The sequence below is a fragment of the Oreochromis aureus genome, linkage group 2 (genome assembly GCF_013358895.1).
Source record: "Oreochromis aureus strain Israel breed Guangdong linkage group 2, ZZ_aureus, whole genome shotgun sequence".
NCBI classification, from domain to species: Eukaryota; Metazoa; Chordata; class Actinopteri; order Cichliformes; family Cichlidae; genus Oreochromis; species Oreochromis aureus.
Genome location: NC_052943.1, coordinates 11,141,320 through 11,212,529, shown reverse-complemented (window position 1 = coordinate 11,212,529; position 71,210 = coordinate 11,141,320). Strand labels below are relative to the sequence as shown.

Here is a 71,210-nt window from a genome sequence, read left to right as displayed (position 1 = left end):
AGAAGGTGGCCACCATTCTTTTCAAATTATTAATTTTTTATTGAGGAAAAGAAAGCTACCCAAACTTACCCACCCCTATCTGAAAAAGTAATTACTTCATAACTCTAACAAGTGGTTGTGTGACCCTTAGCAGCAAGAACTGAGAAGCGAGCATCTTAATTGGATTTAAGTGTGAACTTTGACTAAGGTCACTTCAAAGCCTTAATTTAAAAATATATATATATATTTAAAAAATATTTATTTATTGAGCCATTCAGAGGTGGACCTGTCGTATTTCTGAGCATGTCCTGAAATTCTTCTTCATGATTTTCTGGTAGAGCTCCTCAGAAATACCTAGATACCAATTGTTAAAGAATTCATTAAATATACTGGATGTGAGAGAGAAAGGGGTATTTCTAACCCCACATCACATAGATGTCTCCTTTCTCCCTGCAATGGAAGATTTAAGATCAAGAAACTGAACAGGAATGACAGCGGTAATCATAGCCTTTAAACTTTTGATTCAAGTGGAACATCATCAAGTAAATGGAATTGACAGTTGTTAATTCAAACAACTTTTATGGATTGGATTAAAATTTGTTAATCCAAATTTGGAAATCAGCCATAAATAGATTAAAAAAAAAACATTATTTTGTAAAACTATATAATATGTGTCAGAAAATGTTAGATGTTTGTATTTTCTGTTTTCCCTATTCTTCATTAGAAGAATAGATCTATTAACACATAGTGAGTGAGATAGGTGACTGAAGAAATACTCAATGCATCATGGGAATCCCCCAGCAGCCTACACCCATGGCAGGATAACTTCATAACAAATTCAGGGTCACCTGGTCCAGCCCTAACTATATGCTTAAGCAAAAAGGAAGGTTTGAAGCCTAATCTTAAAAGTAGAGATAGTGTCTGTCTCCCAAATCCAAACTGGAAGCTGGTTCCACAGAAGAGGGGCCTGAAAACTGAAGGCTCTGCCTCCCATTCTACTTTTAAATACTCTAGGAACAACAAGTAGGCCTGCAGTGCGAGAGCAAAGTGCTCTAATGGGTGATATGGTACTTAAAGGTCATTAAGATAAGATGGGGCCTGATTATTTAAGACCTTGTATCTGAGGAGCAGGATTTTGAATTCAATTCTGGATTTAACAGGAAGCCAATGAAGGGAAGCCAAAACAGGAGAAATCTGCTCTCTCTTTCTAGTCCCTGTCAGTACTCTTGCTGCAGCATTTTGGATCAGCTGAAGGCTTTTCAGCGAGTTTTTAGGACATCCTGATAATAATGAATTACAGTAGTCCAGCCTGGAAGTAATAAATGCATGAACTAGTTTTTCAGCTTCACTCTGGGACAGGATGTTTTTAATTTTAGAGATGTTGCGCAAATGGAAGAAAGCAGTCCTACATATTTGTTTAATATGTGCGTTGAAGGACATGTCCTGGTCAAAAATGACTCCAAGGTTCCTCACGGTGTTACTGGAGGCCAAGGTAATGCCATCCAAAGAAAGAGTCTGGCTGTTATGTATGAATTACATGTCCATGAATTACATGCTTACAGTCCTCCTGATCACTGTGTGACACCTAGTGCCATCTTTGAATAAGGTTATGGTACAGTAACAAAGAACATAGAAATTATTACTAAATCTACACTGATAAAAACGGAAAAAGTGACCAGGGTGTTGACTTTTTTACCGTATTTGCTATATGAACTACTGCAGCTCCTGTGATTTATAAAATGTCTTTTCAATCCATACTTATGACTTGTATAAACATTTTCAACCCTTTTCAATTCTTAACACCAGCCTTCCTAATCAGTTTATTCAGTCTATTGGTGTGAACAGCTCTGATGTTGCTCCCATAGTAGACTAAAGCAAAGTACACTGAGATCACGACAACTGAGTGAAAGAAAATCTACCACATTTTGCTGCATACACTGAAGAATCCTACCTTTCTTACACAATAGAGCCTGCTCCTTCTCTTCTTTTATACAGCCTCTGTGTCAGCGCAGGACCTGTACTCCACTTTGGAGCCTAATTGTATCTGCAGTTTTCAGAGAGAAGTTGTCTAACTTTGACAACAACAAATAGAAAACAATCACATTATTTTATTTTATTTTTTCTTTCCCATCACCTATTTAAGTATTGTAAGCATTATTTTTATGTCCAGGAACACACGGACACTTAGTTCTGTTATGGAGGATAACAGAACTAAGGTACATGTGACAAAAACACTGGTGTCTGCTCTGGACTCACAACCAATGAATGAGAAAATAAAGAAGCACAAGCACATGTCCACTACCCCGCTGTTTGCTTATGTGGGTGAATAAAGTGGCTATTAATACAACTCTGACAGAGTGCTGTTGCAGTGTGTTTCTGTGGTAGTTACTTTAAGGAAAAAAACTGATTAAAAATTGAAGGCAAGGTAATTTACTATTATGAATGAGTTCAAGAACTTGATAGAAATTTAACATGGTTTTGAAAATCTATATGATTTAACTCATAAATATTTTTTACATAAATACAAATTTTTACATACATGTATTTTATTCTTTATACTTATTCTTCATTAGAGACTATAAAGAATGACAGAGATTCTGATTTAAAATCTAAGCTCATCTGTGTGTGTTTCTCTCAGCTCCTGTGTCCTCTGTCCTGCTGCTCTCTGAGTGTCTGTCCCAGGGAGAGAGGAGGGTGTCCTGCTCCTCTGAGGGAGGGGACAGTCCTCAGTACAGCTGGACTCTGGATGGACGCACACTGACAGATGCTGAGCTCCTTTCTGGAAATAATGAGAGTAACATCATCACTCTGAAACAGCACGTCTCAGGACGTCTGGTCTGCTCAGTCAGGAACAACGTCAGTAATGTCTTCAAAGAGGAGAGGATATCTACCTGTGGTGAGTAAGAACATTAGACATATAAGCTGATAATCAAAACTTTAATTTAATTTTAATTTATTTTTTTCAATTTTCATTTTCTGTTCCCCAATAGGCTTCATTTTCATTAACTGCACTTTAATTAATGGGGCACAGAAATCGCTGTGGGTGTATGAAGCCAACAACACTCTGTGTATTAAACCAACAATCACAACTAGAGGGAGTACTAGAGACTGAAGAAGTGTCAGTTAAAAACAGCATAACACCCTTTAATCAAACTGCCTGCAGTGATGGCACATGGCACAATAGTAAGTGAAAACTTACTAACTTAGTAACTTAGTAACTCCAGTAAATTGGATTCATTTACTTCACTTTCTTCTTTCTTACCATGAGAAGTAAGTGAAAACTCGCAGCTCTGCCTAACATGTGATTTTTGTGTCTCTGAACAGATAAGTCCTTGCTTATGTGTGGTTTGAGAGGAGTTGTGGTCATTCTCTTGTTAATTGGGATTTACATCTACTTTGCTTGGAAGAAAAAGAAACATGAAAAAGCTGAAGTATCTGCTGTCCCACAAACAAGAGGAGATCCAGAGGGCTCTGTTCTGATGGTTGAAATGAGTTCTGCAACTTATGCCAACACCTAGTGTCACCTTTAAACTACTGAAATCTGACAAAACAACACATTTTTTGTTTATATACTTGGCAAATTATGTTCCTCACTTAAGCAGCTCATGCTGAATTGAGCTCTGAGGGTTTTCCGCATTTTTATTTGTGGAAGCTTTGATTACAAAGGTTGTGAATGTAATCTGAACTTAACTTCTTTTCTTACTTGGTAAAGGTGGAATCAGTCAAGTCATTTTTTAAATTCAAACATCTGAAATATTTAGTTTCACTAAGCTTTAAACAAGGATTTTTGTCTTAGAAGATTCGGGCGATTTGGGGGGTTTTTTTAAAGAGGAGGAGAAGGATGGCCTGAGACATTTTAGTGAACTTCAGATCAGGAACATTAATGTGAAAATCTATGAAGTTCAGACACATGTGAATCAACAGCATAGTGTGAATGTATTTTATCACCATGTGTAGTGTTGCCATGAAGCAACATTAAAACCATAAACTTCAAAAATGAAAAATTACAAAACCCTTTTTAAATTGATGATGTATTTTCTTTGTCCCTTTTCTGTTTTTCTGATTTCGGTTTTGATGCATGTGGTCTCTCAAGTTTGCTTTTCTTTATTTCAGAAATTTTGTAAAGTTTCAAATAAATCCTTCACATTTAATTTTTGTGTCCTTTAAAATGCTGTATGGTATAAGGGTTTAGACCAAAATGACTCCAGACACAACTGATGAACTTAAAAAACAGCTTTATTGCTGGAACTCAAGGAACAAAAACAGAATGAAAATTAGGCTGGAACTGATGACTTACTGAGAACTGTGGAAACAATACAGGACACACAGAGCACACGACATGGGGCAGGACACAACAGAGAACTGTGCAAAAAGTGAGGTAATCAGTGAGATGGAATACACCAGGAAACACAGCTCAACCAAATCATGGAAAACAAGACAGAGGGAAGCAAAATTAAACACAAAGAACACAAGATGAGGGAGCGGCAAAATAAGATGGGTAGAGAACACAGAGACAAAAGACTTGACACACAGAAAGAAAGGGAAACAAAAAGAGAGACAAGAGTAGAGTAAAATCACATAATGAACACAGAAGTTAACTTTTGAACTCTTAATAATCTCATTATTACAAAATTTATCTTTTCTGGTAAAACATTAAATATTAGGTAAAATTATGTTTGATCAATTTACAGAAATCCAAAAGAAGTGATAAAAGATGAGAAGCATCTTTACTGAATTCTCTTGTTTCTTCAGGTGAATTTTTAAAGTGGACCATCTGAAAAATGTAGCGTCACCAAGCTGATTGAATGGACAGTACACAAGAGAGGTGAAGCAGAGAGTGCAGGTAAGGTGGAGTGGGTGGAGACAAGTGTCAAGGAAGATTTGTGACACAAGAATACAAGATACCGCCGGTTTACAAGATGCGAGTGAGGTCTGCTTTGATTTATAGTTTGGAGATGGAGACAAGAGGCAGAGCTTAAGGTAGCAAAGTTGAAGATGTTAGGATTTTCATTGGAGTGACCTGGATGGACATAATCAGAAATGAGTATGTGGCAGCAACAAGGAGGAGGAAACTGAAAAGGCAACGTGACTTGGGGGTGGAGTTACACGCCAGGAAATTCCACCAGGCACTCAGGCTCCTTACTGATGAGGCAGAGGCGTGACCAATCAATTTCAATAAGTTTATTAAACAAAATAACTGAAAATAATATGGAGCTGCACCAAAGAAAACAGAAAATTAGGTGACAGGACTTAGAAAACCACAAGGCATTTAATTAAAACACTTTATTACCAGGCATTGCTTAAAGACAACAAGGTTCACTGTCACTGTGTTGCTCTAGTTAAAATAGCAGCTCAACAAGATAACTAATCAGTAGGGTTAAAGGCAGGCCACTTAGAGAAACAACCTTCAGAGGGGAGTTCTACCAGTTACTCACTCGTGATGTCACACTGCAGCTTCAATGGTGCTTTTTACTCATATCCTGATGTTTACACTGACATGCATAAGAGAGAACTTCACCAAACATGCCTAGGCTGCCAAACAAGCAGCTGTCTCTCTACTAAAACAAAAGAAATTAAAAATAACCTAAAAAACAAGTTCTAAAGAAACGAGGAACAACTCAGTGAACAATATGAAAGCAGAAGTTTCTCTCTCTCTCTTGCTCTCTATCACATTTTACAAGCTGCTGTTATTAATAAAAACAATAATAAGAACGAAACCTCTGCTGTGCCCTGTGTTCATAGTCTACACTTAAATATAGAGAAGCAGAATATAACAAGAAGAATAATGGACTGGCTGTTCTTGGTAAAAGATGCATGTGTACCTTTGGTTTTGTATGGTGACCGTTTCTCTTGTTTCACTTCCTTCTACATACAATGACAATCTGTTCTTTTATGGTGAAACCCAACACTTAACCTCTATTTATGACAACATTTTGAGTTTGTTACTCAATGTTTGTAAATGTGTTTCAAGGTTTGATGGAATCTGTTATTAAGATGTATTAAATTAAACATGTCTGGCTTTATTATACACTTTGTTTTTTGTCATCCCCATTAAATTTGCTTCAGAGTGCAAATAAACAAATTTTAGTTGTCAGTGTAATTTAGCTGTAAATATTACAACTGTCAATGAAACGGCATTATTAGTTGGACAATAAAATTACATGATTAGTTTGGGGCTGTTGAATTCAATTTAAATTAAACTTTTCTCTTTTTTTTTCTCTGCAGTTAAATTCTAGTCACATCCTGTCTGGTCTGAGTTCATACATACTTATCTGAAGCTGATCAGTATTGACAAGCAATGCTGGCAACTGCTTTTAGTAGTTAACACAAAAATATTCTGAAGTAGCCACATCCTGCTTGGTCTAAATTTATATGTTCTGATCTGAAGGTTTCTCACCAACAGGAAACATGGTCAGTGTAGGTTGGGTCTGTTTGCATCGCAGTAAAGCAGAAGAGCTGCCTGCGGAGTCAACAGATGCTGAATAGAGAATCAAACATGCAAGCTCTGTTTGTACTGTTCGTGATGCTATTAGGAGTCTCTCATGGTGAGCTGTGTTTACTTATTCAAAGCATGCAGCTGCTGTGGTATTAAGTACAGCCACTGAAAGATTTTGATGTCGTCTTTAGTGTTGCAGTAAGTTCTGCAGCTTACAGGTTGGTGGCATTGTGTTGATGCCACTGGGAGTATCTGATGATGAGCTGTTCTGCTTTTTCATTTCATGCGGCACTTTATTGATACATACTTATCCCCAGACCTGGTGTCACTCGACCTTTGTTCATGGGTCTAAAAATTATATTTACAGTCAAATTATCTTGTTTTTATTCCAAACAAATGCTTAATATTTTAGATTACACATTTTTATATTTCAAAGGTTATGACTGTAATTTTAACTCATCTATCTTTTAGCGAAAGTGGAATCAGATCATCGCTTCAAATAAAGTCATCTGACCAGTGGCACCTGTTTGTACGAAATTGTATTTGAGCACTGTTTTTTTAATAATACAGTAGTTTTTAAAATAACAACTAACAATATGAATAAAATGTAAAACAAACAATACTGATCATTTCAATTGGTAAAATTATCTCAAACTTTAAAGTATAAAAAGGGATCAGATACACATTTTGTCACAGCCCGAATAATTTAATGTTATTCGACAGTTAAGAGAGGGGGAAATAATTATTTTTATGTTAATAAATGTCAAATATTAGCTACAATACTTTTTTGCTAATGATTATTTACCACTAGAGTGCATATTTATGAAAAAAGAAATACTGTAATTTAAATCCTTCAGCAGTAGTTTTGAGTCTTGATTAGTGTTTATAAGCATTTATTGCAAAAGCAATCAGAGATTTTGAAGTTTTGTTCAATTAAACTTTAAATGATATGAATGTTAAATGACCCCATGGCACCATTTAAGATTCAACTAAAGCAATATTTAATTCCAACAGTACATTCTGTAGTTTGCATAAATTCTTCTGTGATCAGCATTTTTAAATATAAAATTAACCAGTGCAGTGCAAAGAATGTTCAAACCACTGTTGCTCAACATGCTGACCTATCTGTTTGACAGAGATTGAAAGCGTCTTTCATTTTGTACTCTTTTTAGAGATGAAACATGTGCTATCATTAATTTTGTGTCTATTTTTTCATCTAAACATATTTCTGAAATGTATTATTTCATTTTCAGTCTGGAACTTTTATTTCTTAGGAATTCAAATTGTTAGTCTCATATCTGAAATCTCTTTTTCATGAAGGCTAAAGGAGGAAGAAAAACTAATGTCAATTCATTTTCCTACTCTCAGCGTGTGAGAAGTTATCTACCACTTCACTAAAACCTAAAGCCAACGTTTTCATAATTTCTCCTTTCAGGCTGAGCACTAACAGTCTGTTAACTGCAGTCTGTTAACATCAATACCACAGATTTGCTTATTTGAGAGAAAAGATTTGAAAGCTGCTGATTGAGTCAACACAGACTGAACAGCTGACATGGAAGCTGCAGTTGGACTGTTGCTGATGTTCGGAGTATCTCATGGTGAGCAACCAATTTTTTTTTTCATGCGAGGTTTCAAAAATACTTATTTCATACTTAATTTCAGTGCAATCAGAATTAGGTCTGAAAAAAAGTTACTTCTTAGTTTTGTCATGCTCCTTCATTCTGATGTTGCTGTCTCCTATCTGGATTTTAGGATTGCTTCATGTATCACAGCTGCTGGTCGGTGGTTATATCTGAGTGGTTAATGGTTGGCTGTCTGTCTGTCTGGAACTCAAAGTTCCACATGACCTTAGTTAGCACTGTTGTTCTCAACCACCTTCAGTGGGGTCTCCTATCGGGATTTGGGGATCATATGCAGCACAAATGTTCCTGTACTTGCTTGTGCAAGTCAGTGTATGCCGTCCCAGCCCTGTTACTGTATGCTGCTCTGTCTCTGAGCCCTGTTAGCTGTGACTTCTTCCTCTAAAATCTAGTGCTTAGGCCCTGTTCTTTTCCTTCCCTCTATCTGTCGATGATATATCTGCAGGGGGTCAGTCATACATGATGGTCCCACTTCCTGTTCCTTATCACTGTCTGTCTTCAGTTGTTTTGGAGCAGCTCACCTCAGGGAGCCATTTTTATTTCAACAGCAGCTTCCATATCTGTTCACAGAGCCTCAGACCTTTGAGTGGAAACCTCCATGCATTGTGAGGAGTTTTCATGTCTCCTCTTGTGGCCAGTTTGTTATTCCAGCTTGGTATCTGATGACGAGAAGACATATATATTGATGGCTCACATTTTTTTCAGCGCCTCTTATACTTGGGGTGACCGTGGCTCAGGGGATTGGGAAGCTCAACTGTAACCGGAAGGTTGCCAGTTCGATCCCTCTACTCTCTCTGTCCTGGTCGTTGTGTCCTTGGGCAAGACACTTTACCCTACCGCTTACTGATGTTGGCCAGAGGGGCCGATGGCGCGATATGGCAGCCTCGCTTCTGTCAGTCTGCCCCAGGGCAGCTGTGGCTACAACTGTAGCTTGCCTCCATCAGTGTGTGAATGAATAGTGGGATTGTAAAGCGCTTTGGGTGCCTAGAAAAACGCTATATAAATGCAATCCATTATTATTATTTCTGGAGGTATTTGACTGTGTCTAACTTTAGTGTGTCTTTATCATGTAGCTCCCGTTAGCCTGTTGGATACCCAAGCACTTCTTCTGTGTGTCCTGTATGTCCACTATCATGCCTTGGGGCAACTCCACCCCATCAGTCTCTCTTTACAACCTTTTTGCCACATTTATAAAGAATGACATCCTAGTGTCCTCACTGTAGATCCTGGTGAGGTGGATCAGTGAGTCAATGTTTCAGTCACTCCTGGCATACAGCATAATGTCATCGATGGACAGGAAGTGGCTGATGGTCACTCCACTCTGATCTTTGTGATGTGGACAGTGCATCAAGTGTGGGATATTCCACATCTGATGGTGACTTTTGTGACTGCCTTCGAGTTGGCCTACAATATTGTCCCTCCTGAGTTTTTGTAAATGTCATTAGTGCAATATTAGCCTTGTATAAAGCCAAGCACACATAAATCCAGAAGCATTGAGTTATAAGCATCCTCAGGTTGGTCTGCCTGGTCCTTATAGTTCTGGTGTACAGGTCTATTAACCATTACTTTGTGCTTTGATCTCCTTTTGTTACCACTTCTGATATCCTCTCTGAAACATTGTTTACATTTGTTAAATAGTGTTCAGTAAAGAGGAGACAAGAAAGCAGGGCACACAGCAAAAGCCCTCTGGCTAGAACTCAGGCCACTATGTCAGGCATGTGGACATCTGCTCATCTACTGAGCAAAACTAACAACTATGACAACTTTATTTTTGTTTTGCAGGTGTGGAAACTCACTGTGATGGCAGACAGAATGGAACTCAGTGTTATGGAGCTTTGGGAGGAAGTGTGGACATCCAGCTGATGGACAACACTTCAGAAATAAATAGATACCAATTGTTAAAGAGTTCATTAAAAATATTAGATGTTAGAAATAATACGGTTATTTCTAATACCATAAGAGAGAGAGCTCATTTTCCCAGTAATGGAACGTTTAGGATCAATAAACTGAACAGGACAGACGGTGGTAATTATACCCTTCAAACCTTTGATTCAGATGGAAAATCATCAGGCGAGCAGATTTTACAGTTGTTTATTGAAGGTAAATGTTGGGAAATTAAGCCATTAATAGATGTAAATAAAATATTGTTGTGGTAATCTATACAATAATCTATACAATATATCTCACACATTTCCCTGTATTCTATGCTTTCCCTATTCTTTATTAGAGACTCTAAAGAATTAGGGAGATTCTGATTTAAAATCTAAACTCATCTGTGTGTGTTTCTCTCAGCTCCTGTGTCCTCTGTCCTGCTGGTCCCTGAGTGTCTGTCCCAGGGAGAGATGAGGGTGTCCTGCTCCTCTGAGGGAGGGGACAGTCCTCAGTACAGCTGGACTCTGGATGGACGCACACTGACAGATGCTGAGCTCCTTTCTGGAAATAATAAGACTAACATCATCACTCTGAAACAGAACGTCTCAGGACGTCTGGTCTGCTCAGTCAGGAACAACATCAGTAATGTCTCCAAAGAGGAGAGAATATATACCTGTGGTGAGTGAGAACACTGAGTGACCAAAATGATCATATTTGTGATTATCACAGTCTTTCATTAATTATACGTTTTTGCTCTCAGGCTTCATTTTCATTAACTGCACTTCAGTCAATGGAACACAGCTATCAGGGTGGGTGTATGAAGCTAATAACACCCTGTGTATTAAACCAACAACAGTCCCCAAACAAACTGCTACCGCCATAGTGTCAAATAAAAACCCCACTAAGATTAAACCCTTCAATCAAACTGTCAGCAGTGATAACCCATGGTACATTAGTAAGTGAAAATGACTTTGCTACAGTAGACTGACTCTTGCCAGTTTCTCAATATTTCTTTGTTTGTCTTCATAAAAATTAAGACTTGCTGACTTGTTTTTGTCTTATTCTGTCCTTTTTTCAAACAGCCTATTTACCACTGATCGGTGGTGTTCTCTCAGCACTGCTCATTTTGTTAGTTGTGGGTGTAGCAGGTGCCTGTGAACACATCATAAAGCAAAAAACCAAACCTACAGAACAAAGAGGTACAAAACTTTCCATTTCTACACTCCACTTTCTCAGATTAATTAAACATATATAATTATTTAACATTTTTTTAATAAACCTTTTTGCTGTCTTGCCAAGAGTTTAATCATACTTCTGTCATATGTCAGTTAAATTTGTTGGTGTGGCTAATCAGCTAGTTTTAACACAACAACTAAAAACATGGGGAAACAGCTCAAAAAACGGCAGCCCGAAAGTTCACCAATGAAACATTTTGAATTAGTTTTAATGTGCACCAGTTAATCACACACACTGCCTTCAATCTTTGTGGTAAAACTAATCAACTGTTCCAGCAGCAGACATGAGAGTGAAAGTTCTTGTTTAAGTCAAACCATTCCTGTACTAATACACTGACTGTTCGTGCCACCTCTTCCTACTAATTTGCAGCTGAAGAAGATGACCAGGAAGTAACCTATGCTGATGTCATTATCACGAAATGTCAGAGGAAGGATGCTGAGCAAAGAGCAGAGGCGGAGGTGGAGTATGGCCAAATCAAGTTTTCAAGCAACAGGAGATGATTTAAGTGGTTGGAGCTTTTACACCGACTGCACCACTGAGGGCAGTCCGAAGGAGGAGGTGACATCAAGATGCCAAAAGGTTGTTGCTTCATGTAAGTCTGTGGCTGAAACACAGTTAATCTTTCAGCTAACAGCACATAAAGAACAAAACAAATATGAATAAAATGAATGATGACTGAATTTTATTCAGACACTTTAGCTTCCTGTGACACCTTCATGGGCTACTTTGTCCCTACTCTAATAATAACAACAACAACAACAATAATAATAATAATAATAATAATAATAATAATAATAATAATAATAATAATAATAATAATAATGTTCATCTTTGGCCTGTCTTTAGATTTATATCTGGGGATCAGCCCCCTCTTCTGTAAGAAATGCATGTGTCTTAATAAATCTGGATAAATGTGAAGCAAGCATTGTATATAATAACATTGGAAGAGAAGAGAGAAACAAAATCCTATTGACATTGTTCTGGTGGACTAATGTGGAAAGCCTTCATTTGTTTTTCCTCTTCTGTTCTCACCCACTCTTGGAGATCACTGTAGATATGTGTACTTGTTTAGTTTTAAAATGTTTCCGTTTTTAATGTGCTGAAAAAATACAGTTTAAACAAAAACACATTTTTTGCAATGATGTGGAAAAAAGTATTTGGTAACATTTAATAATGTGATAATAATAATGTACTGTTTGATGTCCTGATAACCTAATTAATAACATATTTATTTCATTAGTAAAATTATATATTTGCTAAATTATGTTTTTTTTAATATAATCTTTTTATACAAACCTGTATAATCTGATCTTTCTCCTCTTCTACCTGATAACCAATATTTGATAACCTCCCTGCCGCCAGTTTACCGCCAAGAAAGAAGTGGTTGCATATTCTATCTAACCTTACCACTGTACTCCACACTTGTGTCCAGGTGTCCCTGTTGCTTGACTGGCAGGTTTTTAAATGGTCATATTTGACTTTAATGTTTAAATCCAGATTTTAAACATCTTATCATTTGCATAGGAACATGGCTATTTCTATAGGTGACTGACTTCTCTCTGTATGTTGTTCTCTCATTATTACGACTGAAACAGTTTCTGAATGTGTGGTGTCAGCTGTTTTATAAAAGAAGATGAGATATAAAATACACATTTTACATTTTGATATACACTTGTATTACTATACTTTGAACTGTGTTTTTGCCTTAATGTTTTTTTCTTATGTGTATTGTATATATGTGGCTTTGAATGGAACCTGTTTTGGGCAAGACTTCTGAAGCTTTTGAGTAACACAAGTAGCACTTATTTGTACCTTTTGTTATGGCAATCAGTGTGCATGTTTTTTTAGTAGCTCCTGTTTAAGTATGTACAACAAAGAAATCATATGTTGCAGCAATTGTCACATTAGTTGTTTAAAATAGTAATTCTGAGTAGTATTTACAAAGTGAAGAGTAGATGTGACTTATAATAGCCAGTACTCACTTACAGTTTTTATCTTTGCAAACAATATATAAACTTTTTAAAGCAATGTTTTTGTGTGTCTTTTCTTAGTAAGGTTAACAATGCAGAATTCATAGTGTAGATTTTATTAAATGTTAATTTAAAAAAAGTCTCTTTTAAGCTCGGTCTTTAATTTCACACCAGTATAAACTTGTTTTAAGTTTGTCTAATATGATTCTAATTTCCGACAGGCCCGATGATGCTATGATTACCAGCATTATTGATTCAAAAACCTTTGGTGACCACTAAGAAGTGAACATAACTTTAAACTTATCAGCAAGAAGATGTGGAAGTTTCCCTTCTTGTTTCATGCACTCAAAAAAATGAAATTGGGTGGTTGGTACATGTACAAGATTCAAACTTATAATTTGAACTAAATAATTTCATGTTTCTATGGTGAAAATAATTAAATCATGTAGCATCTGCATGAAATTCAGCAACTTAATTTGTTCTTGTTGAGATGATATGATACAATCTAGTGAGAGTGGTTAGTTGCCTGGACTCACAAAATTCACAAGATCACATTAGATGTCAAACTGCAGGAAAATCGCTGGAGTTTTAAGAGGCAGACAGCTACACCCACACCACGTGAATGCTATTGCTATATATTGTGGTTTAACCTGTCAAAGACAAAAATGTACAGAAAATTCTACATCAAGCCTTGTAATCATAGCTTTCCTAGTTTTGTTAAGCCTGGGTTGACAGCTTGGTGGTGTGATGGTTAGTGCTGTTGCCTCACAGGGCCTGGGTTCAAATGAACAATCTGGCTTGTTTGCAGTGTGTAATAGAGTTAGGTTAATTGATAATTCTAAATTACCCATGAATGTAAGTGCAAATGGTTGTTTGTCTCTATGAAATCATCAACCCCCATATTGTTTCATTAAGCAAGACTAGCAGTAATTGCCTTGATTAACAAAGTAGTTGTTCAAACAACAAGATTTCATTGTAAATGGTAAATGGCCTGTATTTACATACCCAGTCATTCACCCATTCACACACTGGTGATGGCAAGCTATATTGTAGCCACAGCCACCCTGGGGCGCACTGACAGAGGCGAGGCTGCCGGACACTGGCGCCACCGGGCCCTCTGACCACCACCAGTAGGCAACGGGTGAAGTGTCTTGCCCAAGGACACAACGACCAAGACTATCCGAGCCGGGGCTGGAACCTGCAACCTTCCGATTACAAGGCGAACTCCCAACTCTTGAGCCACGATCGCCCCGATTGTGTTTTCCTAAAGTTTTTAACTCGTGTAGAATGAATTAAAACAAATTTCACTCTACATACTTAAATAAATCACTTCAAGTCAATGTAAGTATACTACATTGATCCAACGTAATCTGATTACATCAAACCACCAAATGCCAAATGTGTTGGTTTGACATGGTCAAAAATGGGTTATTGTACTTGGTTAAATCATGTGGAAAAAGGTCCCATGATTAAATTGTGTTCATCCAACAACAGATTTTTTTGAGTGTGGGGCTTGTTGTTGTTCCTTAAAGATATCTCTGTTTAATAAAGGTGTTTATTAAAGCTTCTCGTTAAAAACATGCAGTGCTCTAAGCAATGGTGAAGCAACGTAAAACATGCAAACAAAACTGACCTTCAGGCCACCCTGCAACATCAGAAAAGTGTTAATGCACATATTTTGCACATTGTTACCTCTGTGATGAGGCACTAATAAGTTACTAAACTCCTTCCCCCTACACTAGTACAGTATCACTGAGGGCGCGCAAATTAGGATTTTGCAGGTGCTGCAGTGCCCCCTGTTACAAAAGGCATCACAGTGCCCCAGGGTCATCGCAGGAGATCATCTGTCTCCATCTCAACCTGTCCCTAGCATCCTCTTCTGTCACACCAACCCACTGCATGTCCTTCATCAGTACATCCATATATTTTTTTCTGTGGTTTTCTCATTTTCTTTTCCCCTGGCAGCTCAATCTTTAACATATTTTGTGCAATATAGCCACTATCCCCCCTCTGCACATGTTTAAACCATCTTAACTCCCCACAAAATGCAAAACATAGCTGAATAAATGGCCTAAAATGTTTTTAAACAATATTGTAATTTAAGAAATGAGTGATTTAGGAAGTTGAGATAAATAAGTAAAAATAAAAATGAATAATAGTTATTGTTTATTTAACACAGCTGCCAGAGCTCTTACTATAAAGCTTTCACAGCCATCACACTATCATAATAGCACAGAAATAAATTTGAGACACTGAGTTTGTTCAACTTGTAAAAATAAAATAGAATCAGATGCACAAACCTGTTCTAAGTATGCATGGACTGAGTATGTACTTCACTGTATTTTTCTTTAGTTAGGGTTTAATCTGGTGTAGATTCAAACTATTTGGTATGGTCAAATGTTGCTGTACTGGTGGATTTCTTTAATATTGTAAGATCATGACATCAGTGTAAAGTCTTTCGAGAAGCAAAATACAATAAAAGCAAGAAAGGTGTAACTAAGCAATGATGAAGTCCAAACCTTTCCCACTAGAGGGCGACATTGTGTAAAAAATACTGAAAATTGTGGCGCTGCTATTACCACAATAGAAGAAATTGGTCATGTGACTGCACATTTTTGAAGAGTCAGCCATTTTACTAATCCTGCAAATAAGAGAACCTCATTGCATGAGAATTAAGAATATTTAAGTTCAAAAACTTTTTTTTGTCTTTTAAAGTAAAATTTCTGAGATCAAGGTTTTTTGATTGTTTTGTCTGAACAGTTATAGACAGGTCTGAAAACATTTCACAGATGTTTCAGTGCTTTGGTAAGCTACACTGCGAGTCTATACACCTAACATGATGTTAGCTCAAAACCGCTGGATGATGCTTTTTTTTTTTTCAAAATGGTGGGGTTGGGGTGCTTTGTGCCCAACTTATGAATGTTGTAACATATTATTTTATTAATTGTTTTTGTTTGTTTGCTTGTTTTTTTACAGATTTTCACAGTGACATTCTTAATTTCAGACCAAAAATAGAAATAGACCATCATGCCATGGAGTTATAATAGGGAGGACAGGCAGGGCTTCCACTCCTTTAGAGGACATGGACAGAGTGAATGAGGTGGAGAAGGGGAAGTCCATTCGTCAGGTGGCGAGGAAGATGAACATATTCACAATGACATTAAAACAATATGTGGAGAAGAAAAAGATACATGGAAAAGAAATAAGGCTATAAAAGGATATAAAAGATATAAAAGGATATAAAAGATCTGGACTTGTCAATCAAGAGAGAGGTGGCAGAACATATGGAGGCACTAACAGCCTGTATGTGTTCATTACTTTGTGCATACTCAAAAGCCAGTTCATGGTATTTGAATATGCACAAAAAATTACATTTTGATCCAGCTGGCAGGGATATCAGAGGCTAAAGCAAGTTGGGTTAAGTGTCCATTTAAGAAAAAGTAGGGAACAATAATTCTTTCCCCAGGAAATGCTCATTATCAGTTATCAAAATGCAGATAGTTCACAAAGAAGTAAAGTTGGGTACTTATTTAGAGTGTATAGCTTGACATATGTAAATCTAAAAGTAATTGTGATTGACATAGTGAAGTTTGCAGGCAAAATCAAATCTTACAACTACGTTGGTTTGGTTGATGGTGCTGACACTGGTGCAAAGTTTTTAAGGTGAAGTAGTAATAGGTCTGTGAATGGAAAGCCCATCTTCACTTTCAAAGAAAATTTTGACAGAGTCATCCCTCGAGAAAATGTGCATAAAAAAACAACTACCCACACCACAAAAACTTGGTCGTACATCCAGAAGGGAGCAGTGGGTAGCATCAACAAGTTCCTTTGGCCCTAGGCCATTTTTAAGAAAACTGATTTTTGATGTGCTCGTGTGGCTTGTATAAAATTGGCCTTTGATATTGTAAAATAACTTTAAATAAACCTCAGATAAGTCGTTTTGTGTTAAATTTGTCTAGCTTTTATAGAATTACAGTTTCTGAAATCAAATATACTATTTTACTTTAATAATGAATGGCTCAATTTACCCCAAGGTATTCTCTCCAAAGGCGCAACTTACCCTGCATCGGGGTCAAGTTGTGCCACAAGAACACTTTTTTTCAGAAAGCTATATTTCTTAAATACTGTATTTCAGATCCAAAGTGATTGTTCCCAGGCATGCACAACATCCTGAAATATATGTACATGTTTTAGTTGGAAGCATTACTATCATGGCCTCACTTTAAGCAAAATCTTAAAGCGAGTTGTGCCAGTTTTTACTTTAAGTAAAAACCCACCCCACTCTCCCCTATTTATGTTTTAAAACTCAAATAATAAAAATCCAACTATAGAAATTTTCACCTTCCACAAAACATATTGTGCAGTATGTCTAAAAACATATTTGACATTATGGAACAGTGATCAGTTCAGTTAATATGCTTTTACGCCTCTGTCAGTGCGCCCCAGGGTGGCTGTGGCTACAACGTAGCTTGCCATCACCAGTGTGTGAATGTGTGCGTGAATGGGTGGATGACTGGATGTGTAAAGCGCTTTGGGGTCCTTAGGGACTAATAAAGCGCTATACAAATACAGGCCATTTACCATTTACCATTTATGCTATCATTGTATAAGAATTAAAAGATATGCACCACGATGCACTTCATGATTATTTTCCCACATAAACATTAATCACATTGTTTTTCCACAAAGTGCATGTAGCTTGCATGAATTTAATGTAAACATTGCCCAGATGGCTCTCAGGAGTCTAAAATGACAAAAAATCTCCAGCCTTCGGTTGTATTTGTGATCTCAGTCTTTCAGTCATTAACCAGAGCTCATGACAACTGGTGATCTTGCGAACATGAATCTAAAGCTCTTATTCTCTCAGTTCTTTCTTCAATGCAATGGACCAGTGCAGCATCTGCATGACTGCTGGTATTGCCCCAGTTCATCTATAAATCTCCTGTTCCTCTTTCCCCTCACTCAGTAACTTCATCTGCAGAAAATTAAAAAAAAAAACTGACACATGAAGTAAACTTAATTCAAGACTTTATTGTTTAAGAATTGTAAAGATTTGTATTAAAAATGTAAAACCCAGAAACCACAGAGCTTCTCATCATAATTCAATATGAGCTGTCTGTGAAACAAGAATTTCTCTCTAAATGTTATTTTCATGCTTGTGAACCAATGACAAAAACAACAGCAAGTAAAAGGTGACACTAGGTGTTGGTGTAAGTTGCAGAACTCATTTCAACCATCAGAACAGAGTCTTCTGGATCTCCTCTTGTTTGTGGGACAGCAGAGACTTCAGCTTTGGCATGTTTCTTTTTTTTCCAAGCGAAGTAGATGTAAATCCCAATTAGCAAGAGAATTACCACAACTGCTCGCAAACCGCATATAAGCAAGGACTTATCTGTTCAGAGACACCAAAATCACATGTTAGGCAGAGCTGGGTCTGCTGTTGGTTCAATGCACATTGTTTTCATATACCCACCCTGATGTCTGTATCCCACTGATGGAGCTGCAGTTAATAAAAATGAAGCATAGTGTGATCCAACAAACAAACAGTTCAAGACATAATGACCATAAAAATTAAATTTATGCTTATTAACTTTTATTCATAAGGTTCTCACTCACCACAGGTAGACATCCTGTGTTCTATGAAAACGTTAGTGACGTTGTTCCTGACTGAGCAGACCAGACGTCCTGAGACGTGCTGTTTCAGAGTGATAACGTTAGTCTCATTATTTCCAGAAAGGAGCTCAGCATCTGTCAGTGTGCGTCCATCCAGAGTCCAGCTGTACTGAGGACTGTCCCCTCCCTCAGAGGAGCAGGACACCCTCCTCTCTTCCTGGGACAGACACTCAGAGACCAGCAGGACAGAGGACACAGGAGCTGAGAGAAACACACACAGATGAGTTTTGATTTCAAATCAGAATTGCAGAATTAAATCAGTCATTCCTTATAGTCTTCAGTGAAAAATATGTATAAACCATAAAATACATAGATATAGATTTCTCAAATGATGTTAAAATTATATTCGTACTTATTAATGGCTTAATTTCAAAACAAGGAAAACATTACCTTGAACAAACAAGTGTAGAGTCTGCTCGTCTGATGCTTTTCCATCCGAATCAAAGGTTTTTAGGCTATAATTACCACTGTCTGTCCTGCTCAGATAATTGAGCCTAAATGTTCCATTACTGGGAAAAAAGAGAAATTTATGTTCTATGATATTAGAAAGAATCTTTTTCTTTCTCACATCTAGTATTTTTAATGAATTCTTTAACAAATGGTATCGAGGTATTTTTGAGGTGCTGTTCATCAGCTTGATCTCCACACTTCCTCCCAAAGCTCCATAACACTGAGCTCCATCCTGTCTGCCATCACAGTAAGTTCCCACACCTGCAAACACACAAAAAAGGAAACAAAAGCAAAATTATTACAATGGACTGGCAGCAGTGACAAATGTTTACCTGAAACAGAAATGGTGTTATTGCAACTACTGTTTGTCTGTGTTTTTGCAAAGATGCATTTATTGTTGAACACATGAGCAGCATGGACCTCTGAATATTTCACTGTTTGGGTAGACATTTGGTGCCACAATAAATCAATAAAATCATAGATGGTATTGTAACTGCTATTTTATTTTTGTTTATTTTCGTACAACTATGTTAGTAACTGAAAATGTATTTTTTTTAAAACACACACACACAGCCAGAACACTTTCTGTTCTTTACAACACTTTAAAAATGTGGCTTCAATGTTCCAGTTAAAATAAAATTCCATTGTGAAATATGTGTATAAATTAGAGAGAACAAGAGACAGAGAGCAAGAATCATATGAAAATGTTTATCTAAAAAATAACTGGTGCTTTTGTGGCTACTGAATGTTGTTAGGTGAAGATGCGTTTATTAAGGCACAGCCAACTAGAGTCCAGGTAATGATAACAAAAATTCACAGTGCTCTCACTCACCACAGGTAGATATCTTCTGTACTTTGAAGGCATCACTGACGTTGTTCCTCACTGAGCAGACCAGACGTCCTGAGACGTGCTGTTTCAGAATGATGATGTTAGTCTCATTATTTACAGAAAGGAGCTCAGCATCTGTCAGTGTGCGTCCATCCAGAGTCCAGCTGTACTGAGGACTGTCCCCTCCCTCAGAGGAGCAGGACACCCTCCTCTCTCCCTGGGACAGACACTCAGAGACCAGCAGGACAGAGGACACAGGAGCTGAGAGAAACACACACAGATGAGTTTAGATCTGAAATCAGAATCTAGGTCATTCTTTATAGTCTTTGATAGGGAACATAAATAGGGAAGCAAAAATCATACAATACGTGTATCTGAATTTTCTGTTTCATATCTATTAATGCCTTTACTGTATTTCAAAACAAGGAAAACATTACCTTGAACAAACAAGTGTAGAGTCTGCTCGTCTGATGCTTTTCCATCTGAATTAAATGTTATAAGGCTATAATTACCACTGTCATTCCTGCTCAGGTAATTGAGCCTAAATGTTCCATTACTGGGAAAAAAGAGAGACCTATTTTGTATGATATTAGAAAGAATCTTTTTCTTTCTCACATCTAGTATTTTTAATGAATTCTTTAACAGTTGGTATCGAGGTATTTTTGAGGTGCTGTTCATCAGCTTGATCTCCACACTTCCTCCCAAAGCTCCATAACACTGAGCTCCATCCTGTCTGCCATCACAGTAAGTTTCCACACCTGCAAACATACACACACACAAAAGGAAATGAAAGCAAAATTATTACAATGGACTGGCAGCACTGACAAATGTTTACCAAAAACAGAAATGGTGTTTTTGTGGCTGCTGCCTGTCTGTATTTTTGCAAAGATGCAGTTATTGTTGCACGCATGTCTGTGACTGAAACATAGTTAGGTTTCAAGCCTTGAAGAAAAATAAATTACTGTGTGAAGGACTGAGAGGAAGAGAGAGAACCATTTATCAATGATACTAGAAGGTTTTTGAAACTGACAACTTAAATTCCCAAGAAATACACATTTCCATATTAAGTAGTGTAAAATAAATTGTGTCGTCTCATTAAAATTGTATTAAAATAAAATTATGAACAGCATGAAATGATTTTAATTGGCACTGTAGCCCTAAAAACATGAAATTTTGAATGTCTCACTGGGTGGGTCCAATAACCATGTCTCAGCTTAAGAAAATCCATCATAGTTGTTATGTTTCCTCAAAGTGCCATTCACATGAAGTGATGTCAGAGTTTGCTATTACAATTAAAAGTGATAATATAGAAAAAGAATTAAATGTATTCAACAGATCCTGAATTTATTTTAAAAGAAATACAAGAAAAACAATTCCTCGACTGTTTTCAGCTCACCATGAGACAATCCCAGCAACATCACTATCAATCCAAGCACAGCTTCCATGTCTTCTTGGTGTTCAGAGTGTGTTCATACAGTTAAATAACAGAAATGACTGATACTACATATCAGTCGGTGTTCACAAACTGTATGTGGAAAGGTGATAAAGGAAGTAAAACAAAGAGTAGAGACAACATAACCTCAGCTTCTTCTTTCCCACGTTTTTTTCAGTGTGCAGATTTTTTTTGTTTTTAATTTATTTTACAAACACAGGAATGCAGAAATATTACGCCATCTATGTATACACTAACAGTCTCATTTAAAGGTTTTTCTTTATTTTCATGACTATTTACATTGTAGTTTCTCACTGAAGGAATCAAAACTATGAATGAATACATATGGAATTAAGTAGTAAACAAAAAGTGTGAACTAACTCAAAGCATGTTTTAAATTCTTCAAAATAGCCAATCACCTGTTGGTGTTCACACACTGTATGTGGAAAGGTGATATAGGAAGCAAAAGCAAGGGCAGAGACAAAATAACCTCAGCTTCTTCTTTCCCATGTTTTTTGCAGTGTGCATATACACTAGTATAGTATATACTATATACTTGTAGTGTTTTCAACGAGGATGTTGGTGACACCGAGTTAAACCACAAATGAAGACCCTGGAGTTTAGTTGCAGCTTGTTTAATTGTCTCCATGAACATGTGGTGAAAACTGAAATGACAGAAAATAAACTCTATCTCAACAGGTAGAAACATGTTTACATCAATAAAGTGCATTACTCTCACTAAAACAGTCATGTTAGCAAAATATACATTAATATCCAAAGCTATTTGTATAAACTGTCATATAAAGTAACTTACGGCGTTCCAGCCTGATAATTCAGAGAAGATGGCATCTGATTACATCTCCATGCTGCCTTCTGCATGAGGAGCCTGTTTCTCAGCAAAAACAGTGTTTGACCCAAACCGGAAGTGCTTGACCGGAACCGGAAGTGCGCCGCCCGAACAGGAAATACATTCTAGCGATATTTTCCTTTTAACTAAAACATATGTAAAGTATGAATTATTCATTTTAACAACACATATCAATGTTTTAATGACAAATCTTTTTAGAATTATTTATTTCAAACTTATGAACCTATTTATTCAGAGAAATGCCTTAAGGGCAACACACTCCCCGCCTGGCCTCGGGAGGCCACTATGCTAAACAAACATTATGCATTCAGTCCTTTGGCATGAGGAGGATAACTTCTGTAACCGGTCGCATAAATGTCTTTATGCACCCTTGATCGCATGTCTTTACCTCAATTTTCCTTACTCGATCGTCCTTGCTTGGGAATGTGGCAGTGACCCTGGCCATGGGCCAGCTGTTTCGTGCAACCTGCTTGTCCTTTAGCAGAACCAGGTCGCCAACTTGGAGGTTTCTGCGCGACCCGGTCCATTTCTGCCTTTGCTGCAATGTGGGTAGATACTCTCGCCTCCAGCGTGTCCAGAACTGGTTGGAAAGGGCTTGGACCCGTCTCCATTGTTTGTTGTAGAGGTCTTTATCCGAAAAGTCTCCAGGTGGGGGTAGGAGGCAAGATTTCTGCGTAAGGAGCATTGAAGGGGATAGGATGAAAGCGTTCTCTGGATCAGAGGACACTGGGACGAGCGGCCTTGCATTTATTATGGCTGTAACCTCAGCCATGAGTGTGCATAACACGTCATGAGTCAGTTGAACCTTGTTTTGTAGTAGCATGGAGTCCAGGATTCTGCGGGCGACTCCAATCATGCGCTCCCAAGAACCTCCCATGTGGGATGCATGTGGTGGATTAAACTCCCAACTGCAGCCTTGGATAGTTAGGTACTGTTGGAGTGATTTGTCCATTCCAAGTTCCTTTGATGTGCTAATAAAATTGGTGCCACGGTCAGATAGTAGCTGTTTGGCGGGGCCTCTTAGAGCGAAGAAGCGGCGGAGGGCGTTCACGCAGCTGGACGTGTCTAGAGATTCGATTACCTCAATATGCACGGCTCTCGAACTCATGCAGGTAAACATGATGGCCCACCGCTTACTTTCAGCTACCCCGCCCCTAGTACGCCTGGTTGTTATGGACCACGGTCCGAAAACATCAAGGCCGACGTAGGTGAAAGGAGGACAAGTTTTTAGGCGTTCAGGTGGTAGGTCCGCCATGAGTTGTTGTTCTTGTTTTCCACGTAGTTTGCGGCAGGTTAAACATTTGTGGATCACTGAATTGACTAGTTTTTTGCCGCCTAAAAGCCACAGCCCAGCAGCTCTGATTGCTCCTTCCGTCAGATGACGACCTTGGTGCCTTGTGAGTTCATGGTAATGGCGAGTGATCAGAAGGGAGATGTGACTGTCTTTGGGAAGAATTACTGGGCTCTTTTCAACACTCTCAATTTCTGCATGTTTGAGCCGGCCTCCAACAGAAATGAGACTGTCCTGTAACATTGGGCTGAGCTTCTTGAGGGGGCTCTGTTTTGAGATTGGCTTGCCAACATCAAGGGCAGAAAGTTCCTTCTCAAAGTATGCCTTCTGTGTCTCTTTGAAGATGACAATTTTTGCTTGAGCAATCTCCTCTGGAGTTTGAGGCAGATGACATTTGTGCCAGCCTTTGCATTTTTTGTTTGGATTAGTCCCATTGAAGGACTTTGCAATATGGATAAGACTTGCTATGGCTCTGACTAAGGACTTGAAGGTAGAAAAGTGCTCAAAACGCTTACAGATGAGTACTTGGAGGTGAGTGACATAAGTTTTTACTTCTGGTCTAATTTCTGAGTCATTATCTGGTTCGATCAGGTCAAACATTCCACTCAGTTGTGCTATCTCTGCGGCAGGATGGTGGATGAAGGGCGGTCCGGTGAACCAGGTGGACCTTTTTAGTTGGAATGCTGACAATGACCTAGACGCATGGTCTGCTGGATTTTCCTCCGTGCGCACATAATGCCACTGTTCTGGCTTTGATGACTGGCGAATGCGCTGTACTCTGTTGTGAACGTATGTGTAAAACCTTTTTGACTCATTACAGATGTAGCCGAGCACTACCTTACTGTCCGTATAGAAGTGCACTGCATCAAAGTCTAAGTCCAACTCGTCTTGAATGAGGTCAGCCATTTCTGCTGCCAAGACGGCTGCACATAGTTCAAGCCTTGGTATTGTAGGTTCTGACAGTGGGGCTAGTTTTGCTTTGCCCATTATGAACCCAACCTCGACCTTCCCATCTGTTTGAATTGCCTTTAAGTAGGCTACAGCTCCTATGGCCTTAGTGGATGCATCTGAGAATAAACACAGTTCCTTGCGCTCTGCTTGACTTAGTGAGGTGGAAGTGTAGGTTCTGGGAACATGTAGTTCTCTTAGATCCTGAAGGGAATTTCTCCACGTTTCCCATCTGCTTTGTTTGTCCTCTGGAAGGGGTACGTCCCAATCTGAACATTCCGAAGTAAGCTCTCTGAGTAGGGCCCTTCCTTGGATTGTAATGGGTGCCAATAGGCCCAGGGGATCGAAGACGCTATTGACAGAGGACAATACACCACGGCGAGTGAATGGCTTGTTTGAGGTGGCCACTGAGTAAGTGAATGTGTCTCTTGTTATTTCCCAAATGAGTCCAAGGCTTCGCTGGGATTGTGTCTCTTCACCACCTAAATCTAAGTTTTTCGTGACGGGAGCACAATCTTCTGGGCAGAAGGCCTGCATAACTGCCTGAGAGTTGGAAACGAACTTATGCAGGCGCAGGTTAGATTCAGCGAGTGAGGCTTGTGTTCTTTGAAGCAAGTCTATAGCCTCAGCAGGGGAGGGAACAGAGATCAGGCCGTCATCTACATAAAAGTGCCTCTCCACGAACTTTACTGTATCTGCACCATAGTCTTTTGAACCTGCTCTGATGGCCTTGCGTAGTCCATAAATGGCAACAGCGGGGGATGTTGAGTTGCCAAACACGTGGACTTTCATCCGGTACTCGACAACTTCTTTGTTTAGGTCATTGTCCCTATGCCACAGAAAACGAAGGAAGTTGCGGTGGTCTTCGCGTACCATAAAACAGTGAAACATTTGCTGTATATCTGCCATGATTGCAACACTTTCTGTCCGGAAGCGGAGAAGAACTCCGACAAGTGTGTTGTTTAAATCAGGGCCAGTAAGGAGGACATTGTTAAGTGAGACACCCAAGTACTGGGCACTAGAATCGAAGACAACCCTGATCTGATTGGGTTTTTGTGGGTGGTAGACTCCAAATGTTGGAAGATACCAACACTCTTCTCCTTTTTTCAGTGGGGGCCACCTCAGCGTGACCATTGGAGAGGATTTTTTCCATGAAGGCCACATAATGCTCCCGCATTTCAGGTTTCCTATTAAGGGTGCGTTTTAAGGAGGAGAACCTTGTGGCTGCCTGCTGTCTGTTGTTTGGTAATTGCTGGCGGGGTTCTTTAAATGGAAGTGGGGCGACCCAACTGTTGTCCACGTCTCTGAACATAGCATTGTCCATCATTTTCAGAAAGAGAGTGTCCTGTATTGAGTGAGCTGGTTTGTTGTCGTTATCTGTCTGGTTAAAAACCGTTTGACCCAGAGTTTGTTCGGGCGCTTTACCCGGCTTGTTTGTGTGTGGCATTTCTTTGAGTTGCAGGAGGCTGTTACATGGTTTGAAAACTGTAGGGCGGCCATTTTCCAGAATGACTGTCTTCAGGGTGCTGACTGTAGGCCTATGAACATTACCCAGACAGACCTCCCCAACTACAACCCACCCTAGATCTAGGCGCTGGGCGAAGGGGGCACTATGGGGGCCGTTAATTCTCTGCCTGACCTTGTGTGCCTGCAAAACGTCTCTCCCTAGTAGCAGGAGTATTTCGGCTTTAGAGTCTAGCTCTGGGATGTACTTTGCTATGGTTCGGAGGTGCGGCTGGTGTAGCACTGCACTGGGAGTTGGGATTTCACTCCTATTGTTAGGAATGTCCTGACACTCTATGAGCGATGGTAGAGGGATAACTACTGACCTATCCAGTGACTCGATATGGAAGCCTTCAGCTATTTTACCCCACGTTTCTACAACACCAGAGCATGTTCTAAGATTGTAGGAGAAAGGTTCACTTTTAATGTCAAAAAGTTCGAAGAACTCAGGCAGCTAAAGAACGATTGCTCTGATCGTCTAGTATTACATATGCCTTAACAGCTCTGTCCTTGTAACCTTTAGGGTACACCCATGCAAGACATATCTTGGAACATGAACGTCCCCACTGACCTGGACCGCACACGTCTGTGCAGCTTGTTGTGACATCAACCGTGTCGTGACTGTTTTCTCTCTCCCCGCCATTCTCTTGTGCGGAGGTGGAGCCTTGTTGGTCTGTGGTGGAGGACCGGGATGCATAACTGCGTCGTGACTTGTGCTGTCACATTCAGAACACTTTATTGAAGATTTGCATTCCTTCGCAAGATGAGTATCTGAAGAACAGCATCTGAAGCATATTCCTTTCTCTTTGAGGAAGGCCTTCCTTTCGTCCAGTGGTTTATTCCTAAATGTTCTGCATCTTTTGAGCGGGTGTGGCTTATTATGCAGTGGGCAGTTCCGGTTAAAGTCCTTGTTAGGGGGAGAAATATTGGTTTTGTGTACCGTAATAGGTTTGCTGGAGTTTAAGTTTTTTGCAAAGGGTTTTTCTGGTTTTAAGTTTTGCTGGTGGAAACTTGGATCATTGCGTTTCTTTGCCTCTTTACATATGAATTCACAGAAGTACTCAAAGGGTGGGAAACAGCCTTGGTTGTTCTCTTTATATTGAGAGCCATGTGACATCCACCTCTCCTGAAGTCCATATGGAAGTTTGTCTACGATTGGGCTAATTCCACGAGAAGTGTCCAGATAGAGTAGACCAGGCAGATGGCCGTCTTCCTTAGCGCCTTGAATCTCTTGCAGTAAGTCTCCTAGTTCACGTAGCTTGACATGATCTTTGACTGTTATTTTGGGGAAACTGTCCAACCGTTGGAAAAGTGACCTTTCGATTATTTCTGATGCTGCATAACATTCATTCAGTCTTTCCCATGCTTTGTATAGAGCTAATGTGGGGTTGTTGACATATACTGAACGTATGCGTTTCACCTGATCACCTGACTCCCCCCCTAACCACTTCGTCATGAGATCTAGCTCTTGAATGGGGGTGAGTTGGACCTCAGCTGTTGCACTGGTAAACGAAGAGCACCATGCTCTGTAATTCTCTGGCCTGTCGTCGAACTGGTAAAGGCCTGAGATTATTAAATCTCGACGTGCCATGTATTGGGCAAAGGGCTCTGCTGGATTTAAAATGCTGGCCGTGGTGTTACAGTTATGCTGAGGTGTGAATGGTGAGCCGCATGGGTTGAGAGAGGTATTTTGTTTCTCCACTTTAGGTTTTGTTTCACCTTTCAGCTGGCTGGGCTTATTTAGAGCAGCGATATTATCTTTGGTAAGCATTGTTTCAGAGTTGATAGGTTGTGGCTCTAAATTGCCTTCTTCAGAGGGATGCCACGTTACAAATGTGTTGGGTGAACTTGCTTGGGGACAAGAAGTGGTTGGTAATTTTCGTGGACTGGGAGATAGCTTGGTGTCCATTTGAGATCGTACATATTCATTTGTACGTTCTAGTTTTACACTTTCTGATGGAGATTTTCTACTCTCAGGTTCTTCTTGTATTGCTTCAGCTTCCTCTAGCACTTCTGCTTCAGCTACAGCAGCATCAGCTTCCCTCTGTAATGTTAACACTTCTAATTCTGCATCTATTTTTGCCTTTTCCAGTTCGCTTTGAGCTTTTTCAACCTTTAACTGTGCTTCTTTAGTTGCATAGCATGCTCTCACCTTTGCAGCCTCCGCTTTAGCTCGAGCATGGGCAGCGCTTACTGCTGATCCAGATGAGCGGCTGGTCCTTAAACTGCGTGCAGACTTGTTACTGGATGCCATTTTGACCGTGATGAATCATCAGTAGGCGCCTTTTCACTGTAGTGTTTTCAACGAGGATGTTGGTGACACCGAGTTAAACCACAAATGAAGACCCTGGAGTTTAGTTGCAGCTTGTTTAATTGTCTCCATGAACATGTGGTGAAAACTGAAATGACAGAAAATAAACTCTATCTCAACAGGTAGAAACATGTTTACATCAATAAAGTGCATTACTCTCACTAAAACAGTCATGTTAGCAAAATATACATTAATATCCAAAGCTATTTGTATAAACTGTCATATAAAGTAACTTACGGCGTTCCAGCCTGATAATTCAGAGAAGATGGCATCTGATTACATCTCCATGCTGCCTTCTGCATGAGGAGCCTGTTTCTCAGCAAAAACAGTGTTTGACCCAAACCGGAAGTGCTTGACCGGAACCGGAAGTGCGCCGCCCGAACAGGAAATACATTCTAGCGATATTTTCCTTTTAACTAAAACATATGTAAAGTATGAATTATTCATTTTAACAACACATATCAATGTTTTAATGACAAATCTTTTTAGAATTATTTATTTCAAACTTATGAACCTATTTATTCAGAGAAATGCCTTAAGGGCAACACAATACTTACTATGCTATGTATGATGAAAAAAACAAAAAACAAGAGCATTGAATGAGAAAGTGTGTCCGAACCTTTGACTGGTAATCAAGTACTCTGCGTTGCTCCCTCAGCCTTGTTAAAGGTAGGCTGAGGGAACCAGAACCTGAACATTACTGAAGCAGTGTGGCATCATGTTGACAAAGAAGGAAACAAAAGTCAGCATCCAAAAAAGAGCCTGAAATTGTGTTCTTTGTACTTATGGCTCAGATTTAATCAAAAGAAATTTTAAATTTTTTTAATTCTACAATTAAAATACTAATACAAATACTTCATAATGAGTTACATTTGTTGCTTTGAATTTGCTGCAATGTCTTTTTTTTTCCTCAAATATTTTAAAATTTGTCTGTGTGGAAACTTACTGGCATGGCAGCTGACCCCCAGAACATTCCCTTGACCTTGCTCCTCTTCCAGTCAGCCACCCAAAGAGTCTCCTAAATCCCCTGATCTCTCTCAGTCTTCATGTTGCTTACTCTTTTGCTCCCCTCTTGTTTGAATGTCTTGTTTCTATCTGTCTTTTCTCCCTCCACCCAACCCAGGCAGCATGAACTGTGTTGGACTTGTTGGCCATCCCTTGAGGCAGGGTTCAGTCATGATGGCTGGGCCCTGGTTCTGACTGTTATTCAGTTGTGTTTCTTTGGATTATGTTTGACTGTTTTAAGTTTTGGTTCTTGAAGTCCTAGGCATTATTTTGTTCCTTGTGTTTCATCTTTTGCTTTATATGTTATTTTATCATTTTAGTTTTTTATAATGGGTGATTTTTTTGAATTGGTTCTTGGATTATTACTTGTAGAGTCTGTTATTACTTACAGTTTCTTGTATAACCTTGTTCCATGTAGAATGAATGTATCTATCTATCTGTCTGTCTGTCTAGTTTTTATTTGTATTTGTTGAAATTGCTGGTTTTCTTTATTCATTCTGTGTTTTCCTTCTGTGAAGTTTACCTGTGTTCAGTGTGTCAGCTGTGGTTTTGATTCACTTCTTGTTTTATTTTTTTGGTCATCTTCTGTGTCTCATGTCTGGTTCTACTTCTTCTGTCTCTTGATTATTTTCAGCTGTGTTATAGTTTCTCTTCCGTGTCATCTTCCCCCATTACGTTTTTGTATTTATACCCTCTGTCTTCAATTAATTCCTGCTATTATCTGCTCTTTTTTTTCCCCTGCATGTATTTTTCCTGGACTTTCCTATCCTATTCCTCTTTTGCCTCCACAAAATATACAAAATTGGGTTTTTTTTTTCTATTGGGAAATTAAGCCTTTAGTACATCTACAATTTATGCTATAATCTCCATATTACACCATATTATAGTTATTTCTATAAATAAATAAATTATAATAAATCTGTTGATGCAGAAGTCTTCAAAAAAGGACAGATATGGCCTTGGCCATCAGGGAAGCCAGGAGGCAGTACAGATTGAGACTGGAGGGATACTACAACAACTCAGATTCCTGATGCATGTGGCAGGGCTTGCAACACATCACTGATTTCCAACAGAGTAGCAGCAGGGTCACAGCCAGCTGCAAAGCCCTACCAGATGATCTGAATGAGTTCTACGCTCACTTCGACACCCTCAACACCAACCAACACAGAGGGATTCTACCAGTAGAGGCATCACAGAGCTCCTCACTCACTGTGACTTTGACTGAAGTATGCAAGGTTCTGATGAGGACAAAACCCCAGAAAGCAGCTGGCCCTGACAACATCCTCGGCCCTGCTTCGAGGGTCTGCTCTTCAGAGCTGACTGAGGTGTTTACAGACATTTTTAATGTGTCCCTCACCCAGTCAGCTGTGCCCACATGCTTCAAGTCCAACCTAACCTGTTTGAATGGCTATCGCGCCATCGCAATCACTTCAATCATAATGAAGGAAAAGTTCTTCACTCTTGGACTGACACCCTCCCGATGTCACTGGGTCCTGGACTTCCTCACAGGCAGACCTCAGGCAGTCAGAGTTGGTACCAGGACATCAGGTACAAAGATAGTAAGCACAGGGATCCCCCAAGGCTGTGTGCTCAGTCCACTCCTGTACACCCTCTTCACCTATGACTCCATCCCTTCTCAGTGCAACACTTCCATCATTAAGTTCACTGATGACACAACCATCTTCGGGCTGATCACTGGTGGAGAGGAGGCTTCCAACACGGTACAGGGGGCCCAACTTGTGTCCTGGTGGCTGGAAAACAATCTCTCCTAAAATGCTGAGAAGTCTAAGGAGAAGATTGTTGACCCGAGGATGAGGAGAGACCAGCATGCCCCACTATACATCAACGAGACTCAGGTGGAGAGGGGGAACACCCTTAAATTCCAATGCACCCACATCAGTGAGGATCTCACCTGGACCCATAACACACGGCAGATCATCAAGAAGGCTCAACAATGACTCCTCTTACTAAGGAAGCTAAGAAAATTTGGATTACCCTCCAAACTGCTCAGCAACTTATACAGGTGAACAGTGGAGAGTATGCTGACAAACTCCATCATAGTGTGGTACAGGAATAGCACCATTAAGGACAGGAAGGCTCACCAGTGCGTCACAATTCATCTGTGGAGTACCCCTCCCACCACTACAAGGACATTTAAACACCAGGGTCAGAAAAAGGGCACACAATATCATTAACCTCCTAAGACCCGAACTCTTCCACGACATGCATTTTTAATTTCTCTTTGATATTTGGGCATATTGGGGCCCGATGAATGTAAAAACAAAGAATGACCAGATTTTTTTTTTTTACCTTATTTTTGTTTTTAAGAAAAATGAGAGCCACATATGAGGATATTCATTTAAAATTTTGATAGAACAGTAGCAGTATAATGTCCTCGTAAGTGGATATCAGGCCCTTGTAGAGCAAAATTGAGTATTTTGGTCTAAATAATCCAAAATGTGATGTCCACATATGTGGACGGCAGGTCCTAGGAGGTTAAGCACAGCACCCGCCACCCACAGCACACGTTGTTTACACTCCTGCCATCTAGCAGACGCTACAGGAGTTTGAAAGGGAGGACAACCAGACTAAAAAACAGTTTCTATCCACTGACTAATTGTTGTTCACTAACTAATTGTTGAACTTTGATTATCTGTCTTGATAACCTGACCTGTAAATTTGCAATTTTGAACATTTATATAAAATATAATACAACTTCATAAATATAAACTATTTTAATATTTGCGCATTCTGAATATCGTAACACTGTGACAGTGTTGCATAACTACTTGCACCTTAATATTTTTACTACACCCTACCCTTGTATATGAGCGCTTGCTCATAGAGGGTTTATTGTTAGAGTTATGGCTGTTTTCTTTGTAATATTCTAGGGTCTTTACCTCACAATAGAAAGCACCTAGAGGCAACTGTTGTCCAGGACGAGACAACGAACATCCACAATGTTCAGCAAATATCTCAGGCAGCAGAAACCCAAGAAAGAGGAGGAACCATCATGGAAGGACAGACCCCTGCACGGTATGTAGGGGAGACCGGTGATAGTTGTAACATTTTTGACATTTCTGTCTGTAAATTGGAGCTCTTTTAAGGTAGTGGATTGAAAATTTAATGCAAAGTATTTACATGTCTCTGCTATTAAATAGTGCAGCTATTTTCTCTGCAGCAAAATTACCCATTGCATGGTATGGTCTCAAACACAAAGAGTGAAATGTTACAATTAACCCCATAGTCTGGGTTAGTTGTAACATATCCTGGGGTGAAATGTAACACAATGAAATAAGGGTACTGACAAAACATTAACATGTAATCTTTTTTATTCAACACATGAATGCACATAGAGCCATTTATGTAGCTATGTGTGTGTGTGACAGAATGCAGAAATCTAGCTTTTGAACATATTCAACCCCCCAAAAAAGACAAATGATGGAATTTTCTGCAACTGAATATTTGATTAATTTTGGTTGGTCTTCCTTGAGTTTGGCCTCATTGGCTCAGTGGGCATTATAACCTACAACTCTTGCAAAAACTTTTGAACATAACAATGAAGCTGAAAAAATGTAGTTGTGCACCAGCATCGCAATTCCATTACTTTTTATCATGGCTTACCTTGGTGTGGTTTGCAAAGTGCTTCAGAAAGATGAGGAAATCTGTTTCTTGCACCCATCCTGATTTCCACTACCACTACTTCCTACTGGTCCATCTCTGACACAGTGGTCTGCATAATGTATGTGTGGGAACACAAACAGTGGTTGTGTTGCCAATGGCATTAACCGCATATACAAAGGCGACCAGTGAACCTCTCTCTGCTGATGTCGTTGCCCCAACTTGTTTAATATAAGTTAAAGTATTAGTGTGGTAAGTTGTAACATCTGCATTATTGTTACAACTAACCCAGACTGTTGCTGTTACAACTGACCCAGACTCCTATAGCCATGAATTAGCTAACATTACAGCCAACGGCTAAAACATTAGCACTAAAGACCTACACAGAATATATCCCCATAGATATACAAATAACATAATTTAAGTTTGATGAGTTTAACTGCAAAGCAGATAATGCTATTAGAAATTGAAATGAAGTAGAAAAACTTACTTTTTGGCATACAAATTACTTTTTTTTTCGTGTTAAATTGTCTGTTTGAGACAAAATGTGCTGATTTTTCACATGTGATTGCAGAACTGAATTGGGCATGCACAGGATGAGTTACATCATTTGAAACTTAGCCCTGGTTGGAGAAATTGGAAGTGTTACAACTAGAGATGGCACGATACCACTTTTTTATGTCCGATACCGATATCATAAATTTGGATATCTGCCAATACCGATATGAATCCGATATAGTGTATTTTTTAATCAATAAAACTGTTTTTTTAATATCTTGCTGCATTTTGTATAAGTTCATACTAAAGTTTAAATAAACAACAACACTAAAGCTATTCTGTTAAACCTGTATGTAAAAAATACACTGTACCCAAAATATTTCATAGTTCAGCAATACTGATCAATCTAATAAACTTAAACCTACTCCATCCTCCCTATTCTGGTATTTTAAAGAGTACTTAGCAGAAATATTAAGCAACCTAACTAATAGGGTTGCAAACTCCCAGCAAAAAAAAAATACGGAACCACCTCCCACCCTCCACCTCATGATGCTTAATCGACGTAATCAACTTTAATTTGATGCAGGGTGAAAAAAAATGCACAGAAATAAATTATTTTTCAAGAATAATTAAATAGATTCAACATCTTTCTTCAACAGAATTGCAGACTGCACAGATGGTACCTTCCCAAAGGAAAAAGTACTATAGCTTACTAGTGTATATTAGACTTAATAGTTACTATATACAGTAATGGACTTCTATACATTTTACATCAGATTAAAACTTTGGGTGTAAGAATCAGATAATTATTTATTAAAAGCTAGACATTTTAAATGAGAATAAGAAAGAAAAGTATGTCTTTGTGCCCCTTTTCCTGTTAATGCCCTATCGGCCCCCTGGCTAAACTTTGCTAGATCCGCCCCTGCACAGTTACCAGCCGTCAGCTACGTAGAAAAGGATCCTGGTGTAGAAAGTAATATTAAATAAATTCTAACAACAGCTTATCAAGCTTAAACGTGCTGCTGTTGTTCAGCCGCTGGTTTCCTCTTTCTGGTGCAAAGTGGGCCAAAAACAAAAAAGAGAGACGGACTCGCGACAGAAAAGCCGATCAGCTGATCATTGATCAGTTTCACGATTGAAGTAGCGGCAGGAGGAGGGAGAGAGAGAGGCAGTCGCTCCATATATCGGTTGTTAAGCTTAACATGGGAACGCTTTACAAACATTCAGGGATGAATTTACACACTTGCTTTACTTCTCTCTGGGATAACTTCCTCGGAGATGAAATGCTGGTTTGGTAGTGAGGCTACAAATACACACAGCCGCTCTATCACGTGAGGCACACTGCTCCTACATGCTACGGTTATGAGCCGAGTTACGCCGTGTCGCAAGTTTTGTGAGGTGCTTTTTTGATATTTAATGGATCGGATTACATTTTTTATTTCTCTCCGATATCCGATCCAGTAATTTAGGTCAGTATCGGACCGATACCGATATCTGATCGGTCCATCTCTAGTTACAACTGACCCACGTTACAACTATCCCCGGTCTCCCCTACAATCAGCAGACAGAGGAAGTGGCTGACATCCAGAAATCCTACCAGTGGCTAGACCAGGGGCAAATACTTTTTGACATCTAAAAGGAAGATAACACTGTATATATTGTTTTCTACCTTTGTGTGAACAACTAAGGTGTGCTGCTTATGAAATCCATAAAGTGCTACAGAGAAAATTACATTTTATTTATGTAATCAACACATTTTGAACTCTTAAAGAAATATAACAAAAGCAAAGACACCCAGCTGAACTAAAATGATCCATGTACCAAACAAAAACTGTTGTGAGCCGCCTCCCTTATATCTCCTTTGGGCTTTTGGAGCCTTGACCTGACTTTTAAAAAAATAATTGGTAAAAAAGCTCTATGCTGCTGAAAAATGAAAAATAGATATTTGCAAAATTCTGCCTAAATAGGGCTTTGGAGTTGACGTCACTGGAGGTGGGCCACGCCCCCTTTCCGCCATGACAGTAGGCTAGACACAGGATACAGCTTCAGCTATGGTTCGTACATGTTGTGTTATCAGTTGCAACGTTTGATCACACGATCGTGAAGGCAAGAACCTGGATAATGGGCTCTCTTTTCATCGTTTTTCAACCTGGAGGCAACGTGAGGGATCCCATGTATCCGATATTACTAAACAACAGTGTTGGTCAAGTTACTTGAAAAAAGTAATCAGTTACTAATTACTGATTACTTCCCCCAAAAAGTAATCCCGTTACTTTACTGATTACTTATTTTCAAAAGTAATCAATTACTTAGTTACTTAGTTACTTAGTTACTTTTTAAAAACACGATTTACAACCTGAATAGGTGATAAAGTGATAGATCTTTCAGCCCAATTCTACTTTTTCTGCATAATTCATCATACAAAATGTAATCAAATGGAAAAGTCTCTTTTAAAACTTGTTTTATTAGTTTTAATCTTTTAACTTTATGCATCAAGCAAAAATTAAATTATATGCAACATTCTCTGACTGGAAGAAATTTGTTTAACATTTAAACCTATTTTCTGCACATTCCAGCACATAAAATAAAATATTTTTTATGTTTACACTCACTCTTTCAAATAGATGAAAGTAAAACACAGCAGAAAATAAATAAAATCAAAGACTCAGCGGTCCTGTTGCTCTATTTTCACCTGTAAAGCAGGACTGGGGTAGGCGGAGGAGGTTTACCCTGGTGCAGGTGTGCCGCGCGGTCAGTGGAAGAATCCATGAGTTTCTCTGTGAATTTCACATTACGTCGTAGTACACTCGGTGCTTGCTTGGAAGTTTAGGGTTTTTTCGCTGTAAAAAAGTTTTCTTCCACGCACAACGGACACTAATGTTTTTGTCACTTTTATGGAATCAAACTCAAAATAAGGTCAGTACTTCCACGCTTTAAAGCGCTGCATGCTACACTCTGTCCCGCACTCCATATATTATGATCTGCAGACAGCTGTTGTCACGAACGTCGCACTCGCCACGTCACTGTCATGAGACGTTCTCGCATAAAAAAATCACGGTTTTAGTAACGCAGTAACGCAGCGTTCCTACGTGAAAGTAACGGTAATCTAATTACCGTTTTGCAATAGTAATCCCTTACATTACTCGTTACTTGAAAAAAGTAATCAGATTACAGTAACGCGTTACAAGTAACGCGTTACTGCCCATCTCTGCTAAACAAAGACGTCAGGCTTGCATTGCAGCGGTGAGACGAGCGGATCGAGTTCTGTGCAATCCCCAGCTTTTTGTTGGTTTGGTCTCCGCATCTTCTTTCCGGTGAGTTCTAAATTAATTCATATCACTATTAAAATGCTTTTAGTGTTATTTTCAATGTGCTGAGGTCATAGATAATGAGATAAAACATGCTAATGTGTGATGCTGCAGAACCACGTCATGTCATCATGTCGACTGAGTAGCTTATGATTTAGCATTATTGCAGGCAAACCAGCATATGAAATGGATGTAACAAATCCAGACTGGGCACCAACACTGCTCATGGGCCTCTAAAAACATACTAAATTGCTCTCATTGTACACTAATCCGCACATAACTTCCAGATGAATCACACACCTGTCATGTGCACTAATTTTATCTTACAGGCTTTTATGCAGCTGCAGAGTCTGAAGGTGTTCCCCCTGCAGAAGTAATCGATGAAGATCTGACAGAAGAACAACAACAAAATTACAATGTCATAGCTGTGGACAGCAGTTGTGTTGGACAAGTGGAGGTTGAGGTACCACCTGTAAATGTGGACAGTGGTGATCGGACAGACAGCATCACAGAAGCTAAAGGGCAGACGAAGCATTGTGTGTGCAATGAACAGGGCAGAGCAGAAATAAACACAACACTGCTTGATAAGATTAAGGTTTGCTGTGTTTTGGTGAATATGTGCCCCAGTGTGGTTGTCAAACCAGCGCCAAATGAAACTTGCTCTTGTTGAGTATTCATAAAGCTGTTGTGTTGCATGTGTAGTTCATTGTAAATAATTGTACTTTGTGTGAAGTAGTTTCAATAAAACAGAAAAGAATAGTATACATGTTTGTTTTTTTTTATTCTTGATCTTATCACATGTACTTAGCAAGTACATAGAAATGAAATGCAAACTATTTACATGGCAACACACAGCTGGCATCAATCTTGAACCACAAAATGAAACATTACAGGCTATTTAGAGCAGCACATTGTTTGGAGAAGTATTTCCCAACAAGTTCAGGAAGACACACTTTAAGAAAGAAGTCTTGTGCTTGCTTTAAACGTGGTTCCCAGAAATCCACATCAGGGAAGATGCGTATGACAGGTCTCTCTGTGTCAACACAACGAGGTCACAGTGCAGTTTCATTCAGTCGTTGTGAGTGCAGTACCTGAAACACACAAAAACCACTTTTAATAAAAGGTCTGTAATGAACCAAGGCTAATATAGATGGTTTGGCTGTATGTGCAAATCAAAACTGTAACAAGGAAGTTGTTTAGAAAGTTATCATGTTCAAACCGACTTACCTTTGTCTTAACGACAACGTACAGTTGTCGCAGCGTGAGGCATAAAGATGGACAAATCTTGCACCCAGCCGTTCGTGAATTGGATGTGGGCCTCCAGGATTTATAATTCTTAAACTGGTTTGCTGTGTATGCGCTGACTCCACAGACAAGGTATGCAAAGATCGGGATAGGACAAAGGCGGTAAGATAAAATTAGTGCACATGACAGGTGTGTGATTCATCTGGAAGTTATGTGCGGATTAGTGTACAATGAGAGCAATTTAGTATGTTTTAGAGGCCCATGAGCAGTGTTGGTGCCCAGTCTGGATTTGTTACATCCATTTCATATGCTGGTTTGCCTGCAATAATGCTAAATCATAAGCTACTCAGTCGACATGATGACATGACGTGGTTCTGCAGCATCACACATTAGCATGTTTTATCTCATTATCTATGACCTCAGCACATTGAAAATATCACTAAAAGCATTTTAATAGTGATATGAATTAATTTAGAACTCACCGGAAAGAAGATGCGGAGACCAAACCAACAAAAAGCTGGGGATTGCACAGAACTCGATCCGCTCGTCTCACCGCTGCAATGCAAGCCTGACGTCTTTGTTTAGTAATATCGGATACATGGGATCCCTCACGTTGCCTCCAGGTTGAAAAACGATGAAAAGAGAGCCCATTATCCAGCTTCTTGCCTTCACGATCGTGTGATCAAACGTTGAACTGATAACACAACACGTACGAACCATAGCTGAAGCTGTATCCTGTGTCTAGCCTACTGTCATGGCGGAAAGGGGCGTGGCCCACCTCCAGTGACATCACGCTCCAAAGCCCTATATGTATTTTACCTGGTTAATGCGTGCGGCGGGGGCGTGGTCTGCAGCGGAGGCGGACGCACCTGAGCGGCACCCGCAATCCCGCCTCGCCGCCTTAAAGTCTGTGCTCTCTCTGCTGTTGTTGGTGGTGGTGTGTGTCGGGCTGTGAGTGAGCTGCGGAAGCTACAGCCGGCTGTATGCGTACAGCAACCGTGTGTGAAAAGTGGTCAATAAAGAGATGCTGAAAAGCGCGTTCATGCAAACATCGTCGGGTCTGCCGTGATGTGTTTACAATGGGACTTCTGATCCTGAACCTCTGCTCACAGCATCTGCTAATCGGTGCTGTGCGAAGTCAGTTTACACAGGACTGTAAGCTGTCATCTGTCGTCTGTGTGGCGTGAGCAGTGGCTTGTCTTTAACATAGTTCACGGTGGAGCTGCTGACATAATGTGGATCCGAAGATCCATAATTGGCCTACCTGGGGTTGAAAGTCTCGATAAATGCACGGTGTTTCGGCGGGAATACCGGCTTCCGCGAGTGTGACGCTTATATTGAGCGAGGAAAAATAATAGAATATAATTTTATATTTATATTTCAATATCACAATAATCTTCCAATTTAGAACTACAAGTTTAAAAGAACTAACATAAATAAAATACACTTCAGCGAAATACTTCTAATTTATTTTCCCAAACCACGCAGAGCTGCACTATAAGGACTAAAGAGCCGCATGCGGCTCCGGAGCCGCGGGTTGCCGACCCCTGGGCTAGACAAAGCTGGAGTGAAAGACAGCACAGAGGTACTAATCATGGCAGCACAGGAACAAGCTCTAAGATCCTTAGAGGCTGGGGTCTATCACACCATGCAATACCCCAGGCAGTAGCGGTTTTAGATACGGGCGACACGGGCGGTTGCCCGGGGCGGCATCGTGATGGGGGGCGGCATCACGGGCATCGGCAAAAAAATAAAAAATAAAAAAAAATGCTCGTACTCATGCTGCCCCGACGGCAGCCAGCGCATAGTGGGAATGTCATAGGCACCGATCGGTTTTCTATCGCCCATTTGCTGGGAGTAAGGGCGCCCTCCGTTTGCGAGGTGCGCCTGCTGCTTGGGGCACAGGGAGGAGAGGGCGGGCGGCGGGGATTCTCTGGCTGGCTGGAGCAGCATCTAATAACCAACTCGCAAAATAAAACAAAATAAAAACAAAACAACAAACACGAAAACACCGGACATTATGATACAGACTTATAATTTGCACCGATGTTTTTTCGAAATTCTATACACGAAAACTGAGCGCGAGAGCCCTCGGTGCGCCTGCGCGCTGCTGAAGTCAAAGTAAACTTTATTGTCATCTCCGCTACATACAGTCCAGTATATGAGACGAGACGACGAGGCTCCAGTTACAGCAGTGCAAGTAAACGAACAATAAATATAGTAGAGTAAGAAAATAAATATACACTTTAGGACTCGGGGTAAAGGGATCAATAACAATTTAAAATTTATAATTTACAGTTTGATGATTTAAAGTCTCACACATAACCCGTCGAAAGGGGAGGAGAGCCTTGCTGCTTCCAGATAGAGCACATTTCATTCATAATGTTGTAAATCCAAGCCCATTATGTATTCATGATTAGAATCCTGGGTTGTGTGAAATCCCAGAAATAAACCCCAGACAAAGTTAATCTGTGAACTAAGGTGTAGGTCTGTTACGTTATGTTGTGGTGATCCTCTGGTTGAGGGATGGGTGTTCATACTGGAGTGCAAAATTAAAACCAATGGAAGATGGACAAGAAAAGTTCAAAGCCATCAGGTGCTCAGTTTAGAAAAAAGAGAAAAGAAGAGGAGAAGAAACGAACAAATGATACAGGTAAGCAGATGTGTCATTGGATAATGGCAGGTCATCCTGAAACAATCAGAATCAGAATGCTTTATTAATCCCTAAGGAAATAATGTGGGTTACAACTGCCCACAAAATAGTAACAGTAACAGACTAAACTCCAAACAATACATTATGTTACAGATTTTAATATTAATTAGTCATTGTCAATTGTTGATTTGTCCTGTTCTCATTGTATGATGAATTATGATGGCTGTTTGGTAGCCATACTATGCATACTCTCTCTCTCTCTTCATATGTGTGTGTGGACAACAGTTTTATGTTAATGTACAATCCTTAACATGTTTTGTGTGTGTGTGTGTGTGTGGGGGCGCCAGAGGAGTGTTCGCCCAGGGCGCCAAACAGGCTAGGACCGCCACTGACCCCAGGTACAGGCTGTGTAGAGATGCCCCTGAGACAATCCAGCACATAACAGCAGGGTGCAAGATGCAAACAGGCAGGGCATACATGGAACGCCATAACCAAGTTGCTGGCATAGTATACAGAAACATCTGTGCCGAGTATAACCTGGAAGTCCTGAGGTTAAAATGAGAGACACCACCAAGGGTGGTGGAGAATGGCTGATCTAAGATCCTGTGGGACTTGTACAGACGGACAAATTGGTGATGGCTAATCAATCGGACATGGTGGTGGTAGACAAGCAGACAAAGACGACTGTAGTGATAGACATAGTGATACTGAATGACAGCAACATCAGGAAGAAGGAACACAAGAAGCTGGAGAAGTACCAAGGGGTCAGACAAGAGCTCAAGAAGATATGGAGGGTGAAGGTAACAGTGGTCCCAGTGGTAATCGGAGCACTCGGTGCAATAACCCACAAGCTAGGCAAGTGGCTCCAGCAGATCCCAGGAAAAAAATCCCTGTCCAGAAGAGCGCAGTCCTAGGAACAGCTAAGATACAGTGCAGGACCCTCAAGCTCCCAGTTTTGATTCAACATCAAAACCTGACGTTGTTTCAACGTTAAAAATGGGTGCAAGAGTGACGTTGGGTCAACGTCACACTTCAACGTTGATTCAATGACGTCGCCTGATATTGACTCAACATTGTTTCAATGTTTCCTTGCTATCTGGGAAGCTTGAAGGATAGACCGCCCACAGGGGCGAAAGGGGAAGATCATTGTCACATGTAAATAAACATGTGACCAACAATCTAATTAAAGACTTTTTTTTTTCTTTTAACTTTGTGCTTTATTTTTTATGTATAATCGCAACATTTTCATTTTGTATTGTGACCATGATTTGTGTAAAGCGATTAAATTTTAAAAGTCAAAAAAAAAAGTCAAAAAAAAAAAGACTGAAGCAACAAGTATGAAACACAAAATTTGTGCCACTGACAAAACTTTTGGAAACAACTGTAACGATTTTATGATTATCTAAATTAAGGTGATGACATGCTGCAAACATATGCAGAAGAGATGTGGCTGTGGTTATACAATTTTGTCTAACAAAGAAAGCTCTCTGTTTCAGTATTTAAGAATTGTTTCCCCTTTCTTCAGCTCAGAAATGTCCAATTGTTGAATGTTGAAAGCAGAAGTCAAATGACAGCTCCTCAGTTAAGATGACTATAACAATGTTCTTGTTGGTTAAAGTTTTCACAAATTGTTCTGTGTTGCTGATTTCTAACAGGATGCATTGCAGGCTGTTGCTGACTGTGTGACAAACACGTAACAGAGAGGAGACATGAAAGCTGTGGTTGGACTGCTGGTGCTGCTGGTCAGAGTTTCTCATGGTGAGTTTGTTTCAGGTTTTTCCACTTAAACTTCATTTTAAATGACTTATAACATGCTTTGCAGAAATAAGATGAAGTGCACACAATAAATATATTAAATTATCATTTATTGATGATTAAAAATAATCTTGAGTACCAAAATACTGAAAAGCATTTCCATATTCAGTTATAAATATGCACACATGCATTTCATACCTCCATCTAGTTCTAATGAATTAAGTACTTGCTAATACAATACTAAAACCTTAACAATGCTTAATGGTTTTACATTATTATAAAGTGCTACCAGTATTTCTTCTGTTTCTGTGAAAACAATACATCCCTGATAACACATGGAGCATTAAATGCTCATTTACTGAGTTAAAACATTTTCTCACTTCTTCTGGAAAATTTTAAAAGCTGAGCATCTGAAAAATGTAACACCTTGTACAATGTGTCTTTTATGCATATAATAATTTTAGCCCATTAGCTCTCCATAACAAAGTAGTTTTAGCTTCAGAACAGGAAGATTAAATTATGAGAAAAAGTATGAGTTCAGAAGTGTGATTCAGCAGCACCGTATAAATGTATTTTATTACAACCTGTACACATGTAGTGCCTTCTTGTGAATACTGAAAATGACATTGATATATATTAACATTAAAACCATCTGTTTCACTGAAGGAAGGTGGAAGATGTGGAAGGTGACAGCCAGTTAGGGGTCACGATGTCATTCCTAGATAGTTGTATGAGATTTCCAAAAGAGTACAGTTCTAGGAACAGCAAAGATACTTCACAGGACCCTCAAAACTCCCAGGTTTCTGGTAGAGGCCTAAGCTTGAAGGATATTTTGCCAGAAGTTTTCACTCAACCACTAAAATCATTGATTCCAGTAGATACAATCACTTCCATGGCCACAAGCACCTAGGTATGCAGACTGCTTGTATAAAAATTTGTGAAAGGATGGGTCACTCTTAGGACCTCAGTAAGTTTCAGCGTGGTATCATAATAGTATGCCAATTTTCGAGTCCAGTCATAAAATTTCTTCACTACTTCCTCAGATATTCCACAGTCAGCTGTTATAACAAAGTCCAAGTGATTGCGAATGAGAGCATCTCAGCCACGAAATGGTATTCAATGTGAAATCACAGCACAGGTTCATCAGGTGCACAGTGTGCAGAGGTCACCAATTTTCTGCAGAGTCTTTTGCTATAGACCTCCAAACTTCGTGTGACCTTCCAATTAACACAAGATTGAGCAGCTGCACCTGAGCCTTACATCACCAAACACAATGAAAGCATCGAATGCAGTGGTGTAAAGCACCGTGCCACTAAACTCTAGAGCATTAGACATGTTCTCTGGAGTGAAGAACCGCCCGTCTCCATCTGGCAATCTGATGGATTAGTATGGGTTTGGAGATTGCCAGGAAAACTCTAGTTGTCTGACTGCAATGTGCCAAATGTAATGTTTGGCGGAGGGGGAATTGTGGCGTTTGGTTGTTTGTTAGAAGTTCAGCTCAGCCCCTTATTTCCAGTTAAAGTTAATGCTGTAACAACAAGAAACTTCTTTACCACTAGGGGCTGCCAATAGTTCAAGAAATAGTTCTGACATAGTAGCACTGCTTTGACGTTTAGGTTAAAATTAAATAGTAAACATTCAAACCCAGTTTGGTTTAACTGTATTTTACAGTGATGTAGCTTATGATTATTCTCTCATGGAAACTTATTTCTGTAATTAATTATTTTTCTGTTAACACTTGACTGTTTTATGTCTTGTTGAGTATGAATGACAAATTGTTCCCTCTCTTCCTCCCAGTCCATCACATCTGAATGATCTTTTTTCTTGAAGGCTAAAAGAGGAAGAAAAACTGATACCGCTTTCTTTCTTCCTCTCAGCATGTGAAAAGATAATTTTAACTTCAGTAAAACCTCACCTCAATGTTTTCACATGTTCTCCTTTGAGGCTGATCACTAACAGGATAGATCGAGACCTGTTCACGCTTGTTTTTTAAAACATAAAGAGATAAAATTCAGAACATGGAAGCTGTATTCAAACTGTTCCTCATGTTGCTCGGAGTCTCTCATGGTGAGCTACTAAATTTTTTCCATGTGGTGCTTCATTAATACTAAACTTCTATGTTTTATTCATGTTTTGTGGCTACGAGAAAGTAAACACAGATGAACTGATTAAATATTATCTAAAATAAAAATACATATAAAATAACTAGATTGGACAATCTATACCACTATGCTGGCAAAAATACAAATTTTAATATTATGTCTTTTGAATCATTTTAAAATTATTAGGGTCTTTGTCACAAATGAAGGTAAGAACTTATTCATAAACAACAATTTTATAATTGCGGAGCTTTTTTTCTTTTTTGTTTCTTTTCTTTTGTTGAAAAACGGCACAGACGAATTGCAGCATTTAAAACATGGACGGCAGAATACTGAAGCTACAGCAGCTGTTCTACAAAAGACATGTCAGCTGAAACCTTACTGTCTTTCAGTGACAAACCTGTGTGATGCATCTGCAAATACTAAATGTTTATTTGCATACTGTGAACTGAGACAGACACACAGTAGCCACAAAAGTGCTATTTTTGATTGAGGTAAGCATTTGCATGCTGCAGATGCAAATGTTTACCTTCTAACAGAGACTGAGCACTCAAAACTGTGATATTATTTTTTTATTTTCTTGACTTTCATTTTTTCTCTTTTACAGGTGTGGAAACTTACTGTGATGGCAGACAGGATGGAGCTCAGTGTTTTGGAGTTTTGGGAGGAAGTGTAGACATACAGCTGATGAACGGAACCTCAGAAATACCTAAATACCAATATTTAAAGAATTCATTAGTACTACTACATGTGTCAGCCAAACATGTTCTGTCTAATACCATAGGACACAGATCTCTCATTTCCCCCAGTAATGGAACATTTAGGATCAATAACTTGAGCAGGAATGACAGTGGTGATTATACCCTTCAAACCTTTGATTCAGATGCACGATCAACAGGCAAGCGGACTTTACACTTGTTTATTCAAGGTAATTATTTTCCCTGCTCGGAAATTAAGGCTATTGATAGATATACATGTAATAGCATTTTAGCAGTATATATGTTCTTCAATTACAATAATAAGGAATAACCAGGATCCTGTTATACTACCAAAACTCATCTGTGTGTGTTTCTCTCAGCTCCTGTGTCCTCTGTCCTGCTGGTCTCTGAGTGTCTGTCCCAGGGAGAGAGGAGGGTGTCCTGCTCCTCTGAGGGAGGGGACAGTCCTCAGTACAGCTGGACTCTGGATGGACGCACACTGACAGATGCTGAGCTCTTTTCTGAAAATAATGAGACTAACATCATCACTCTGAAACAGCACGTCTCAGGACGTCTGGTCTGCTCAGTCAGGAACAACGTCAGTAATGTCTCCAAAGAGGAGATGATATCCACCTGTGGTGAGGGAGAACATTGTGATAATCACAAATATGATCATTTTGGTCACTTTGTCTTACATAAATAATCTGTTTTTGCTCTCAGGCTTCATTTTCATTAACTGCACTTCAGTCAATGGGACACAGATATCAGGGTGGGTGCATGCAGCCAATATAACCTTGTGTATTAAACCAACAACACAACCAACACGAGACCCTACCATGATCACGCAAACTGCTGTGACTGAAGGGACTGACAGAGTGCCAATTGAAAAGCCAACTGATATCCTCAGTCCACCTTTCAGCAGGTCTCAGCTGTGGTACATTAGTAAGTGAAAATTCATTCTACTAGTAGATCCGTTAATGTTCTTTTCTAATTTGTTCTTTCTTAATTAAAAAAAAAGTGTTTTCTGAATTGTTTGGTATTGTGTCCTGTTAAAACAGGTATTTTGTCACTGATCAGTTCTGTTCTCTTAGCGCTCCTAATTTTATTAGTTGTGGGTGTAGCAGTCATCTGGGCTCAGAGGAAAAAGCAAAACAACAAACCTACAAAACAAAAAGGTATGAAAATCCCTGTTGTTCATACTCATGTAGCTCAGACTGCCTTTTTACATTTTTTCTAAGATTCGAGAAGGTTTATTATCATTTTGATGGTATTTACAGAAATACACAGGCTGAAATGAAATATTGTTTCTCACCAGCATCTACCTCTACATTTTTGATTTTCTGCCAAGAGTTTATAATTCTGGCATATGTCAGTAAAATTTCAATTCAATTCAATTCAATTTTATTTGTATAGCGCCAAATCACAACAAAAGTTTTGAGTGTATCATTTATCAGCTGGCTTTAATACAGTAACGAGAAATGTGAGGAAACAGTTTCAAGACTGTGAGCATTTTTGTTTAAATCTTATAAAAAAGGTTTTGTGAAAAGTCAAACCACTCAGTCACTTTAATACTATGTTTTTGTCACTCCTTCTCGCTACAATATAGATGAAGAAGATGATGAGGAAGTAACCTACGCTGATGTCAGGTTCATGAAACACCGGGAGAAGGAAATGGAGCAAAAGTCTGAGGAGGAGGTGGAGGTGGAGTATGGCCAGGTCAAGTTTTCAAAGCGACCTCTGTACACTGAACCTACAGAAGATGACTGTTTGTATGCCAATGTTAAAAAATCAGATGATTTGAGTAATCAGTGTTTTTATACATACTGCACAACAGAGTGAGAAAGTATGTCAAGATGCTTCAGGTGATTTCCATTCAGAAAAATACCAACCATCAAAGCTCATATATATTGATTTATGGATCTTCTTTACTTTCACTGCACTTCTCTATCACAACAGAACATCAGTACATCTATTGGATCTTATATTTGTTTTGTCACCAAAATATTTGTGTCCCACTTGTGAATAACTATTCTGCCACTTGGTGTTCCCACAGTACAATCATCCTGTACCCTGTACCCAGATGACTTTTGATCTGATTTCTTTATAGTCGTTAACGAAAAAGTGGGAAAGCGCAAAATACATGTATCTGACATATATCATTTGTGTGAGATATATCATATATAGGTATATACATATATACATATATATATATATATATATATATATATATATATATATATATATATATATAAACAGTGTTTAATTTAAATGTTAAACTCGACTGATGATTTTCTATCTGAATAAAAGATTTTACACTAATATTTACCACTGTCATTCTTACTCAGATTACTGATCCTGAATGTTCCATTACTGGGGGAAAAAAGAGATTTAGTTTCTATGATATCAGGAATAACCTCATTATTTCTTAAATCTAGTATTTTTAATGAATTCTTTAACTTTTGTTAAATAATTCTATGTAAATGTCCACACTTCATCCCAATCCTGTCAACCATCAAGAAGTCCCCTAACTTACAAACAAAAAAGTAAAAAAAAAAAACACAATTGTCATCATGTAAAGGTAATATTGGCATATTTTTACCCAAAGTACAACTTGTAATTTTGTGGTTTCAGCCTGTCTGACTGTGTTTTTGTAAACATGCATTTGTTTGTGTGCAGAGGGCATCACTGTGACTTAAATGCATCATTCAAGCCTTCAAAAAAACTAAATTCATGTGTGACTAAGAGGAAGAGAGGAAACCATTCATCATCCATATAAAAAACAGTTTTTGAGACTGATATCTTCAATAAATATCCATATTCCAGTACTTTACAAATCAGTAGAATAATGTTAAGACTCTGCACAGTTTCCCCGCATCCATGCCCTCACAGGAGCACTACAGGAGGAACAGTGCTATCTGGTGGCATGCATCTAAACATCTTTTCTACTCAGCAAGCCAGTGAGGGTATAATAGAGACCGCTAATAGAATCACATATAGACAAAACAGAGCTTCATCACTATTCACTCTCTGTCAACTCAGCAGGCAGCTCTCAGCTGAGCTTCTTTTGCACAGCTACAAACTGGCACAACCTACATTGTCCATATTTCCTGTTAGTGATCAGATTCATGCCCTGTGACAGACTGGCGACCAGTCCAGGGTACCCTGCCTCTCACCCTAAGACAGCTGGGATAGTCTCCAGGCCCTCCGGGACAATAAATATGATGCTAATGGTGTGGTGTATTATCAGTAAACAAGTGTCTTTCAGTGTTTATCTAATATCATATTAATGACCTACAAAAGCAAACTAAATACAGCAGAACTCTGCCAATTAATTATTCTCTTGATGGACTTGACCAGCCTGATTTGAGGTGTGCAGATCATCAAAGCTCCAGAGGTTCCATGTCAGGCTGGCTATAGTTCCAATACATTACAGAAAAAAACTCTGACACAGTCTGATACATGTCATAATAGAAAATAGACAGATGGATCTGGGGCTTATATCATACAACCTGTAATTTGTAAAATGGAAAAAAAAAAAAAACCTCATAATGCTAAATAAAAACTAATGTACAAAAGTCATGTGTCATCTCACTTTGTTACATTTTGCTCCCAAGAAGCCAGGTTTTCTCGTTTAAAAGCAGGCTTAAGCAAAAGTTCTCCAGACTTTCTAGAGGTCTTAAAAAGTCTCAGTGATACTCTCTTGCTTTCTCTCTCTCTTTTTCTGTTTCATGTGTATGTATATAAATAAATATGGTAACTTATTAATATATTTTAACAGACTGCAACAATTTATTTGCTTTTAGCTTTTAAATAAAAGTCAAAGATCATTGTCACTATATCATAAACATTTAAACAACAATCTAATTGAAAACTGAAGCAACAAGTATGAAAAACATAATTTGTACCACTAACAAAACTTTTGGCCAAAACTGTAACGATAGTGAGTTCTGATTTTATAAAAATCTTTATTAAGGTGACGACACACTTTAAACATATGCAGAAGAGATGCATCGTCTTACAAAGAACAGCTCTCTGTTTCAGTACTTATAAGGATCGTTTTCTTCTCTTCAGCTCAGAAATGTCCAGTTATGGTGTGATGAAAGTGGAAGTAAAATGAGAGCTCCTCAGTTACACCTCAGAGAAAAATAAAGATGACTATAACAATGTTCTTATTGGCTGAAGTTTTCACTCTTTCTCCTCTGTTGATGATCTCTAATAAGATGCATTGCACGCTGTTGCTGACTGGGTGACAGACACGTAACAGAGAGGAGACATGAACGCTGTGGTGGGACTGCTGGTGCTGCTGGTCAGAGTTTCTCATGGTGAGCTTTTTTAAGGTTTTTCCACTAAAATTTTATTTTAAATGATTAATCACATGCTTTGAAGAAATAAGACGAAGTGCACACGATAAAAGTTTTAAATTATCCTTTATTGGTAATTAAAAAATTATCTCAAATACTAAAATACTGAAAAGCATTTCCATATTCAGTAAAAAACACGTACACATGCATCTCATACATCCATCTATTTCTCAAGCAGGGCTTTTCGTAGAGGTAAACGTGGTGTACATCCTGGACAGGCTGTCAGTCCATGGCAGGTTGTGCACACATTTCCGAATCAATTGTACCTTTCTCTTTGTTTCTGCTACACAAAACCAGCTTACTCTTTGCACACTTTTTTGTTTGTTTTCATGGCATCGTTTTCATGTCACTTTTAGATCCATTTTGAGTTTTATATGTTAAAGTTTAGCTGTTCATCTTGCCTACTGAACTCTCCATATCAACTGTCTTGATAGAAAAAGTGGAAACAATCTTGCTAATGTTTTCTTCTTTTGCCATGATTTCAGTGTTGAGGTTTAACACAATCTGCGAAAAAGATTATTTTCAAAAAAAAAATTTGAAGGATATAAAATTTTCACCTGAATGTAGAACAGGAATGAATCAGATGATTTGGACAAAGAGAGTTCAATATTTGGTTGGAATTCTTAGTACCAATGAGATGATATTGACTACTGACAACTGCTTTAAGTAGTTAATACTAAGATACTGAAAGCAGATGTCAAATGTAATAGTAATTACTTCCTGTCTGGTCTAAATTTACGTGTTCTTGTCTGAAACTGATCACTAACAGGAAACATGCTCAGTGTAGGTTGCACAAGTTTACATCTGTGTTAAGTAGAGGAGTTTGTGTTAAAGCTGCCTTGTGATTAAATAGGGAAGCCGTGTTTTGACGGGAATTGAGGAGTCTGTTATAGTATGCTGTTTATTGGGGGGGGGGGTTGATTTTTGTTTGTTTGTTTGTTTGCACATGTACCAGCTGTGTTATCAAGTCCAGTATTGGAGCACATTTTCATATCATCCAATAAAACTATAATAAACCAAAGTGTATGACTGTAACTCATCCTGTCCTGAATGGCACTGGGTGAAAGCCACCGAACATTCACCCAAAACATTACACAAAACTTTAAAAACTTACAGGAGTATAAAATGAACCCCATCAATGATGGCTGCTTTTAGAAGATTGAATTCTTTAAATCAGATATAGTTTATTTTGCTATTATAACAGACAGTACAATGAAACACTTGCCATTGTACTGCCCATCAAGGTCACTGTAAAATAAAATAAATGGTCTTCTTTAAGTTTTTTTTCGCCTCTCATCCAAAATGTTCCTTCAGTTTTAGAACAGCTGGTGGAGACTCCAATGTAATAAACCCCTGATGGGGGCTATCCCAGCAAAGGTGGTCACGAGGGTTGTTAGCCCACTATGATCAAGTCAGTCAAACAGAGTAATATACCTGAATGCAGTTTAATATGTTAATAGGGGGTTTCTCTAATGTTGCGAGGCCTTCATCTTTGTGGAGGTGGCATGTTTTGTGATTTTATGCTATAAAAATAAAAATGCACAGAACTGAATTATGACAGTACAGGAAGGTAAGTGTAAGAAATGAAAAAAAAGGTGTGAAAGTTTGTCAATGAAGTCTGAAGTAGCATTATTATTATTCACCACTAGAGGGTGCCATCATTTGTAGAAAATAATTTGTGAAAGCAGTGTTATTCCTAAAATGTTCAAGTTTTAAAATGAAACGATAAAAGCTCAAAATCAGCGTAGCTGTATTTGTGTATTGTGATTAAGAATGTTTTAGTGGAATATAAGAAAAAAGAAATAAAAAATTGATAATTAATTTTTGTAAACATTGACTGTTAAATATCCAAAATGAACTCTTGTCAAGCCGTTAAAGATCAACCTGACAGAGTTAGGATTTCCAACAGTAAAATTTCAAATTTTTTATATATTCTTCTGTAATCTGAAATCTTATGTAGAGGTTGAAAATGTATCATTATTATTATTATTTTTATTTTTATTATTATTATTATTTGACTGTGAAGGGCAATGAAAAATCATTTATTTTGTTAATTTTTGTCACCTAAACTTATTTCTGAAGTTGATCATTTCTTTTTTGATGAGTTTGAAGTTTGAGAGCTGCTGACTGGATCAGCAGAGGCTGAGTGGTGAGCATACATAGATGGTGCAGATGGACTGTTTATGTTTTTGTAGTCTCCCATGGTAAGCTGTTCAGCTCTCCTCAAGGTGTTTCAGCAACATGCTTTGAAGCTAGGTAGAAGCTGTACACCAGTACAGCCAAAAAACGAGTTTCATTATTTTCATCCATGCTCAATCATCCAGGTAAGTAACTTCTTCAGTCTGAAGAAGTCACTTGGATGAGTGACGAAACGTTTCTCCCACAAAACGCTACGTCCAGATGAACAGAATCAACTTTTGGAGAGTTTCATTATTCTTACTAAGAAGCAGCTCCACCTTCTCTTCTTCTTTCAGCTTGGTCACCACAGCAGATCATCTGCATCCATCTCACCCTATCCACAGCATCCTCTTCTGTCACACCAACCCTCTGCATGAATGTTCTCTGAGGTCTTCCTCTTTTCCTCCTGCATGAAGCTCTATATTTAAGACCCTTTGCCCAATAAAGCCATCATCTCTCCTCTGCACATATCCACTCCATCTCAGGCTGGAGTGGACAGCTCAATCTGACCTGTCCTTCTGATCAAAAACAGTAATAGTTTATGAATAACAGTAACTGAGTTTTAATCACTGTATTTGGTTCAAATCCTGCAATCAGTTTTGTATGAACGGGCACTTGAAGTAAATGCAGATGGAAGAATATCAGACGTGTGGACTTTACAGTTGTTTATTCAAGGTAATGTTTTCTCTGTTGGAAAATGCTAACATTATTAGTTATTAGTTATGAATTGATCTATAAATTAAATTATAATTTTAATCTATAAAGCTTTGTTACAAAACTTTGGACACTCACAGATGCTGAGCTCCTTTCTGAAAATAATGAGACTTTTAGTCAGCTTCAGAACAGGAACATTAAAGTGAAAATCTATGAAGTGTGAATCAACAGCATAGTGTGAATGTATTTTATTACCCTATGTAGTGTTGCCATGAAACAACATTAAAACCACCAATTTCACAAGTAAAAAATGTCAAAACCTTTTTCTAAATTGATGACGTATTTTCTTTGTCCCTTTTTTTTTTAAATTTCTGTTTTGATCTGTTCTGCTTTTCAAGTACGTGTTTGCTTTTCTTTGTTTCAGAAATTTTGTTCCAAATAAATCCTTTGCATTTAATTTTTGTCTTTTACTCTACATTTGTCATAAAATGCTGTATGGTAGGAAGGGTTTGGACCCAAAATGAAGGACTCCAGGTGAACTTTAAAAAACAGCTTTATTGCTGGAACTTTAAAAAATTAAACTAGGCTGGAACTGAGGACTTACTGAGAACTGTGGAAACAATACAGAACACACAGAGCACACGACATGAGGCAGGACACAACAGAGAACTGTGCAAAAAGTGAGGTAATCAGTGAGATGGAATACACCAGGAAACACAGCTCAACCAAATCATGGAAAACAAGACAGAGGGAAGCAAAATCAAAAAAAAAAAAAAAGAAAAAAAAGAAAGGGAAGCAAAAATGGAGACAAGACTAGAGTAAAATCACATAATAAACACAGAAGTTAACTTTTTCACTCTTAATAATCTCATTGTTACAAAATTTACCTTTTCTGGTAAAATATTAAATATTAGCTAAATTATGTTTGATCACTTTCATCTGTTTACAGAAATCCAAAAGAAGTGATGAGAAACATCTTTACTGAATTCTCTCATTTCTTCAGGTGAATTTTTAAAGTGGAACATCTGAAAAATGTAGCGTCACCAAGCTGATTGAATGGACTGTACACAACAAAGGCAAAGAAGAGAGTGGGTAGGGTGGAGTGGGTGGAGACAAGTGTTAGGGAAGATTTGTGACACAAGAATACAAGATACCACCGGTTTACAAGATGCAAGTGAGGTCTGCTTTGATTTATAGTTTGGAGATGGAGACAAGAGGCAGAGCTTAAGGTAGCAAAGTTGAAGATGTCAGGATTTTCATTGGAGTGACCTGGATGGACATAATCAGAAATAAGTATGTGGAATCAAGAAGGAGGAGGAAACTGAAAAGGCAACAAAATGGTACTGACAACGCCACCCGGTGTGGAGTTACACGCCAGGAAATACAACATTAACTAGTGAAAAGTTTTCCCAGTTGCAAAGGCACTCAGGCTCGTTACTGATGAGGCAGAGGCTTGTTGAGACCAAAATGGAACTTTTTGGCCAAAATGCAAAACACTATGTGTGGCAGAAAACTAACACTGCACATCACCCTGAACACACCATCCCCACTGTCAAATATGGTGGTGGCAGCATCATGCTCTGGGGGTGCTTCTCTTCAGCAGGGACAGGGAAGCTGGTCAGAGTTGATGGGAAGATGGATGGAGCCAAATACAGGGCAATCTTGGAAGAAAACCTCTTGCAGTCTGCAAAAGACTTGAGACTGGGGCGGAGGTTCACCTTCTAGCAGGACAACGACCCTAAACATAAAGCCAGGGCAACAATGGAATGGTTTCAAACAAAACATATCCATGTGTTAGAATGGCCCAGTCAAAGTCCAGATCTAAATCCAATCGAGAATCTGTGGCAAGATCTGAAAACTGCTGTTCACAAATGCGGTCCATCTAATCTGACTGAGCTGGAGCTGGTTTGCAAAGAAGAATGGGCAAGAATTTCAGTCTCTAGATGTGCAAAGCTGGTAGAGACATACCCTAAAAGACTGGCAGCTGTAATTGCAGCAAAAGGTGGTTCTACAAAGTATTGACTCAGGGGGCTGAATAATTACGCACACCCAACTTTTCAGTTATTTATTTGTAAAAAATGTTTGGAATCATGTATGATTTTCGTTCCACTTCTCACGTGTACACCACTTTGTATTGGTCTTTCAGGTGGAATTCCAATAAAATTGATACGTGTTTGTGGCTGTAATGTGACAAAATGTGGAAAAGTTCAATTTGAATAGTATTATAAGTTGAATACTTTTGCAAGCCACTGTAAATACAAGCCCAGGCAGAGGACCGTTTAAAATTTATTAAAAATATTTTAATCAGTGGATGAAAGATGCACTTCGTTGAGGATAAATTAATACATGTACTGAATAATAAGTAGAACTTTTGACCTTTCTGATAACTTTTCACTGTTAATTGTTCAACAAACACTTTAAGAGGAGAAAAATGCAACACTGGCATGTGCAGGCCTACTTTAAAAAAAGAACATAATTTGAGAATAAAGGTCCTTTTTTTAATACTTTATATTTACTTTTTTTCCATTTAAACATGAAGTAACAAAGGTAGGACAGAAAAAAAACAAAACAAACAAGGAAAAGCAATCAAACAAACAAACAAACAAACAAGAAAAAAAGATTATACCATCTGGGGAGAAATTTGACATATGTTTGGTTTTAAATTCAGAGTTATATACACACAAAAATATATCCTATTAATACAGGGGTTATGAAGAAATAACACGGGAGTCTAGAGCCATTTCTCTGCGAGAAAACATTTCAATTTCTTCCAATGTTGTTCATATTTTTGTTTTCTAATGAAAGCAGCAATGGGTGGATAAAAGCCATTCATCAGAGCATGTTTTAACTGCTGCTGATATGGGCTGGCCTTCTCTGCACTCTCTTCAAGGCCGCTATGTTCTTTGAAAACTTCCTCTAATCTTGCCCTGAACTCATGAACATCCTCTCATTCTTTCTGCACACACTGAGCGATTTTGTTGTAGTCTACAAAAGCTTTAAAAGTATTTTTAAGACGTTCATAAACCCCGTCAACTTGGCCTCTTAAATTTACATGACCATAGGGCAGGATGGTGTTCCCATCCTTCCCTGTGTAGGTGCCTCGCACCTGAGCCCAGATGTATGTAAGACACCTCCTAAAGGTGTCTTCTGTTTCCTGACCGTTTAAGCGGTATGAGGAACAGAGTTGTTTGTGTCGGGTGATAAATGCATCAACATTAGTCAGCGGGTCTCCTAAACCTTTGCATGCCTCTGCACATTCAGACTCGGTCCATGGCCTGTAAACACAAATAACATGGCTTTGGTCACCTTCAACACCAAAATGGAGATTGGCGACCTCTACCATGGGAAAGGTATTTGCTGCATGGACAGGGCTGGGCTGCGAAGCACACCCCCCTTTGCCTCCGCCGTCTGCGGCAGAGACTTTATAACTCTCTCCTAGCTGAGCTAGGAAGGGGTAAATAGACACCCCAGCTGCACTCGCCTCATCCCTTTTAGTTTTGGATCTAGTACCATAAGGGCTTAAATATTTTGCTGCGGCATCCCCAAACTCCTGTCTTACGCTATCCTCCTCCTCTCTCTCTCTCTTTTCCTGCTCCTGCTTTTCTTCCTCCTCTCTAACCTCTCTCTCTCTCTCTAATGCTGCACTACGCTGTTGGTCCCTTAACGTCAGCACCACTGAAGTAGACTGTACCGTCTCATCTTCAGGTTTTACAGCTAGTGCCTGCAAAGCTGCTCTCTTCGCGTTCACTGCCTCCTTTCTTTTCTGCGCCTGTTCTAACCACAGTTTAGCGAACACCAGTTGTAACTCTCCCTCCTGTTTCAATTTCCCTTTTGCACAAGCTACCTTTACTGTCAACTGGTCCACTAACATTTGACATTGTCCTACAACCAGTTTACCCTCAAAATCATATTTCCTGCGCCAATGTTCTAAATACTTTGCGCTGCCGGGAGCAAATTTCATCATAAACTTCTCATCACCCTCTGACGCGCTCTTGGTTGCTTGGGAACCCATGATAACAACACAAAATAGGGCTACTCTAGACTCACACCGGGACGCTCGGGACACAACCCCAGGGCGATTTCACCAAAACCTCGGACACACACCGGACACTCGGGACACAAACCCAATAACGTGGCGCTTATTTTCAACTTACTTGATGTTGCGATTACGTATAGTATAGCCTCGGATCCCGTCAATCTTCATCCATCGAGGAGAAAAAAACAGACGGCTAATCCACCGGCCCGATGACGAATTCTCACGTCTCAGGACTTTACTGCAGGAACTTCTATAAGTCCTGGCTGACGTCAGTCTTTCGGCGTGTCTCTTTTCCCCTCAGTGAATGTCGACTCCAGGGATCTGGCTCGGAAGGACCAATTAATGATAGGTTCGTGGCATAAACCTATTCGCTAGAACGTTCAAGACAATTCTACTACACAGCAAAAACAAGACACAAGTCACCAAAGTTCTTTGTGTTACTCATATATGAGGGAGAGCACCACGACAAGCGCCGTTCCTTCGCTTGACTTCAGTCGCTCTCGTCTGCTCCCTCGTAACACTGCTCTTTTATTGCGGTTACATGAATATGCTTAAGTTCATTAATATAGGATATCTTACATAGGTATACATGTGAACAAAAAGTACCGTCTGTGTGTATGTGTAGGTATCTCTGTGTGTGTGTGTAGGTATCTGTGTGTGTGTGTGTGTGTGTGTAGGTATGTGTGTGTGTGTGGGGTCAGAATGTGACCCCATAAAGACTTCATCTAAACAAAAGGCACTTATACTAAAACAGACATAGATATGTTTATCCTACCATAAAACAATAAAAGAAGGTACGACCCCTCCCATGCCCCCCAGGATGTGAGTGTGAATGCCAGAGCACTCTGGAATGCACAGAGTCTCTGCAGACCACTTAAAGATCACACATCCTATCACTACACAATCGATTAAACACCTCTAAGTATATATGGTTATATATTTCCCAATACAAATGACAATAATAAAATATAAATCCAACAAAGGCCGAATAACTAAAATAATAATAATAAACAAGAAAACAGTTTGTATGTGTGTCTTTCTACTATGACTTTAATTCATTCCAGTGTGATGTCATCTTCTATCTTTCCTCTATCCTCAAGCCAGAGCATAAAATACTGTATCAGCTTAGGGTAGACAATATGCAAAATATATAGATATTTGTTGTAAAATATTAACATATTAAATTATACTATTTTTACCTTTTTAGTCTGATTTCTTTTTCTGAACTTCACTGGAGAGCTTCTCCGTATCAGGGCCCCAAAGACATGCAGGATTACAAAAGCATACTTTTTCCTGTTCACATAAGTGTTGGGAATGACATCCCACATGCAAAATAAAAAATTGGTAGCTTTGTGGAGTCTTTCGGTATCATTCCAATTGTGCTAAGAGAATAGGAATAAGAATGGCCTTATGATGGGCCACATCTTCCAGATCAGTTGTCAGTCTTTCCCTAAGACATTACCATAAGTCTTTACCTTCACCTGATGCAGCTATAACAGAGCAACTCATTTTTCACACTTAGCCAGTGTGAAAAATTGATAAATTAAGTTGAAAGATCTATCCTTTCCACAGTCCTCCACAGGTGGTGAAGCAGATTTTCGGTGTTTTTTCTCTCTATCCCTCTTCTTCTGTTATATTAATCTCCAACTTCTCTTTCTTTCTTCTTTCCCATCCCCTGGTCTTGTCCGATCTGACTGTAATAACCCAAAATTTAAACAAATCCTAATAAAATTCTAATAAATTATGACAATCAAGTGGACCAGTTTAGCAAAAGCTGTAATGATCCACTTAGGAAAATAAATCTGTTGGGCATCTTGTTTGGCCTTCAGACAAGAATTCTGATTGCTACACTGCTGGGCAGCGCAGCCAATAAATACATTTTAAAAAAGCACAGACAACTTACAGCAATAAAAATGAAGTAGGATGTTATAACAAAAAAGGCAACACGTTTCATCAACAGAAACTGAAGCTACAGCAGCTAAATGAAATTCAAGTAATACAATACAATACAAGTTTATTTGTATAGCACATTTAAAATCAAGGGCATACCAAAGTGCTTCACAATAACACAATAAACAGCAAATGATAACAAAATCGGTAAGTCATTAAAACAGATAAAGAAACAACAGAAGCATTAAAAGATAGGAGTAGGGCAATTCATAAACGTATGCAGAAAATGTCAAAATGAATAATGATACAGCGACTAGTGAGAGGTAATGTTTAGCATGCCGGAAATGCCAGTTTGAATAAATACGTTTTCACGCGTGCTTTAAAAGATTGAATGGAGTTAGAGGCACAAATGGTAACGGGAAGACTATTCCAGAGGTTTGGTACAACAGAGACAAAGGCACGATTGCCCCTAGTCTTCAGGAGGTGCCTAGCTTGAGCCAGGCGTGGCTGACCAGATGATCATAAGGCACAGCTAGGAACATACAAACTGAGGAGGTCAGCAAGATAGTCTGGCGCCAAGTTATTAAGGCATTTGAAAGCAAGCAGCAGAATTTTAAAATCAGTGCGAAATTTAATAGGTAGCCAATATAAATCAGCAAGAACTGGAGTAACAGAGGCAAACTTTCTAGTTCCAGTTAGGAGATGAGCCGTGGCATTTGAACGAGCTGTAATCGTGGGAGGTAAGCGAGTTGAAGTCCAGAATAGAGAGAATTACAATTGTCTAATCTGGAGGTCACAAAGGCATGGCTGAACTTTTCAAGATCTTTGCACGGTATTAAACGTTTGACCTTAGAGACTTGGCGCAATTGGAAAAAAACAGATTTAATTACAGAGGAAACCTATTTATCCAGCTTATATAAACTGTCCAGGAGGACACCTAGGTTACTTATCAGTAAGAAAGCCAGCAAAGGGACCAAATAGGGCAGCTAGCTGATCTCGGGGAGAAAGACTATCAAATCTTGGAAATAGATTTGAATGTCGTCAGTATAGCAGTTGTAGGAGATCTGATACTTGTCAAAAAATAGACCTCAAAGGTAGCATGTAAAAAGAAAACAGCAAAGGGCCTAGCACAGACCCCTGTGGTACTCCACAACAAAGAGAGGCAGCAGCAGACAAGTGGCATCCCATCATGACATAAAGAGTCCTACCCGAGAGGTAGGATCTAAACCAATTAAGGGCAGAATCCTTAATGCCTATAGCATGTTCTACTCACTCTAGAAGAATACTATGGTCTACCATATCAAAAGCAGAGGACAGATCTAATAAAATTAAAAAAGCTTGGCGAACTGCATCAGTAATTAAAAGAAGATCGTTATAAACCCTCAGCAGGGTCGTTTCAGTGCTGTGGTGAGGTTTAAACCCAGACTGAAATTTGTCAGAAATATTATTTTTGGAACAGTTGCACCACTGCATGTTTAAGTGCAGATGGCACACGGCCCATGAGTAATGACAAGTTTATCAATGATAATAGATGAGGCCCAATTACATCGAATCCATCCTTAATAATCCGGGATGGGAGGAGATCATGAGCCGAGTTTGAACCTCTCAATTGTTCAATTATGCTTTTACGAGTAGAAAGTGAAACCAATTCAAACTGGTAAAAGGTTGACAGAGATCCTCTAGGAGAAAAAGAGTTCACCACAGGGAGATCTGGGAGTGAGGATTTTAAAAGTGAAATTTTCCTCATAAAATAATTTAAGAATAGCTCACAACAAGCTGGAGAGGCCAAGTCAAACCGATCAGGGCAAGGATTGATCACAGAATTGACATTTTTAAACAGGACATGAGGGTAATATGAGGGTAATATGTCGGAATATAATGTCGGACACGAAAGCCGCTTTAGAGGTTTTAACAGCATCCTGGTATATAGTGCAGTTACTATGTAAAATGTCGAGGGATACCTGAAGCTTATCTTTTTTCCACCCCCTCTCCGATTGACGACAGATACGTCGTAAAGCTCATATTGAGTCATTAAACCAGGGTTGGGGGAAGGATCTAAGACGCTTCATCTTTACGGGGGCCACAAGGTCCACAATGGTGGAACAGGTGGAAAGAATAGCATTCATAAGTTCATCAACCAAGGGGGGAGTGCAACACATGGGGTCCATAACAAGGACAGGGAATCAGGGCAGACAGAATTTAGAAAGGCAGCAGTGAAATTAGCCACAGTCTCAGAGTTGATTACACATATAGGGCGATATAGGGCGACAGAGATCCACAGTGTTCGTGTGGATCTCTATCTTAAGTCGGCACTAAACATGATCAGAAAGTTGTCAGAGATGCCAACATTGTCAATGTCCATAGAGCTAATATCCAGGCCATATGAGAAAATGAGGTTCAGTGTATGGACCTTTACATGGGTCGGAGCATTCACCCATTGTGTAAGGTTAAAGGAATCAGTTAAAGCACTGGTTAAAGAACATGATCATAGTTTGAGAAAAAAGAAGCTAAAATATCTGCAAATTCAGAAATAAAAGACTTATTGTATTTGGGTGGCTGATAGATCACAGCACAGAGAGTCATGGGGGGGCAGCCAGTTCCAATAATTGAACCATGAAGCTAGAGAGAGTAGGAGAGGGCAGTCGCCCAAGTTTAAATTTATTTTTAAAAACTGTGGCTAGGCCTCCACCCTTCCCTGAATAATTGTATAATTTTAATTTGTGATTTTCTGGTTGTAGTTTGTAAATGTTCATCAGCACAACAAAAATAGTGCTTTTGGCTGAACCTTAACTGTGAGCCACAGACCTGTGCAATGTTCATCTGCGACAGACAGTGGGCATAAAAGATCAATTTCTTGTTGAGGTACACATTTGCAAATTTTGCCACATCTCTGCTGGTAGGAAATGAACAATCTTTATTATTTTTTTCCAGGTGTGGAAAGTCACTGTGATGGCAGACAGGATGGAGCTCAGTGTTATGGACCTTTGGGAGGAACTGTGGACATCCAGCTGATAGACAGCACTTCAGAAATGCCTAGATACCAACTTTCAAAGAATACATTAAAAATACTAGATGTAAGAAATAATAAGGTTATTTCTAATACCATAGGAGATAGATATACCCCTTTTCTCAGCAATGGAACATTTAGGGTCAATAACTTGAGCAGGAACGACAGTAGTAAATATAGCCTTCAAACATTTAATTTAGATGGAAAATCATCAGGCGAGCGGACTTTACAATTGTTTATTCAAGGTAAATGTTGGGAAATTAAGCCATTAATAGTAAAGTAATGTTTTGGTAATCAATATAATACGTATCACAAAATTTTAGATACACATGTTTGGTGCTTCCCTGTAGGGCTGGGCAATATGACCCAAAATTCATATCTCGATATTTTTTAGCTGGATGGCGATATAAGATATATATCTCGATATTTTTTTTAAATCCATAAAGTAAGTACAAAAAGAGAGTTCTTAGTCAAAGCTGTGTCCCAGATGTCACACAGGCACTTTTATTAACATACAGCATAGATGTACATGAAAAAATTACTCAAAAATAAATTATGAGCATTTATTAAATAATAATGCTTCATAAATAAAAGAAAACTGTTGTTTTTGTGCATAACAAAGAGCTCACAATTGTGCAGTCAAAATGTAAACTAAAAGACGCTGAGCATAATAACAAAGAGACAGATTTCACAGCTGCTCTGTTCCCAAGTTCTACTGCGTGACTGACAGCCTGGAGTTTGAAATCCGCTTTCTAACCATGTCTCTTAACAGATACCATTTATGGTCCTTATACACACACAGTACGGTAATATTACGTTGAAGCACAGTACGTATTACTCTGCGAGGCTCCTCGGTAGCCGTAATGCTCCGACAATCCATCAAGCAGTGCAGCTCCGTAACTTACCAAAGTCGTACTAAAACATTTTTGACAGATTGCTGAGCGCCGTGCATCACATAAAATCGGTTCGTGGTCATCAAGCACAACCAGAATTCTTACATAAGGCGCGCTGTCAACTTTTGAGAAAATGAAATGATTTTAGGCCGTGCAGCCCGTCTGGGCTTCATGGCGTTTGCATGGTTAGCTCGTTAGCGTGGTTAGCTCATTAACACGTTGACGCCGTCCAGCCCCACACACGGGGTGGTATCTATTTATCATTTTAGTTTTTTATAATGGGTGATTTTTTTGAATTGGTTCTTGGATTATTTCTTGTAGAGTCTGTTATTACTTACAGTTTCTTGTATAACCTTGTTCCATGCAGAATGAATGTATCTATCTATCTGTCTGTCTGTCTAGTTTTGATTTGTATTTGTTGAAATTGCTGGTTTTCTTTATTCATTCTGTGTTTTCCTTCTGTGAAGTTTACCTGTGTTCAGTGTGTCAGCTTTGGCTTTGATTCACTTCTTGTTTTATTTTTTTGGTCATCTTCTGTGTCTCATGTCTGGTTCTACTTCTTCTGTCTCTTGATTATTAGTTTCTCTTCCGTGTCATCTTCCCCCATTACTTTTTTGTATTTATACCCTCTGTCTTCAATTAATTCCTGCTATTATCTGCTCTTTTTTTTCCCCTGCATGTTTTTTTCCTGGACTTTCCTATCCTATTCCTCTTTTGCCTCCACAAAATATACAAAATTGTTTTTTTTTTCTATTGGGAAATTAAGCCTTTAGTACATCTACAATTTATGCTATAATCTCCATATTACACCATATTATAGTTATTTCTATAAATAAATAAATTATAATAAATCTGTTGATGCAGAAGTCTTCAAAAAAGGACAGATATGGCCTTGGCCATCAGGGAAGCCAGGAGGCAGTACAGATTGAGACTGGAGGGATACTACAACAACTCAGATTCCTGATGCATGTGGCAGGGCTTGCAACACATCACTGATTTCCAACAGAGTAGCAGCAGGGTCACAGCCAGCTGCAAAGCCCTACCAGATGAGCTGAATGAGTTCTACGCTCACTTCGACACCCTCAACACCAACCAACACAGAGGGATTCTATCAGTAGAGGCATCACAGAGCTCCTCACTCACTGTGACTTTGACTGAAGTATGCAAGGTTTTGATGAGGACAAAACCCCAGAAAGCAGCTGGCCCTGACAACATCCTCGGCCCTGCTTTGAGGGTCTGCTCTTCAGAGCTGACTGAGGTGTTTACAGACATTTTTAATGTGTCCCTCACCCAGTCAGCTGTGCACACATGCTTCAAGTCCAACCTAACCTGTTTGAATGGCTATCGCGCCATCGCAATCACTTCAATCGTAATGAAGGAAAAGTTCTTCAGTCTTGGACTGACACCCTCCCGATGTCACTGGGTCCTGGACTTCCTCACAGGCAGACCTCAGGCAGTCAGAGTTGGTACCAGGACATCAGGTACAAAGATAGTAAGCACAGGGATCCCCCAAGGCTGTGTGCTCAGTCCACTCCTGTACACCCTCTTCACCTATGACTCCATCCCTTCTCAGTGCAACACTTCCATCATTAAGTTCACTGATGACACAACCATCTTCGGGCTGATCACTGGTAGAGAGGAGGCTGCCACGGGGAACAGGGGGCCCAACTTGTGTCCTGGTGGCTGGAAAACAATCTCTCCTAAAATGCTGAGAAGTCTAAGGAGAAGATTGTTGACCCGAGGATGAGGAGAGACCAGCATGCCCCACTATACATCAACGAGACTCCGGTGGAGAGGGGGAACACCCTTAAATTCCAATGCACCCACATCAGTGAGGATCTCACCTGGACCCATAACACACGGCAGATCATCAAGAAGGCTCAACAATGACTCCTCTTACTAAAGAAGCTAAGAAAATTTGGATTACCCTCCAAACTGCTCAGCAACTTATACAGGTGAACAGTGGAGAGTATCCTGACAAACTCCATCATAGTGTGGTACAGGAATAGCACCATTAAGGACAGGAAGGCTCACCAGTGTGTCATTAAAATGGCACAATTCATCTGTGGAGTACTCCTCCCACCACTACAAGGACATTTAAACACCGGGGTCAGAAAAAGGGCACACAATATCATTAAGCACAGCACCCGCCACCCACAGCACATGTTGTTTACACTCCTGCCATCTAGCAGACGCTACAGGAGTTTGAAAGGGAGGACAACCAGAGTAAAAAACAGTTTTTATCCACTGACTAATTGTTGTTCACTAACTAATTGTTGAACTTTGATTATCTGTCTTGATAACCTGACCTGTAAATTTGCAATTTTGAACATTTATATAAAATATAATACAACTTCATACATATAAACTATTTTAATATTTGCGCATTCTGAATATCTTAACACTGTGACAGTGTTGCATAACTACTTGCACCTTAAAATTTTTACTACACCCTACCCTTGTATATGAGCGCTTGCTCATAGAGGGTTTATTGTTAGAGTTATGGCTGTTTTCTTTGTAATATTCTAGGGTCTTTACCTCACAATAGAAAGCACCAAGAGGCAACTGTTGTCCAGGACGAGACAACGAACATCCACAATGTTCAGCAAATACCTCAGGCAGCAGAAACCCAAGAAAGAGGAGGAACCATCATGGAAGGACAGGACCCTGCACGGTATGTACCATCAGCAGACAGAGGAAGTGGCTGACATCCAGAAATCCTACCAGTGGCTGGACAAAGCTGGAGTGAAAGACAGCACAGAGGCACTAATCATGGCAGCACAGGAACAAGCTCTAAGATCCATAGAGGCTGGGGTCTATCACACCAGGCAAGACCCCAGGTACAGGCTGTGTAGACATGCCCCTGAGACAATCCAGCACCTATCAGCAGGGTGCAAGATGCAAACAGGCAGGGCATACATGGAACGCCATAACCAAGTTGCCGGCATAGTGTACAGAAACATCTGTGCCGAGTATAACCTGGAAGTCCTGAGGTTAAAATGGGAGACACCACCAAGGGTGGTGGAGAATGGCTGACCTAAGATCCTGTGGGACTTGTACAGATGGACAAATTGGTGACGGCTAATCAATCAGCCATGGTGGTGGTAGACAAGCAGACAAAGATGACTGTAGTGATAGACATAGTGATACTGAATAACAGCAACATCAGGAAGAAGGAACACAAGAAGCTGGAGAAGTACCAAGGGGTCAGACAAGAGCTCAAGAAGATATGGAGAGTGAAGTTAACAGTGGTCCCAGTGGTAATCTGAGCACTCGGTGCAATAACCCACAAGCTAGGCAAGTGGCTCCAGCAGATCCCAGGAACAACAGCTCTGTCCAGAAGAGCGCAGTCCTAGGAACAGCTAAGATACAGTGCAGGACCCTCAAGCTCCCAGGCCTCTGGTAGAGGACCCGAGCTTGAAGGACAGAAAAAGTCAAAAAAAAAAAGAAAAAAAGACGGATGTATGAAACACAAAATTTGTGCCACTGACAAAACTTTTGGAAACAACTGCAACGATTTTATGATTATCTAAATTAAGGTGACGACATGCTGCAAACATATGCAGAAGAGATGTGGCTGTGGTTATACAATTTTGTCTAACAAAGAAAGCTCTCTGTTTCAGTACTTAAGATATGTTTCCCCTTTCTTCAGCTCAGAAATGTCCAGTTGTTGAATGTTGAAAGCAGAAGTCAAATGACAGCTCCTCAGTTAAGATGACTATAACAATGTTCTTGTTGGTTAAAGTTTTCACAAATTGTTCTGTGTTGCTGATTTCTAACAGGATGCATTGCAGGCTGTTGCTGACTGGGTGACAGACACGTAACAGAGAGGAGACATGAAAGCTGTGGTTGGACTGCTGGTGCTGCTGGTCAGAGTTTCTCATGGTGAGCTTTTTTCAGGTTTTTCCACTAAAACTTTATTTTAAATGACTTATAACATGCTTTGCAGAAATAAGATGAAGTGCACACAATAAATATATTAAATTATCCTTTATTGATGATTAAAATAATCTTGAGTACCAAAATACTGAAAAGCATTTCCATATTCAGTAATAAATATGCACACATGCATTTCATGCCTCCATCTAGTTCTAATGAATTAAGTACTTGCTAATACAATACTAAAACCTTAACAATGCTTAATGGTTTTACATTATTATAAAGTGTTACCAGTATTTCTTCTGTTTCTGTGAAAACAGTACATCCCTGATAACACATGGAGCATTAAATGCTCATTTACTGAGTTAAAACGTTTTCTCACTTCTTCTGGAAAATTTTAAAAGCTGAGCATCTGAAAAATGTAACACCTTGTACAATGTGTCTTTTATGCATATAATAATTTTAGCCCATTAGCTCTCCATAACAATGTAGTTTTAGCTTCAGAACAGGAAGATTAAAGTATGAGAAAAAGTATGAGTTCAGAAGTGTGATTCAGCAGCACCGTATAAATGTATTTTATTACAACCTGTACACATGTAGTGCCTTCTTGTGAATACTGAAAATGACATTGATATATATTAACATTAAAACCATCTGTTTCACAAATGAAGGAAGGTGGAAGATGTGGAAGGTGACAGCCAGTTAGGGGGTCACGGTGTTATTCCTAGATAGTCGTATGAGATTTCCAAAAGAGCACAGTTCTAGGAACAGCAAAGATACTTCACAGGACCCTCAAAACTCCCAGGTTTCTGGTAGAGGCCTAAGCTTGAAGGATATTTTGCCAGAAGTTTTCACTCAACCACTAAAATCATTGATTCCAGTAGATACAATCACTTCCATGGCCACAAGCACCTACGTATGCAGACTGCTTGTATAAAAATTTGTGAAAGGATGGGTCACTCTTAGGACCTCAGTAAATTTCAGCGTGGTATCATAATAGTATGCCAATTTTCGAGTCCAGTCATAAAATTTCTTCACTACTTCCTCAGATATTCCACAGTCAGCTGTTATAACAAAGTCCAAGTGATTGCGAATGAGAGCATCTCAGCCACGAAATGGTATTCAATGTGAAATCACAGCACAGGTTCATCAGGTGCACAGTGTGCAGAGGTCACCAATTTTCTGCAGAGTCTTTTGCTATAGACCTCCAAACTTCGTGTGACCTTCCAATTAACACAAGATTGAGCAGCTGCACCTGAGCCTTACATCACCAAACACAATGAAAGCATCGAATGCAGTGGTGTAAAGCACCGTGCCACTAAACTCTAGAGCATTAGACGTGTTCCCTGGAGTGAAGAACCGCCCTTCTCCATCTGGCAATCTGATGGATTAGTATGGGTTTGGAGATTGCCAGGAAAACTCTAGTTGTCTGACTGCAATGTGCCAAATGTAACGTTTGGCGGAGGGGGAATTGTGGTGTTTTGTTGTTTGTTAGGAGTTCAGCTCAGCCCCTTATATCCAGTGAAATTAATGCTGTAACAACAAGAAACTTCTTTACCACTAGGGGCTGCCAATAGTTCAAGAAATAGTTCTGACATAGTAGCACTGCTTTGACGTTTAGGTTAAAATTAAATAGTAAACACTCAAACCCAGTTTGGCTTAACTGTATTTTACAGTGATGTAGCTTATGATTATTCTCTCATGGAAACTTATTTCTGTAATTAATTATTTTTCTGTTAACACTTGACTATTTAAAGTCTTAGTCAAGCCTCGTTTAGTATGACAATTGTTCCCTCTCTTCCTCCCAGTCCATCACATCTGAATGATCTTTTTTCTTGAAGGCTAAAAGAGGAAGAAAAACTGATACCTCTTTCTTTCTTCCTCTCAGCATGTGAAAAGATAATTTTAACTTCAGTAAAACGTCACCTCAATGTTTTCACACGTTCTCGTCTGAGGCTGATCACTAACAGGATAGATCAAGACCTGTTCACCCTTGTTTTTGAGACATAAAGAGATAAAATTCAGAACATGGAAGCTGTATTCAAACTGTTCCTCATGTTGCTCGGAGTCTGTCATGGTGAGCTATTAAACTTTTTCAATGTGATGCTTCATTAATTCTTAACTTCTATGTTTTATTCATGTTTTGTGGCTACGAGATCGACTACAGCTAATGAAACGTGATTTTTTCAGTTGAGGGCTTGTTAAACACAATAACAGTTGCATTATTGTTTACTTAAAGTAAACGCAGATGAACTGATTAAATATTATTCAAAAATAAAAATACATTTAAAAAACTAGATTGGACAATCTATACCACTATGCTGGCAAAAATACAAATTTTAATATTATGTCTTTTGAATCATTTTAAAATTATTAGGGTCTTTGTCACAAACTAAGGTAACAACTTTTTCATAAACAACAATTTTATAATTACGGAGCTTTTTTTTCTTTTTCGTTTCTTTTCTTTTGTCGTAGAGAGGCACAGACTAATTGCAGCATTTAAAACATGGACGGCAGAATACTGAAGCTACAGCAGCTGTTCTACAAAAGACATGTCAGTGTTAGCTGAAACCTTACTGTCTTTCAGTGACAAGTCTGTGTGATGCATCTGCAAATACTAAATGTTTATTTGCATACTGTGAACTGAGACAGACACACAGTGGCTACAAAAGTGCTATTTTTGATTGAGGTAAACATTTGCATGCTGCAGGGCAACATGCAAATGTTTACCTTCTAACAGAGACTGAGCACTCAAAATAATATCACAAAACTGTGATATTTTTTTTCCCTTCTTGACTTTTGTTTATTCTCTTTTGCAGGTGTGGAAACTTACTGTGAATTCAGACAGGATGGAGCTCAGTGTTATGGAGCTTTGGGAGGAAGTGTAGACATACAGCTGATGTACAGCATCACTGAAATAACTAGATACAAATATGTAAAGAATTCATTAATAATAGTGGATGTGTTAAAGAAAACAATTATTTCTAATACCACAGCAATCAGATCTATCATTTTTCCCAGTAATGGAACATTTAGGATCAATAACTTGAGCAGGAATGACAGTGGTAATTATACCCTTCAAACCTTTGATTCAGATGGACTATCAAAAGGCGAGTGGACTTTACACTTGTTTATTCAAGGTAATTATTTTCCCTGCTCGGAAATTAAGGCTATTGATAGATATACATTTAAGAGTGTTTTAGCAGTATATATGATATATCACACCAAATTTCTGATACATATACTTTATGCCTCCCCTGTTCTTCAATTACAATAATAATGAATGACCAGGATCCTCTTATACTACCAAAACTCATCTGTGTGTGTTTCTCTCAGCTCCTGTGTCCTCTGTCCTGCTGGTCTCTGAGTGTCTGTCCCAGGGAGAGATGAGGGTGTCCTGCTCCTCTGAGGGAGGGGACAGTCCTCAGTACAGCTGGACTCTAGATGGACGCACACTGACAGATGCTGAGCTCTTTTCTGAAAATAATGAGACTAACATCATCACTCTGAAACAGCACGTCTCAGGACGTCTGGTCTGCTCAGTCAGGAACAACGTCAGTAATGTCTCCACAGAGCAGATGATGTCTACCTGTGGTGAGTGAGAACACTGTGACAAACGACAACTTTGATGATTCTGGTCATTCTGTCTTTCATCAAGTATATGTTTCTACTCATAGGCTTCATTTTCATTAACTGCACCTTAATCAATGGGACAGAGATATTACGGTGGGTGCATGAAGCCAATAACACCTTGTGTATTAAACCAACAACACAACCTACACAAGACCCTACCATGATCACGCAAACTGCTGTGACTGAAGGGACTGACAGAGTGTCAATTGAAAACCCAACTGATATCCTCAGTCCACCTTTCAGCAGTGCTCAGCTGTGGTACATTAGTAAGTGAAAATTCATTCTACTACAGTAGATCCGTTAATGTTCTTTTCTAAATTGTTCTTTCTTAATAAAAAGGTGTTTTCTGAATGTATTTTGTCACTGATCAGTGCTGTTCTCTTAGCGCTCCTAATTTTATTAGTTGTGGGTGTAGCAGTCATCTGGGCTCAGAGGAAAAAGCAAAACAACAAAGCTACAAAACAAAAAGGTACAAAAATCTCTGTTTTTCTTACTCTTGTAGGTCAGACTGCCTTTTTGCATTTTTCCTAAGATTCAAGAAGGTTTATTATCATTTTGATGGTATTTACAGAAATACACAGGCTGAAATGAAATATTGTTTCTCACCAGCATCTACCTCTACATTTTTGATTTTCTGCCAAGAGTTTATAATTCTGGCATATGTCAGTAAAATTTGAGTGTATCGTTCATCAGCTGGCTTTAATACAGTAACAAGAAATGTGAGAAAACAAGACTGAGTTTTATTAAAAGTCAAACCACTCAGTCACTGTAATACTATGTTTGTGTCACTCCTTCTTGCTACAATATAGATGAAGAAGATGATGAGGAAGTAACCTACGCTGATGTCAGGTTCATGAAACACCGGGAGAAGGAAATGGAGCAAAAGTCTGAGGAGGAGGCGGAGGTGGAGTATGGCCAAGTCAAGTTTTCAAAGCGACCTCTGTACACTGAACCTGAAGGTGACTGTTTGTATGCCAATGTTAAAAAATCAGATGATTTTAGTAATCAGTGCTTTTAAACATTCTGCACAACAGAGTGAGAAGGTGATGTCAAGATGCTTCAGGTGATTTCCATTCAGAAAAATACCAACCATCAAATCTCATATATATTGATTTATGGATCTTCTGTACTTTCACTGCACATCTCTGTCATAACAGAACATCAGTACATCTATTGGATCTTATATTTATTTTGTCACCAAAATATTTGTGTCCCACTTGTGAATGCCTGTTCCCCCGCTTGGTGTTCCCACAGTACAATCATCCTGTACCCTGAGCTTAGACAAACACACACAGATGATTTTTGATCTGATTTCTTTATAGTCATTAACGAAAAAGTGGGAAAGTGCAAAATACATGT

General features: G+C 39.1%; 5 protein-coding genes across 7 annotated transcripts; 3 read left to right on the top strand and 2 right to left on the bottom strand.

Moving 5' to 3' along the window:
- Positions 1-6,409: 6,409 nt before the first annotated feature.
- Positions 6,410-13,191, top strand: LOC116322637 (T-cell surface antigen CD2-like). The gene is made up of 7 exons (XM_031742755.2): positions 6,410-6,524; positions 7,851-8,013; positions 9,838-10,155; positions 10,348-10,605; positions 10,688-10,882; positions 11,010-11,126; positions 11,533-13,191. Exons 2-7 carry the CDS (start codon positions 7,968-7,970, stop codon positions 11,661-11,663), a joined length of 1,065 nt encoding a protein of 354 aa, XP_031598615.1. The 5' UTR covers positions 6,410-6,524; positions 7,851-7,967; the 3' UTR covers positions 11,664-13,191.
- A 4,954-nt stretch (positions 13,192-18,145) lies between these two features.
- Positions 18,146-21,530, bottom strand: LOC120443674 (hemicentin-1-like). The gene is made up of 7 exons (XM_039622896.1): positions 21,482-21,530; positions 20,523-20,843; positions 20,089-20,346; positions 19,197-19,517; positions 18,750-19,007; positions 18,607-18,633; positions 18,146-18,525 (listed from the first exon to the last, which is right to left on the bottom strand). The coding sequence occupies exons 1-7, from the start codon at positions 21,528-21,530 to the stop codon at positions 18,332-18,334; spliced, it is 1,428 nt and encodes a 475-aa protein (XP_039478830.1). The 3' UTR covers positions 18,146-18,331.
- Positions 21,531-22,136: 606 nt separating this feature from the next.
- Positions 22,137-25,248, bottom strand: LOC120441972. 2 transcript variants are annotated; one of them, XM_039617639.1, is made up of 3 exons: positions 22,774-25,248; positions 22,332-22,445; positions 22,137-22,182 (listed from the first exon to the last, which is right to left on the bottom strand). In XM_039617639.1, exons 1-2 carry the CDS (start codon positions 25,159-25,161, stop codon positions 22,371-22,373), a joined length of 2,463 nt encoding a protein of 820 aa, XP_039473573.1. In that variant the 5' UTR covers positions 25,162-25,248; the 3' UTR covers positions 22,137-22,182; positions 22,332-22,370. The 2 variants fall into 2 exon arrangements, with proteins under 2 accessions (XP_039473573.1, XP_039473577.1); XM_039617643.1 differs by lacking the exon at positions 22,137-22,182 and having other exon boundaries at positions 22,408-22,510.
- A 7,206-nt stretch (positions 25,249-32,454) lies between these two features.
- Positions 32,455-47,490, top strand: LOC120432778. 2 transcript variants are annotated; one of them, XM_039597941.1, is made up of 7 exons: positions 32,455-32,479; positions 42,424-42,526; positions 45,230-45,550; positions 45,701-45,958; positions 46,041-46,262; positions 46,412-46,495; positions 46,927-47,490. In XM_039597941.1, the coding sequence occupies exons 2-7, from the start codon at positions 42,478-42,480 to the stop codon at positions 47,157-47,159; spliced, it is 1,167 nt and encodes a 388-aa protein (XP_039453875.1). In that variant the 5' UTR covers positions 32,455-32,479; positions 42,424-42,477; the 3' UTR covers positions 47,160-47,490. The 2 variants fall into 2 exon arrangements, with proteins under 2 accessions (XP_039453875.1, XP_039453882.1); XM_039597948.1 differs by lacking the exons at positions 32,455-32,479; positions 42,424-42,526 and adding an exon at positions 44,482-44,590.
- An 18,677-nt stretch (positions 47,491-66,167) lies between these two features.
- LOC120432904 lies at positions 66,168-70,986 on the top strand. The gene is made up of 5 exons (XM_039598283.1): positions 66,168-66,224; positions 69,038-69,358; positions 69,555-69,812; positions 69,896-70,117; positions 70,661-70,986. Exons 1-5 carry the CDS (start codon positions 66,176-66,178, stop codon positions 70,867-70,869), a joined length of 1,059 nt encoding a protein of 352 aa, XP_039454217.1. The 5' UTR covers positions 66,168-66,175; the 3' UTR covers positions 70,870-70,986.
- The last annotated feature ends 224 nt before the right edge of the window (positions 70,987-71,210 follow it).

Excerpts from the sequence above, each read along its gene's own strand:
- LOC116322637 (XM_031742755.2), top strand. The coding sequence starts at position 7,968 with ATGGAAGCTGCAGTTGGACTGTTGCTGATGTTCGGAGTATCTCATG. Across the intron at positions 8,014-9,837 it reads GATGTTCGGAGTATCTCATG|GTGTGGAAACTCACTGTGAT; the intron begins GTGAGCAACCAA and ends TTTGTTTTGCAG. Across the intron at positions 11,127-11,532 it reads CAAACCTACAGAACAAAGAG|CTGAAGAAGATGACCAGGAA; the intron begins GTACAAAACTTT and ends ACTAATTTGCAG.
- LOC120443674 (XM_039622896.1), bottom strand. The coding sequence starts at position 21,530 with ATGGAAGCTGTGCTTGGATTGATAGTGATGTTGCTGGGATTGTCTCAT. Across the intron at positions 20,844-21,481 it reads GTTGCTGGGATTGTCTCATG|GTGTGGAAACTTACTGTGAT; the intron begins GTGAGCTGAAAA and ends GTATGTTTGCAG. Across the intron at positions 18,526-18,606 it reads AGTGGGATACAGACATCAGG|ATAAGTCCTTGCTTATATGC; the intron begins GTGGGTATATGA and ends GTCTCTGAACAG.
- LOC120441972 (XM_039617639.1), bottom strand. The coding sequence starts at position 25,161 with ATGCAGGCCTTCTGCCCAGAAGATTGTGCTCCCGTCACGAAAAACTTA. Across the intron at positions 22,446-22,773 it reads ATCGAGTAAGGAAAATTGAG|CACTTCCGGTTTGGGTCAAA; the intron begins GTAAAGACATGC and ends GTTCCGGTCAAG.
- LOC120432778 (XM_039597941.1), top strand. The coding sequence starts at position 42,478 with ATGAAAGCTGTGGTTGGACTGCTGGTGCTGCTGGTCAGAGTTTCTCAT. Across the intron at positions 45,551-45,700 it reads TTTACACTTGTTTATTCAAG|CTCCTGTGTCCTCTGTCCTG; the intron begins GTAATTATTTTC and ends TGTTTCTCTCAG. Across the intron at positions 46,496-46,926 it reads CAAACCTACAAAACAAAAAG|ATGAAGAAGATGATGAGGAA; the intron begins GTATGAAAATCC and ends GCTACAATATAG.
- LOC120432904 (XM_039598283.1), top strand. The coding sequence starts at position 66,176 with ATGAAAGCTGTGGTTGGACTGCTGGTGCTGCTGGTCAGAGTTTCTCAT. Across the intron at positions 66,225-69,037 it reads GCTGGTCAGAGTTTCTCATG|GTGTGGAAACTTACTGTGAA; the intron begins GTGAGCTTTTTT and ends TCTCTTTTGCAG. Across the intron at positions 69,813-69,895 it reads GCAGATGATGTCTACCTGTG|GCTTCATTTTCATTAACTGC; the intron begins GTGAGTGAGAAC and ends TTCTACTCATAG.